Source organism: Mesoplodon bidens, assembly GCF_964165515.1.
Source record: "Mesoplodon bidens genome assembly, chromosome: X".
Taxonomy (NCBI): domain Eukaryota; kingdom Metazoa; phylum Chordata; class Mammalia; order Artiodactyla; family Ziphiidae; genus Mesoplodon; species Mesoplodon bidens.
In genome coordinates, this window is record NC_138163.1 from 66,552,890 (window position 1) to 66,624,978 (window position 72,089).

At 36.4% G+C, this 72,089-nt stretch overlaps 1 pseudogene across 1 annotated transcript; it reads right to left on the reverse strand.

The window, feature by feature from the left end:
• Positions 1 to 7,867: 7,867 nt before the first annotated feature.
• LOC308609349 (protein phosphatase 1G-like) lies at positions 7,868 to 58,420 on the reverse strand (annotated as a pseudogene). The gene is made up of 3 exons: positions 58,311 to 58,420; positions 9,463 to 9,839; positions 7,868 to 9,384 (listed from the first exon to the last, which is right to left on the reverse strand). The product of its transcript is annotated as a protein phosphatase 1G-like (transcript).
• Between the last annotated feature and the right edge of the window lie 13,669 nt (positions 58,421 to 72,089).

The following is a 72,089-nucleotide window of genomic DNA, read 5'->3' on the forward strand; positions in this document are numbered from 1 at the left end:
ACTGTTCCTCCTTTGGCTATATTTTGGAAGAGTTTGAGAAGGATAGGTGGAAGCTCGTCTCTAAATGTTTGATAGAATTCACCTGTGAAGCCATCCAGTCCTGGGGTTTTGTGTGTTGGAGGATTTTTAATCACAGTTTCAATTTCAGTGCTTGTGATTGGTCTGTTCATATTTTCTATTTCTTCCTGGTCCAGTCTTGGAAGATTGTAGTTTTCTAAGAATTCGTCCTTTTCTTCCATTTTGTCCATTTTATTGGCATATAGTTGCTTGTAGTAGTCTCTCATGATCCTTTGTATTTCTTCAGTGTCAGTTGTTACTTCTCCTTTTTATTTTTCTAATTCTGTTGATTTGAGTCTCCTCCCTTTTTTTATTGATGAATCTGGTTAATGGTTTATCAATTGAGTTTATCTTGTCAAAGAACCAGCTTTTAGTTTTATTGATCTTTGCTATTGTTTCCTTCATTTCTTTTTCATTTATTTCGTATCTAATCTTTATGATTTCTTTCCTTCTGCTAACTTTCTTCGTTCTTTTTTCTCTAATTGTTTTAGGTGTAAGTTTAAGTTGTTTATTTGAGATTTTTCTTGTTTCTTGAGGTAGTATTGTATAGCTATAAACTTCCGTCGTATAACTGCTGTTGCTGCATCCCATAGGTTTTGGGTCGTCATGTTTTCGTTGTCATTTGTTTCTAGGTATTTTTTGATTTCCTCTTTGATTTCTTCAGATATCGCTTGGTTATTTAGTGGTGATTGTTTAGACTAAATGTGTTTGTAGTTTTTACAGTTTTTTTCCTGTAATTGATATCAAGTCTCATAGCATTGTGGTCAAAAAAGATATTTGATGGAATTTCAGTTTTCTGCAATTTACCAAGGCTTGATTTGTGACCCAAGGTATGACCTATCCTGGAAAATATTCCATGAGCACTGAGAATAAAGTGTATTATGTTCTTTTTGGATTGAATGCCCTTTAAATAACAATTAACTCTATCTAGTCTAATGTCTTTTAAAGCTTGTGTTTCCTTATTTATTTTCATTATTTTATGATCTGTCCAGTGGTGTAAGTGGAGAGTTAAAGTCCCATACTACTATTGCATTACTGTTGATTTCCCCTTTTATGGCTGTTAGCCTTTGCCTTATGTGTTGAGGTGCTCCTATGTTGGTTGCATAAAGATTTACAATTGTTATATGTTCTTCTTGGATTGATCCATTGATCATTACGTAGTGTTCTTCTTTGCCTCTTGTAATAGTCTTTATTTTAAAGTCTATTTTGTCTGATATGCGTATTGCTACTCCAGCTTTCTTTTGATTTCTATTTGCATGGAATATCTTTTTCTATCCCCTCACTTTCAGTCTGTATGTGTCCCTAGGTCTGAAGTGAGTCTCTTTTAGACAGCATATATACTGTTCGGTTTTTGTATCCATTCAGGCAGTCTGTGTCTCTTGGTTGGAGCATTTAATCCATTTTCATTTAAGGTTATTATTGACATGTATGCTCCTATTACAATTTTCTTAATTGTTTTGTTTTTGTTATTCTTGGTCATTTCCTTCTCTTGTTTTACCTGCCTAGAAAATTTCCTTTAGCATTTGTTGTAAAGCTCATTTGGTGGTGCTTAATTCTCTTAATTTTTGCTTGTCTTTAAAAGTTTTAGGGCTTCCCTCATGGTGCAGTAGTTAAGAATCCACCTGACAATGCAGGGGACACGGGTTTGAGCCCTAGTCCAGGAAGATCCCTCATGTCACCGAGCAACTAAGCTCATGTGCCACAACTACTGAGCTTGTGCTCTAGAGCCTGTGAGCCACAGCTAGTAAAGCCCACGTGCCTACAGCCCATAATCTGCAGCAAGAGAAGCCACCACAAATAGAAGCCCACACAGTGAAATGAAGTGTAGTCCTCGCTCACTGCAACTAATGAAAGCCTGCATGCAACAACAAAGACCCAACACAGCCAAAAATAAATAAATAAACTTATTAAAAAACTAAAATAATGGTTTTAATTTCTCCCTCGAATCTGAATTGAATCCTTTCTGGGAAGAGTAATCTTGCTTGTATTTTTTTCCCTTTCATCATTTTAAATATGTCCTGCCACTCCCTTCTGGCTTGCAGAGTTTCTGCTGAGAAATTAGCTGTTAACTTTATGGGGTTTCCCTTGTATGTTATTTGTTGATTTTCCCTTGCTTCTTTTAATATTTTTCTTTGTATTTAATTTTTGATAGTTTCATTGATACATTTCTTGGTGTGTTTCTCCTTGGATTTATCCTATATTGGACTCTCTGTGCTTCCTGGACATAATTTACAATTTCCTTTCCCATGTTAGGGAAATTTTCAACTATAATCTCTTCAAATATTTTCCCAGATCCTTTCTTGTTCTCTTCTCTTCTGGGACCCCTATATTTTTAATGTTGTTGCATTTAATGTTGTCCCAGAGGTCTCTGAGACTGTCCTCGATTCTTTTCATTACTTTTTCTTTATGCTACACTGTGGTAATTATTTCCATTATTTTATCTTCCAGGTCACTTATCTGTTATTCTTCCATTGATTCCTTGTATAGTATTTTTAATTTCATTTATTGTGTTGTTCATCATTGTTTGTTTGCTCTTTAGTTCTTCTAGGTCCTTGTTAAACGTTTCTTTTATTTTTTCCATTCTATTTCCAAGATTTTAGATTATCTTTACTATCATTAGTCTGAATTCTTTTTCAGGTTGACTGCCTATTTCCTTTTCGTTTGTTTGTTTTTGTGAGTTTTTACCTTGCTCCTTCATCTGCTGTGTGTTTCTGTGTCTTCTCATTTTGTTTAACTTACTGTGTTTGGGGTCTCCTTTTCACTGGCTGCTGGTTCATAGTTCCTGCTATTTTTGGTTTCTGCCCCCAGTAGGTGAGGTTGGTTCAGTGGCTTCTGTAGGCTTCCTGGTGGAGGGGACTGGTACCTGTGTTCTAGTGGGTGGGGCTTTACCTTGTCCTTCTGCTTGGCAAGACCTCATCTGGTGGTTTGTTTTGGAGTGTCTGTGAACTTACTATGACTTTATGCAGCTTCTCTACTAATGGGTTGTGTTGTGTTCCTGTCTTGCTAGTTGTTTGGCTAGGGGATTCCAGCACTGGAGCTTGCTGGCCCTTGGGAGGAGCTGGGTCTTAGTGTTGAGACAAAGATTTCTGTGAGAACTCTTGCTGATTCATATTACTTGGGGCCGATTGATATTACCAGGAGATTTCTGGTGGTCCAATGTCCTGGACTGAGACCCCCCACCTCAGAGGGTCAGGGCTGATACCAGTCCAGAGAACCAAAACCCTGCCAGTTACATTGGTCAGAAGAAAAGGAAGAAATAAGAAAAACAGAGAACTCTAGGACAAATGGTAACAGCAAGCCATATAGTCAAAATCACACAAAGAAGCATACACATACACACTCACAAAAAGAGAAAAAGGAGAAAAAACAAACAAACTATATATATATATATATATATATATATATATATATATATATATATATATATATATATATATATATATATATATATATATATATATATATATATATATATATATATATATATATAAAGGAAGAGAGCAAGCAAACCAATAAACAAATCCATGAATGATAAGAAACTGTAAATACTAAACTAAGATAAGCATAAACCCAGAAATTCATTAGATGCAGAAAGTAAACCCCAAATCTACAGTTGCTCCCAAAGTCCACTGCCTCAATTTTGGGAACATTTTTGTCTATTCAGGTATTCTTCAGATTCAGGTTCATCAAATTGATTTTGGGGATTTAATCTGCTGCTCCTCAGGATGCAAGGAGAAATTTCCCTTTCTCTTCTTTGTTCCCACAGCTCCCAGTTTCAGCTTTGGTTTCGGCCCCACCTCTGTGTGTAGGTCGCCCTCAGGAGTCTCTTATCCGCTCAGACAGGAGGGGGTTAAAGCAGCAGCTGATTAAGGCTCTCTTGCTCACTCAGTCCGGGGGAAGGGAAGGAGTATGGTAGTCAAAATTGGAATGGAGGGTGAGCCAGAGGCAGCAGAGGCTGGCGTGATATTGCAACAGCCTGAAGCATGCCACTTTGCCCTCTGCACCCCTGTTGCTGCATTCTCCTTCATGGCTCTGAAGCTTCCCCACCCACCCACCCCCAATCCCCATCACGGATGGGGCTCCCTAGTGTGTGGAAACTTTTCCTCCTTCACAGCTCCCTCCCAGAGGTGCAGGTCCCATCCTTATTATTTTGTCTCTGTTTTTTCTTTTGCCCTACTCATGTATGTGGGTTTTTCTTGACTTCTGGGAAATCTAAGGTCTTCTGTCAGTGTTCAGTAGGTATTCTGTAGGAGGTGTTCCACATGTAGATATATTTTTTGATGTATTTATGGAGAGGAAGGTGATCTTCACATCTTACTCCTCCACCATCTTGAAGGTCCTCCTGTGTAAATGGTTTGACACAATGCTTGTACACCTCCCCTGAGGTGCTTGTCAGTGTCTTGTGAGAAAACTGTGTCCCTATAATCTGTAATATTTGGTTACTGACTTGTACAGTTGCTGATAATAAAACTTCAGGACTCAAACGTCTCCCTCTGCATTGCCGGACTGTCATTGTCAAGGATGAAGGATAACTGCACAGGATGGCATGTAGATGATGTCTCACTGCCATCTGTATTGGAGTGGGCTGAGAAGAAAGCTTTTCGCCCATTTTTTACAGAATTTAAAATAGGGAGAAAAGCTCTGAGAATTCTCTGGAGAGCTTTTGCCACCTTACAAAGTTGGCATCTTGGTACTTTCTCACAGCTTTAATTTCATTGCTATATCTGTATATACTCTATATGATAGAATCCATTTCTGTCTTTCCCTTTATCTGTGTGTGTGTGTGTGTGTGTGTGTGTGATAGCTTTCTTGGATGCTATGCACACATTCTTTCTTGAGAGCTGGGTTTTTAGTTTTCCAGACAAGAAAAGTGATTACAAAGGCACAATTTTTATAATCCTGAGAAAATATTTCAGAGAAGGTGAAAGGAGAAAGGGAGAAGATTACTGAATAATCAAGAAGAGAGTAATGACAGTCTTCTGCATTTTGGTACCATCCCAGGTTACAGTAGAATTTGTGCAAAGGGAACGGTTGAGTTGGAGAATGTAACCTCACTCCATCATTTGTCAGTGACCTTACTTTTGTCACAAACCCCTAACAGCTCCCTGTCCTTGGTCAGACCTCCTTTCTCTGTCTCTCTGGGAAAAAGTAACATAAGAGAATGAGAGAAGAAATCCATGCATTTTAATATTTGTTGAAGGAATGATTTGGAAACTTTCCCTCTCTTAACTGACTCATTTATTTTTTCGTTTTACCACTCTGGCACTGTCCTTAGTTGATTGTGAGAGGCAATCCCATTGCCTCCTTTTTCCTTAAATATAGATTGAATGATGAGGCTTTAACTCTGTGGGGACCTAAACCTTTATGTTCTCAATGTGAGATGGCACATGAATATTCAGAATTTATAGTACTGACTTTGCAAATCTGTCCAGCTATGTACCCTCTGGGTTTTTAAGTTATTTTATTTTAGTTTTCATTATGATAGGATAATAATGTTTCTTCAGAGTAGGAAGGACATACATAAATTTTCTTTCTGTAAAATTGATGTTCAGGTTTAACAGCTGACTCCTCCCCCAACAAAATAAATAAATCTTAGAATACAGAACTGGTGAATTAAAGTAGCAACCTGATTTCTTTATGAAGAATACATTATCCTTCATTCAAATAGTACTGGCTATTTCTTACCTGTTCCCTCATTTCTGAGATTTTAGTTTACTGCCATGACTATGGTGATGAGAAATGTGATATGAGACTTTTCAAGTGTGGGAGTTTATTTTTGATAGTCATAGATGTAGTAAATACTGCTTGACAATTTTCATGAAAAATCATTGTTTCATTAGGTAAAATGATGAATATCAATTGTTTTAAGTTTTGTGAAAGAATATAGCTGTAAATCAGAATGAATAAGAGGAACATAGCTTACAAAAATATTAACAGGTATGTGAAAAAAATAATATTTCAGTGGCCACAATGAAAACAAAGTTAAATAAGAAATTTATAGTTTCTAACAAAAGACATCTCTTGAATTAACATTTAATTAACATAGAAAGCAGGAAGTTACTTCATTAAAGATATTACAAATTAAAAATTTTTTACTCATACATTCATTATAGACAAATGTTGATGCTGACAGTATATTTCCAGTTTTGCTAAGATAGGCAAACATATAGCAGGTAAATAAATATATTCTTAAAGAGAAAAGTGGCATGCTGTTTACATTGATTCTTTTCCATCATCTTTCTGAGAATTTATTGCACTTAAAATGTTTTATTAAGCCACACTAAATGTTTTTTCCTAAAAATACTTGTTGAAAATTGCTTATTATTTTCATTTAACTGTATTGAAGGAGAAATATAGGTTCATGCTTTTAAAAAAGTATTTTTATGCAGAAAGTGAATAAGAAAGTCTCCTCCACAACTCATTTCTTACCTTTGTTTATAGATCCAAATATATTCTATGCACAAGCAAGTATACCCACAAAAATAAACACATACATATGCACACACTCAAGCACCTTGTATGTATGTTCATTTGTGTGTCTGTGGGTGTGTGCACATCTGTGTGTGTATTTTTGGATATTTTATGTGAGAATATTGTTATAATAAATCACTAATGGAATCGTTAGGGCTATGTGTATGTACACTAGTAATGATCATTGCTATGGCCACCTCCCCAAAAATATATATACTCCCACCAACAGTGTATAAGATTGTGTTTTCACATTTTATCAAAACTGGGCATTTTATTATCAAACACTTGAATATTTGTTAATCTCAGAGATCACCATTATGATTACTACATGACACTATTTCCCTTTATATGAAAAAAAAATTCTATGAGAAAATGTATTACCTGAGCATGTTTTAATTTGAAGCATTTAATTAATTTGATAGACCCCAATAGTAAGTAGCCATTTGTACACAAATAGTTATGATAGATTGATAAGGAGTAGAATCTTATTATTTCTTTTTGTCTATACTTCTTTCGTATCCTGTGTGCAAAACACCAATAATAGTAGTAGTAGAAATTATAATAACACAGTTTATAAAACAAAACTATAATGAAAATTTCAGCATTATTACTCCAGGTGTTTAATATTTATTTCAGATTTGTATCAGTCAGTAGACATGTGTTTCATTTTAATATAATAAAAAGGCTAGTAGAAGTTGTACACCATTGACACAGTTCAGTGAAGTACCAGCTCTTTCATGAAAGAATACGTGTTAAATATTTTAATAACACTGTGTTTTACTTTTAATATCAAAATGCCATTCACATTTTAAGTTTAATTATAGCAAGCTAGCATACACAAAACATGATTCATAACCAGAATTTAAGTAAATTATTAGAAAATTTTCAAAAGATCAGAGTTCCATTTTCTGATGATATCATTTATTTATTTTAGGTTTTGGCCTTTGGTCTGAAAAAGTGTTGATTGAAAGTATATAACAGAGAGTGGGTGCAGGTGGTTGGAAGTGGCTGGGGGCCATGAATCTACCAATAAAAAACAGTGTCCTTAAAGTTCACAGAGTAAAAACCAGAACCAACTGTCCTTCCCTCCAACACAATAGAGCACAGGCACAGAACGAGTGATAAGCCCGAAGGAGCAAGGAGGAGGCTGTGGAGGACAGCAGAGGCAACCAGGCTGCTCTGTGAATGGACAGTCCTCTTTGGAATGGTCTGAGCAAAGCCATCCAGCTCTCACTGCACACCTCATAACCACTGCTAAGGATAAAGGAAAAAGACAAAACTTAGTCTCAGTCTGAAGGGCTCAGAAATCAGTCTAGGTGGGAAGGGGTCTGGATAACTGCTAGTCTTGCTTGGCCTTCTTCTTGTTTTCACTGTTCCCATTTCCTTCAACCTCCTCAGTAGAGAGCTCCTCTTCCAGTTTCTGCTTGCCACTCTCTAGCTGAAGTGCTGCTGTGTTTCAGGGTTTGAAGCAAATGATGATGCAGGTCACGTTGTCACATCCTGTACTGTCCCCAGAAGTGTCTGGTGCCAGGCAATGATCTAGCAGCTCTTCCACGATGGATGACAATAACCGAAGCTCCCCATTTTCATCACACTGGCTGATCTTTGATTGAATAAAGTCTATAACTTGCTGGCTGCTCATCACATTCCAGATGCCATCACAGGCAATGACCACAGATTTGTGATTGTCAATGAGAGTCAGCACCTTGATGTCAGGAAGAGCCGAAATCATCTGTTCCTCAGGTGGCAAGTTCTTGTTTCTCTTGTAGAAGTGGTCTCCAATGGCTCTGGAGAGGTTGAGGCCATCATTGACTAGCCCAACCATGGTGACCTTGCCACCAGCATTCTTGAAGCATGCTAGCTCCACTTCACCCTCTGGTTTGTGGTCATAGGACATGTCTAAAGCTTTGCCAGCCTCAGACACCTCACGGTGGGAGTCTCCTGCATTGGCTACAATCAACTGCTTCCCTCATATCAGAGCCACCACTGCTGTTGTACCACTGTCAGAGACAAGCTCCTCTTTGTCTTCCATCCCAGGCACCATCATCTCCTCTTCTTCTTCCTCATCCTCTTCAGCCTCCTCAGTGTTTTCCTCATCTTCTTCATTCACTGCCTCTTCACTGCTGTAGCCATCTTCTTCCTCACTGCATTCCTCACTGTCTTCCTCTTCCTCCTCCACCTCATCTGACATCCTCACTGTCCTCAAAAACTTGGACTTAGCAACTCGAGGCAGCTTGTTGGAGGCTGAAGTGTAGGAAGGCCCAGTCTCACCAGTGGGAGTGCCAGGCTCCCCACCTTGGCCTGCCCCAGTCCCACATTCCGAGTTGGAGGAAAGGCCCGTGTGAGCCTTGGCTGTGGGGCCATTTTCCTCTGAAGCAGTTTCCTTAGATTGATCCACAGGTTCTGCCTCCCCATTGAGGCCCTGGGACCCTGGTTCCTCTCCTGCCCCAGCTCCAGATTTGCTGTGGGGAGAAACCTTTTGACAGCTCTTCCCATAGCACATCAGCAGCTCTTCAATAGTCACGATAGCCTCTTCATGCAGCAGCGCAGCCTCCTCATTGTCCACACCATCTTCATCAGCTAGTTTTTCTTTTTCATCCTCATCCTCAGTGGGTTGCCCTGCAATCTGTGCCAGCTCCTTAGTGACTTTCTCAGTGGTCAGTTTAGCATCAATAGCCACGAAAGCATCTTCCAAAGCCTTCTATAGCTTGCTTTCTTTGTAGGCCTTCTGATCTTTGATGATATCATGAAGATATTTGGCACAGTACAAGGCAACTTCCTCCCCTCCATGTCCATCCTAGACAGAAAACATAGCTGTCTCACTGTTCAGCTCAGGAATACAGTTGTGAGCATCCTCTGCAGTCTAGCAGCCTTAGCCTAGGAGATCTCAGTACAAATGGCAGAATGTTTGGGTGTTGGAACTCTAGACCTGACCCATTTGGATTTGTGGCAGCTCCATGGAGATGCCCCAGCCTTGCATGGCAGAGAAGCCTTATGGCAGCAGCAGCAGCAGACACAGGGTATCGACCCCGTCCCAGGAGCACTTCACCACGTTGGGCTGGGAGATGTAGGCACCCATGGGGGTGGCTGACCAGCAGCCTCGGGGCAAGCAAATGGAGCGTGACCCATGCCGGTGCCGGAACCAGAGCCCCAGGTGCTCGTGTGGCAGGAGCTGGCCGGGTTGAGCAGCAGACGACGCAAGGTGCAGCTGAAAAGCATGAGGTGGGCCAGGAGGCGGTAATGGGACAGAAGCAGAGAGAGAGTGGAAGGGGAAACGGTACCGTTTCAGACCCTGCCTGGCTGGCGTGGTGCTGATTATGTCATTTTTAAAGTAAATATCTTTCAATAACGTTTAATAAAGCCTAGCTGTCTTCAGAATAATGAAGCTTACTATGTCCTCATGTATGTCTACTGCCAAAATTGGACAAGAAGTTTTAGAAAAAGAAAATTGCAGTTAGAATTTGTTCGAGGAGACAGTTTATGGTGACCAGTTACACTGAATTGGAGAGAATACCTAATTCCTATTCTCTCCTTACTATAAGTTGGAAATGGGGAAAATGTTATAGCAGTTACTTAACAACAATATCTTCAGAAAATTGGATTGTTATTAATCAACCAAGAAATGGACAGAATTCTAATCAGTTTTTACATGATCTCAAAGAATAAAAAGTAATTACCCAAATTTTGATTCAGTATTTGTTCAGCATTTTTTTTTCAGTGTTAAGACACTGCACTAGTTAATGGGGATACCAAAGTGAATATAATAGACATGTCCCTGATTTATAGGGAGATTAAAATTTAATACAGCAAAAGATCAAATTTATGTAATGAAAATCACAAACTGTCCTTTAAATTCGTATTGGATTTTAAGATTTAGAAAAACTAGAAAAGGCAACAGTTTGTACTATCCAACAAGCTAGACCAACCCTATGATTATCAATGTCATTAGTATTGGTATTGGTATAACTATGTTTGGAGGGCATCTTAGACCTGTTCACTAACATTGAAAATATTAGTAACTGCAGGTTAGGCTTTTTATTCCAAAATTTAAAATAAAAATTAGAGTGTAAGAATGATTAGAATAAATGACAGATAGTAGATATTTTCCTGGAAGGAGATTTTGATGTTGTATTCAGAGTAACAGTTCTTACAGGGATTTGGGAAAAATATGCTTTAAGAAGAGATTTGGAAATTTATAGATTAAAAAAAATGTGTCTACTTCACAGCTTTGTCTGAGAGGTAAGCCCTCCCAGAAGGATATCAGGTATTAACTCCACCAGGTATTGTCCTTTTATATCATTCATACCTACAGAGTTTTATTATTTCATATGTTCACCATTTTTCTTGCTTTCCAATTATATTATGAAGTAATCAAATTTCTTATTAAAGTGCACAAGTCATGAAACTTACAAATTTGATATATATTCAGTTTGACTTATTTGTACATAACTTCCATAAAATGCATAATTACCTGTGAGGCATTAAAGACAAAAACAGATGGCAAGAAACTAATATGTTTTTGTATTTAAAATTCTGTGAAGTGATTACAAATAAAACATTTTAAGTTAATAATATTGATAGGCAGGCTAAACTAATATAAATAATTATATGTTATTATCTTTTATATTGAAAATGACTCCTTTGATTCTGGGTATATGGAACTAAAATGAACAATTTGCTCTGGGAACTCCTCCCAATGGGTTATGTGCAAAATGTATGTAGCTTCAGGTTTGTATCAAAGATAGAAACCTACATAAACTTCTATTTTAGTGTTATTTCATTTTTTCCCTTTTGGCTTCACTTGGTGGTGGTTGTGCATACTAATATAGTTTATCCATTTCACAGTAGGAGGCTACAATATCCTTGTGGTTAAGCATTCATAATAATGTATGATTAAACGATGAAAGAAACTGGTCTGATCCTAGGGGAAATTAGTGTATTAATTTCAGGATAATGACACTGTAATTAGAGGTATCAATGTTAAATGGAGAAAGGGTTGGTCATAGATTAAAACTGTTTTAACTTTTACTTCTATCTCTCAAATTTGGATATTTACTAATAATGATTAATTTCAGACAGTATTAAAGAAATATCTTAACAGCCCCAGTGAAAATTACTTTGTTTCCTGTTATATGTTTTCCTAGAATTCAAATTCATAAAATGCTTATACTTATGTCTGGAATCCCAAAAAAATTTAGCTATTTTTGGCCAAAACCTTACTGAAGAAGGTAAAGCAGAATTGAACCCTATGTTAAAGTGAGAATGTTTTTTTTTTTTAAACAAGACTTGAAAATAAAGCAATGTTACAAAGAAGCAGGTTTTTTTTTATTTTGAATGAGAAAATGTTCTTCAGAATATTATTTTTAAATCACGTAGAAAAATATATTTTGCTTTCAATGCAAGCATGAGAAACAAGTTAATAAAGGTGAAAGTATAATTAGAACCATAGGAAACATTTTTTAAATGTCAGTTTTTATATTGAATCTTCACTGTGAATATTTATATTTATCATCTTTATACATATTGTATGTCTTTTCTAACATTAGGTTGTTTCTTTATGTTGAGATAATCATTTTAACATAAGGATACAATATCTAGGAAAGATAAGTGAACACTCTCAAAATGTATTTTTAATTTCCTAGAAGTCAAAATAAAAAAGGAGAGTGTGACATATAATCCTCTCAATCCTTGAATAACATTGAGTTATCAGGTTGGCTTCTCTCATAAAATGGGAGTATGATCCCTAAATAAGCATGCTTTCACATCTCTTCTTTAAAGGAAAACTCCCTTGAGTTTAATTTATTTTTTTTAAATTTTTATTATTGTTACTTTGTGAATGATGAGTTTTTTTAAAGAAAAAAGAAACAAGACAGTAAATCCCCATGTGGAGCTTGAAAAATTGGGTTCATATGCTGCAAACCTCTTGAAAATTCTATAAAACAGAATGAGACATAGTTTTATTCAAATTCTAGCTATTTTTTTCACTTTTTAAAATTTTATTAGTTTCTGCCTTATAACAAGGTGAATCAGTCATACATAAACATCTGTTCCCACATCCCTTCCCTCTTGCGTCTACCTCCATCCCACCCTCCCTATCCCACCACTCCGGGCGGACACAAAGCACCGAGCTGATCTCCCTGTGCTATGTGGCTGCTTCCCACTAGCTATCTACCTTATGTTTGGTTGTGTATATATGTCCATGCCTCCCTTTCATTTTGTCACAGCTTACCCTTCCCCCTCCCCATATACTCAAGTCCATTCTCAAGTAGGTCGGTGTCTTCATTCCTGTTTTACCCCTAGGCTCTTCATGACATGTTTTTTTTCTTAAATTCCATATATATGTGTTAGCATACGGTATTTGTCTTTCTCTTTCTGACTTACTTCACTCTGTATGACAGACTCTAGGTCTATCCACCTCATTACAAATAGCTCAGTTTCGTTTCTTTTTATGGCTGAGTAATATTCCATTGTATATATGTGCCACATATTCTTTATCCATTCATCCGATGATGGACACTTAGGTTGATTCCATCTCCGGGCTATTGTGAATAGAGCTGCAATGAGCATTTTGGTACATGTCTCTTTTTGAATTATAGTTTTCTCAGGGTATATGACTACTAGTGGGATTGCTGGGTCATATGGTAGTTCTATTTGTAGTTTTTTAAGGAACCTCCATACCGTTCTCCATAGTGGCTGTACCAATTCACATTCCCACCAGCAGTGCAAGAGTGTTCCCTTTTCTCCACACCCTCTCCAGCATTTACTGTTTCTAGATTTCTTGATGATGGCCATTCTGACTGGTGTGAGATGATATCTCATTGTAGTTTTGATTTGCATTTATCTAATGATGAATGATGTTGAGCATTCTTTCATGTGTTTGTTGGCAGTCTGTATATCTTCTTTGGAGAAATGCCTATTTAAGGCTTCTGCCCATTTTTGGATAGGGTTGTTTGTTTTTTTGCTATTGAGCTGCATGAGCTGTTTATAAATTTTGGAGATTAATCCTTTGTCAGTTGCTTCATTTGCAAATATTTTCTCCCATTCTGAGGGTTGTCTTTTGGTCTTGTTTATGGTTTCCTTTGCTGTGCAAAAGCTTTTAAGTTTCATTAGGTCCCATTTGTTTATTTTTGTTTTTATTTCCATTTCTCTAGGAGGTGGGTCCAAAAGGATCTTGCTGTGATTTATGTCATAGAGTGTTCTGCATATGTTTTCCTCTAAGAGTTTGATAGTTTCTGGCCTTACATTTAGGTCTTTAATCCATTTTGAGCTTATTTTTGTGTATGGTGTTAGGGAGTGATCTAATCTCATACTTTTACATGTCCCTGTCCAGTTTTCCCAGCACCACTTATTGAAGAGGCTGTCCTTTCTCCACTGTACATTCCTGCCTCCTTTATCAAACATAAGTTGACCATATGTGCGTGGGTTTACCTCTGGGCTTTCTATCCTGTTCCATTGATCTATCTTTCTGTTTTTGTGCCAGTACCACACTGTCTTGATTACTGTAGATTTGTAGTATAGTCTGAAGTCAGGGAGCCTGATTCCTCCAGCTCCGTTTTTCATTCTCAAGATTGCTTTGGCTATTCGGGGTCTTTTGTTTTTCAAACAAATTTTGAAATTTTTTATTCTAGTTCTGTGAAAAAATGCCAGTGGTACTTTGATATGGATTGCATTGAATCTGTAGATTGCTTTGGGTAGTAGAGTCATTTTCACAATATTGATTCTTCCAATCCAGGAGCATGGTATATCTCTCCATCTATTTGTATCATCTTTAATTACTTTCTTCAGTGTCTTTTAATTTTCTGCATACAGCTCTTTTGTCTCCTTAGGTAGGTTTATTCAGAGATATTTTATTCTTTTTGTTGCAATGGTAAATGGGAATGATTTCTTGATTTCACTTTCAGATTTTTCATCATTAGTGTATAGGAATGCCAGAGATTTCTGTGCATTAATTTTGTATCCTGCTACTTTACCAAATTCATTGATTAGCTCTAGTAGTTTTCTGGTAGCATCTTTAGGATTCTCTAGGTATAGTATCATGTCATCTGCAAACAGTAACAGCTTTACTTCTTCTTTTCCAATTTGGATTCCTTTTATTCCCTTTTCTTCTCTGATTGCTGTGGCTAAAACTTCCAAAACTAAGTTGAATAAGAGTTGTGAGAGTGGGCAGCCTTGTCTTGTTCCTGATCTTAGTGGAAATGGTTTCAGTTCCTCACCATTGAGGACAAAGTTGGCTGTGGGTTTGTCATATATGGCCTTTATTATGTTGAGGAAAGTTCCCTCTATGCCTACTTTCTGCAGGGTTTTTATCATAAATGGGTGTTGAATTTTTTTGAAGCTTTCTCTGCATCTATTGAGATGATCATATGGTTTTTCTTTTCAGTTTGTTAATATGATGTATCACATATATTGATTTGTGTATATTGAAGAATCCTTGCATTCCTGGAATAAACCCCACTTGATCATGGTGTATGATCCTTTTAATGTGCTGTTGGATTCTGTTTGCTAGTATTTTGTTGAGGATTTTTGCATCTATGTTCATCAGTGATATTGGCCTGTAGTTTTCTTTCTTTGTGACATCGTTGCCTGGTTTTGGTATCAAGGTGATGGTGGCCTCGTAGAATGAGTTTGGTGGTGCTCCTCCCTCTGCTATATTTTGGAAGATTTTGAGAAGGATAGGTGTTAGCTCTTCTCTAAATGTTTGATAGAATTCGCCTGTGAAGCCATGTGTTCCTGGGCTTTTGTTTGTTGGAAGATTTTTAATCACAGTTTCAATTTCAGTGCTTGTGATTAGTCTATTCATATTTTCTATTTCTTCCTGTTTCAGTCTTGGCAGGTTGTGCATTTCTAAGAATTTGTCCATTTCTTCCAGGTTGTCCTTTTTATTTGCAGAGAGTTGCTTGTAGTAATCTCTCATGATCTTTTGTATTTCTGCAGTGTCAGTTGTTACTGCTCCTTTTTCATTTCTAATTCTATTTATTTGAGTCTTCTCCCTTTTTTTCTTGGTGAGTCTGGCTAATGGTTTGTCAATTTTGTTTATCTTCTCAAAAAACCAGCTTTTAGTTTTGTTGATCTTTGCTATCATTTCCTTCATTTCTTTTTCATTTATTTCTGATCTGATCTTTATGATTTCTTTCCTTCTGCTAACTTTGGTGTTTTTTTGTTCTTCTTTCTCTAATTGCTTTAGGTGCAAGGACAGGTTTTTTACTCGAGCTGTTTGCTATTTCTTAAGGTGGGATTTTATTGCTACAAATGTCCCCCTTAGAACTTCTTTTGCTGCGTCACATAGGTTTTTGGTCATCGTGTCTCCATTGTCATTTGTTTCTAGGTATTTTTTAATTTCCTCTTTGATTTCTTCAGTGATCACTTCGTTATTGAGTAGTGTATTGTATAGCCTCCATATGTTTGTAGTTTTTACAGATCTTTCCTGTAATTGATGTCTAGTCTCTTAGCATTGTGTTTGGAAAAGATACTTGATACGATTTCAATTTTCTTAAATTTACCAAGGCTTGATTTGTGACTCAAGATATGATCTCACCTGGAGAATGTTCCATGAGCACTTGAGAAAAATGTGTATTCTGTTGTTTTTGAATGGAATGTCCTATAAATATCAATTAAGTCCATCTTGTTTAATGTACCATTTAAAGCTTGTGTTTCCTTATTTATTTTCATTTTGGATGATCTGTCCATTGGTGAAAGTGGGGTGTTAACGTCCCCTACTATGAGTGTGTTACTGTCGATTTCCCCTTTTATGGCTGTTAGTATTTGCCTTATATATTGAGGTGCTCCTATGTTGGGTGCATAAACATTTACAGTTGTTATATCTTCTTCTTAGATCGATCCCTTGATCATTATGTAGTGTCCTTCTTTGTCTCTTCTAATAGTCCTTATTTTAAAGTCTATTTTGTCTGATATAAGAATTGCTACTCCAGCTTTCTTTTGATTTCCATTTGCATGGAATATCTTTTTCCATCCCCTTACTTTCAATCTGTATGTGTCTCTAGGTCTGAAGTGGGTCTCTTGTAGACAGCATATATATGGGTCTTGTTTTTGTATCCATTCAGCCAGTCTGCCTCTTTTCATGATGGCATTTAGTCCATTTACATTTAAGGTAATTATTGATATGTATGTTCCTATTCCCATTTCCTTAAATGTTTTGGGTTCGTTATTGTAGGTATTTTCCTTCTGTTGTGTTTCTTGCCTAGAGAAGTTCCTTTAGCATTTATTGTAAAGCTTGTTTGGTGGTACTGAACTCTGTCAGGATTTGCTTGTCTGTAAAGTTTTTAATTTCTTCATCAAATCTGATTGAGATCCATGCTGGGTAGAGTAATATTGGTTATGGTTTTTTCTCCTTCATCACTTTAATTATGTCCTGCCACTCCCTTCTGGCTTGTAGAGTTTCTGCTGAGAGATCAGCTGTTAACCTGATGGGGATTCCCTTGTGTGTTATTTGTTGTTTTTCCCTTGCTGCTTTTAATATGATTTCTTTGTGTTTAATTTTTGACAGTTTGATAAATATGTGTGTTGGCGTATTTCTCCTTGGATTTATTCTGTATGGGACTCTCTGTGCCTCCTGGACTTGATTACCTATTTCCTTTCCCATATTAGGGAAGTTTTCAACTATAATCTCTTCAAATATTTTCTCAGTCCCTTTCTTTTTCTCTTCTTCTTCTGGAACCCCTATAATTCGAATGTTGGTGCATTTAATGTTGTCCCAGAGGTCTCTGAGACTGTCCTCTGTTCTCTTCATTGTTTTTTCTTTATTTTGCTCTGCATCAGTTATTTCCACTATTTTATCTTCCATGTCTCATATCCGATCTTCTGCCTCAGTCATTCTGCTATTGATCCCATCTAGAGTTTTTTTCATTTCATTTATTGTGTTTTTAATCGATGCTTGATTCATCTTCAGTTTTTCTAGGTCCTTGTTAACTGTTTCTTGCATTTTGTCTATTCTATTTCCAAGATCTTGGATCTTGGAAAAAGAATCTTGGATCATCTTTACAATCATTATTCTGAATTCTTTTTCAGGTAGACTGCCTGTTACCTCTTCATTTGTTAGGTCTGGTAGGTTTTTATCTTGCTCGTTCACCTGCTGTGTGTTTTTCTGTCTTCTCATTTTGCTTATCTTACTGTGTTTGGGGGTCTCCTTTTTGCAGGCTGCCGATTTGTAGTTCCCATTGTTTTTGTTGTCTGTCCCGAGTGGCTAAGGTTGTTTCAGTAGGTTGTGTAGGCTCCCTGGTGGGGGGGACTAATGTCTGTGTTTTGTTGGTTGAGCCTCAATCTTGTCTTTCTGGTGGACAGGTCCACGTGTGGCGGTGTGTTTTGTGGTGCCTATTGCCTTATTATATTTTTAGGCAGCCTCTGTGCTAATGGGTGTGGTTGTGTTCCTGTCTTGCTAGTTGTTTGGCATAGGGTGACCAGCACTGTAGCTTGCTGGTCGTTGATGGAAGCTGGGTGCTGGTGCTGAGATGGAGATCTTTGGGAGATTTTCGCCACTTGATATTATGTGGAGCTGGGAGGTCTCTTGTGGACCCGTGTCCTGAAGTTGGGCTCTCCCACTTCAGAGGCCCAGCACTGACTCCTGGCTGCAGCACCAAGAGGCTTTCATCTACCCGGCTCAGAATAACAGGGAGAAAAGGTAGAAAGAAAAGTAGTAGAAGAAAGAAAAAGAGAAAGGAAGAAGGAAAGAAAGGAAGGAAGCAAGAAATAAAGGAGGGAGGGAGTGAGCAAGCAAGGCAGGAAAGAAAGAAAGGAAGAAAGGAGGGATGGAGGGAGGAAGGAAAGAAAGAAAGAAAGAAAGAAAGAAAGAAAGAAAGAAAGAAATACAGGAGGGAGTGAGGAGGGAGGAAGGAAAGAAAGAAAGAAAGAAAGACAGGAGGGAGGGAGGGAGGAAGGAAAGAAAGAGAGAAAGAAAGAAAGGAGGGGCAGAGGGAGGGGGGGTGGAAGGGAAGGTAGGAAAAAAATAAAGAGAGAAGATAGAGTAAAATAGAATAAAGTATAAAATATAGTAGCATTATTAAAACAAAAAGTAATTATTGAAAAAAATACGGACAGATAGAACCCTGGGACATATGGTGGAAGCAAAGCTATACAGAGAAAATCTCACATAGTAGCATACACATACACATTCACAAAAAGAGAACGGGGGGGGAAAATCGAAAATCTTGCTCTCAAAGTCCACCTCCTCAATTTGGGATAATTCGTTGTAAAAAGAGGAAAAGGGGAAAAAGTCTGAAATCTTGCTCTCAAAGTCCACCTCCTTAATTTGGGATAATTCATTGTAAAGAGAGGAAAGGGGGGCGGAAATCTTAAATCTTGTCTTCAAATTCCACCTCCTCAATTTGGGATGATTCCCTGTCCATTCATGCACTCCACAGATGCAGGGCACATCAAGCACACCGTGGAGCTTTAATCCGCTGCCTCTGAGGCTGCACAGAGAGATTTCCCTGTATCTTCTCTGCTCTCACAGCTCCCGGGTCTCAGCCTTGGACCTGGCCCCGCCTCTGCACCTAGGTTGCTGGAGGGTGTCCGTTCTTCACTCAGACAGGATGTGTTTAAAGGAGCCGCTGATTCGGGGGCTCTGGCTCACTCAGGCCAAGGGGAGGGAGGGGCATGCAGTGCGTGGTGAGCCTGCAGCAGCAGAGGCCGCCGTGACGTTGCACCAGACCGAGGCACTCCATGCGCTTTCCCGGGGAAGCCATCCCTGGATCCCGGGACCCCAACAGTGGCGGGCTGCACAGGCTCCCTGGAAGGGGGGGTGGACAGTGATCTGTGCTCGCACACAGTCCTTGTGGTAGTGGCAGCAGCAGCCGCAGCGTCCCACGCCTGTCTCCGGGCTCCACTCCTTTAGCCATGGCTTGCGCCCGTCTCTGGAGCTCCTTTAAGCAGCATTCTTAATGCCCTCTCCTCACGCACCAGGAAACAAAGAGGGAAGAAAAAGTCTCTTGCCTCTTCGGCAGCTCCAGACTTTTTCCCGGATTCCCTCCCGGCCAGCTGTGGTGCACTAACCCCTTCAGGCTCTCTTCCCGCCACCAGCCCCAGTCCTCTCCCTGCGCTCTGAATGAAACCCAATACCCGAGCCTCAGCTCCCAGCCCCGCCCGCCCCAGCGGCCAAGCAGACAAGCTTCTCGTGCTGGTGAGTGCCTGAGGGCACCAATCCTCTGTGCGGGAATCTCTCTGCTTTGCCCTCCGCACCCCTGTTGCTCCGCTCTCCTCCACTACTCTGAAGCTTTCCCCCTCTGCCACCTGCAGTCTCCGCCCACGAAGGGGCTTCTAGTGTGTGGGAACCTTTCCTCCTTCACGGCTCCCTCCCACTGGTGCAGGTCCCATCCCTATCCTTCTGTCTCTGTTTATTCTTTTTTCTTTTGCTCTACCCAGGTATGTGGGGAGTTTCTTGCCTTTTGGGAGGTCTGAGGTCTTCTTTCAGCGTTCAGTAGGTGTTCTGTAGGAGTTGTTCCACGTGTAGATGAATTTCTGATGTATCTGTGGGGAGGAAGGTGATCTCCGTGTCTTACTCTTCCACCATCTTCCTCTCCCCCTCAACTTCTAACTATTGATCCAACAGAATGCTTGTTTGGAGAATGCCTTTGCAGCTTTATTTGAACACAAAAAATACTTTTGTCTTTAGAGAGTGTGTGGGCGGGGGGGATTTTGTTTCCATATGCAACATTCATCTCATGTATACACATTCCTCATGCTGAGGGCACTGAAGACAGTCTGACCTTGAAATATATAGGACATCTCAAATCCCCTGTGTGTATACAAATACATGCATATATAATAAAACATGATGATTAAAGGATGATATGATAAATTTTTTGAGTAAAGAAAAAACATTCAAATAATAGCTAAATTAAATAATTTGAAATGTGATCTCTTTCCTAAGCAGAGTATGTGATTAAATTCTAAATCAGGAGGCCAGATGCCAGGAATAACAAAATTAAAAAAAATATATATGATTGCAAAATTTTCAGTACTGTATAAAAGCCTTTTAGCACCCACTAGGCAAGTCTGTGAATGAAAGGACAATCATCTCAGAAGAGATATGTATCATCTGTTATATTTGTGAAATTAGCTGATTCCATGTAAGTAAAATGAGATGCTATTAGTGAATGGTGCTGGACCAAAAACACAACTTTTAGCACAAAGAAGAAAGACATAAATTTCAAGAAAATATTCTAGATATAAGCCTGCTGAACCATTAGGAGAGAATCTTACTTAAGAATAGTTATCATGGTTAAAACAAATACTTGTGTTTGTCCTTTTCTTCTCTTTCTTTTCTTTTCTCTTTCTTCTTTCCTTTTCTCTTCCTCCCTCTCTCCTTCCATCTTTCTTCTTTTCCTCCTTCCTTCCCTTATTCCTTTTTTTCTTAATTTCTTTCTTTTGAAACAAATATTGAAAACTGCAATAATAGCAACACCTGCAATTACACCATTGCATATGCTTTTAGATGTTTTAACTAACATCATAATGAGTAATTATTAAACTGTTAGGTCTGGCTGTCTTTTCTTTTTTTAATAAATTTATTTATTTGTTTTTATTTTTGACTGTGTTGGGTCATTGTTGCTGTGCACAGGCCTTCTCTAGTTGTGTTGAGTGGGGATTACTCTTCCTTCTGGTGTGCCTGCTTCTCATTGTCATGGCTTCTCTTGTTGCGAAGCACAGACACTAGGCACACAGGCTTCAGTAGTTGTGGCACGTGAGCTCTAGAGTGAAGGCTCAGTAGTTGTGGCACATGGGCCTAGTTGCTTCACGGCATGTGGGATATTCCCAGACAAGGGCTTGAACCCATGTCCCTTGCATTGGCAGACAAATTCTTAACCTCTGTGCCACCAGGGAAGCCCAGGCTGTTTTCTTCTTATTAACAAAAGTTAAAAGTAAATACAATAAAAGTAGACGTGTATAAATATAGGGATAACATTTTGTGAGTTTTATTGCACATTCCTACATGTAATATCTTTGGTGGAAAAACGAAAGTGAAAGTATCCTGGCAACTACACAGTGTTTAAAATTTGTTAAATTTTTGAAAGTAATATTGAAATTATCATGTGCATATCAGCATTCAGTATATTCAGTGATGGTTCAAAACATAGACTTCATACAGATGTGGAAAATTGCTACATTTAGAAATATAAACTTTGTATCTTATTACATTTCCAAATGTATTCAACTTACCCTTAATGTGAATCCTGTTTCTGGAGGTTATAAATCACAAATGGTATTGAAATACTGACTCAGAACTGAGTCAATCATAGGCAAAAGGACCTCTTGAATGATGTGATTAGCCACAGGATCAATGAGTGATACGTAGTTGAAAAAATGGACTGGAGAATTTGAGTTATTTGTCAGAGATTTAGTCATGGTCTAGAGAACTGCATCACACTCAATCATACTTCTTTGATCCTTGACAAAAGTCAGTTATATTAAGAGGTAGAATATAAAAGTCAAAGTCACCAAGCCAAGCTCCTTGCTTTGTATGTTTTCTAAAGGGATGCTTTGCTTTCTCTCTCTCTGTCTGTCTCTCTCTCTTTCTTTCTCTTTCTCAATAGCCTTCCATATATAGCCAGTATTTTCCCAGTTTACAGGAGAGGAAATTGAATCACAATAAAAAATTTAAAATTTGCCTAAGTGGCAGAATTAGGTTTTGAAGTTGAATTTAGTCTGATTCTAGAGAACGATTCCTTAATATCAGGCATTACAGTGTAAAAGTTGAGTGCCAACCCTCAAATCGGATTAACAGGATTTGAATCCTGGGATTCAAACTGTGGGATCTTGGGCTTATTTTATCACCTACAAAATGTGTATAATATCAGTGCCTTATTTATAGCTTTGTGAGCATTAAATAAGTTAATGTATGTAAATCATTTAAAGTGGGCCTGGAACTTAATGAGCCCTATATAAGTGTTGACTCTTGGTATCAACACTTTATCTGCTGTTGCAATTAGATTGTACATTTAGATTTACTTGTGTTAAGGTTTATACACAATAGGTTTGGACACCTGAGTTTTCAGGGTTATTTGATGTGATACGATAATGCATTACACTAAGTTACCAACATGATGAAAATGGAATAATGACTTCGTATTTCATACAGGCTTATAAGATTTTGTAAAGCAATATTGATTCATATTCAGATGGAAGGTCAGTGTAACATGTGAAAAGAGAAGTATGAGGGTATAAAGCATTATGATTATGCTTTAAAATATGGATGAATGGAAAATAACACTTTAACTTCCTTAATCTTCTTGTTGCCATATGATAAAATTTACCTCCTTCTCTTGCCTAAGGAGGGTGACAGAAAAAAGCAGATAAGAAAGCAGAACTAGAAATACAAGTTAATGTATCCAGTAATATACTTATTTTCTTTTCCTTTTTTCCACTTTAAACATGCTTAAATGAAAACTGCTTTGTGGCTCAGGTTCCTGTTTCTATGAGTTTCTGTGTCAAATATAGCAGCTTAACTACATTTGGCGTTACTCTGATCAAAATATTTTAATTTCTGTCCCCAGTAATCATATCCCTGGAGCTACTTCCATTGTCTTTTTCTACCTTGTCTTCTGAGTGAGAAACAGTGAGGCAAATGTCAGTAGATTGGGTCAGAATACAGCTCTGTCACATTTTAGAGAAACTGTTACCTATATTTCATCTTTCTGTCAGGGACATAGAAAAATTCACTGAAATATGACTGAAAGAGCTTTCAGAGGTAAGATCAATAAATTAAAGCTTGCATTTAAATGATAAAAGTAAATCCCCTTCTAACAGAGCTATTTTTAAAGTTTAAACTGATGCTTTCCATGTTTTAAGCTGTATTTAAGTCTAATGAAAATTTGAAATCATTACAATACAATTTTATTGGAAAAAATAACATAGGCATTATTATAACATATGCTTTCTCTATTAAGTATTGTTATGGGCTAAATTATGCCCTTCTGAATTCATATGTTGATTAATAATTCCTAGTACTTCAGGATGTGACTGTATTTGAAGATAGGTCCTTTAAAGTGATAATTAAGTCAAAATTAAGTAATTAGGGTGGGCCCTGATATAATCAGACCGGTGTCCTTATAAGAAGAGGAGATTACAACACATGGAAAGACACTAGGAGTTAATGTGCACAGAAGGATGACCATGTGAATTGGCAGCAAGAGAGATGCTATTTGCGAGCCAAAGACAGACCTCAGAGGAAACCAGTATCAGCCACCCTGATCTTGGACTTCCAGCCTCCAGAACTGTAAAAAAATAAATTTCTATTTTTTAAGCCACCAGGTCTGTGGTATTTTTTAAATGCAGCTTTAACAAATTAACACAGATCTAATGCAAAATTAGTGAGTCAAATAATCAATATATCAATATAAGTTGATAAATTAGTTATAATTTACAACAAAATCTCCTTTATGCCACCTCCCCTTAATCAACTCATCATATAATCAAAACTCTGAATTAACTCTGCAAAATAATCTTTATGGCTCATTTCCCATTGGCTAATTTCTTGTTTGTAAGTATTTTTTACCCTTACAAGTTAGTCTATGCTTATATATGATATTATTTTTATCAAATATAGAGATCCAGTTTTATTTATTATAGCAATTATATAATTATTATGTAAATCTATTAAAAATGAATGCAAAAACAAAGACTGTCTTTCTTTAATGGAGGTTTGCTTCCATTAAAATTAAATATATTTGCTGTGCAAAAGCTTTTAAGTTTAATTAGAGCTCACTTGTTTTGTTTTGTATTATTTTGTTGCTTTTCTAATTTTCATTATCTAGGAAGTGGATCAAAAAATATCTTGCTGTGATTTATGTCAGATAGTGTTCTGCCTATGTTTTCTTCTAAGAATTTTATAGCAGGCAGTCTTACATTTAGGTATTTAGTCCGTTTTGAGTTTATTTTTGTGTATGGTGTTAGAGAATGTTCTAATTTCATTCTTTTACATGTAGCTGTCCAATTTTCCCAGCACCACTTAGTGAAGAGACTGCCTTTTCTCCATTGTGCATTCTTGCCTCTTTTGTCATACATTAGATGACCATAGGTGCATGGGTTTATCTCTGGAATTACTATCCTGATCCACTGACCTATATTTCTGTTTCTCTGCCAGTACTACACTGTCTTGATTACTGTAGCTTTGTAGTATAGGCTGAAGGAAACCATAAACAAAACTAGAACACAATTCACAGAATGGAAGAAAATGTTTGCAAGTGAAGTGGCTGATAAGGGATTCATCTCCCAAATACACAAACAGCACATGCATCTCAATATCAAGAAAACAAAGAACACAATCAAAAAATGGGCAGAAGATCAAAATAGACATTTATCCAAAGAAGACATACAGATGGCCAACAGGCACATGAAAAGATGCTCACCATCACTAATTTTCAGAGAAATGCGAGTCAAGACTACAATGAGGTATCACCTCACACCGGTCAGAATGACCATCATCAAAAAATCTACAAACAATAAATGATAGAGAGGATGTGGAAGAAAGGGAACCTTCCTACACTGTTGGTTGGTATGTAAATTGGTTCAGACACTATGAAGAATAGTGTGGAGGTTCCTTAAAACACTAAAAGTAGAGCTACAATATGATCCTGTAATCCTGGGCATATATCCAGAGAAAAAACATAATTCATAGAGATACATGTGCCCCAATGTTCATTGCAACACTGTTTACAATAACCAAGACAGGAAAGCAACCTAAATGTCCATCGACAGAGGAATGGATAAAGAAGATGTGGTATATGTATACAATGGAGTATTAATCAACCATGAAAGAGAATGAAATAATGCCATTTGCAGCAGCATGGATGGACTTAAAGACTGTCATACTGAGTGAAGTAAATCAGACAGAGAAAGACAAATAACATATGATATTGCTCTGTGGAATCTTAAAAAAATGTTACAAATGAACCTATTTACAAAACAGAAGTAGAGTCACAGATGTAGAAAATACACTTATGGTTACCAAAGATGAAAGGGGGGGAGGAATAAATTGGGAGATTGGCATTGACATATACACACTATTTTATATATATAATAGATAACAAATAAGGACATACTGTGTAGCACAGGGAACTCTACTCAGTACTCTATAATGACCTATGTGGGAATAGAATCTAAAAAAGAGTGTATACATGTATACGTATAATTGATTTACTTTGCTGTACAGCAGAAACTAACACAACTTTGTAAATCAACTCTACTCCAATAAAATTAATTTAAAAAAATAAAAAAAATAATAATTAAATGTATTGCTTTGAGAGGTGTCTGTAGTAGAGAATTGCTTTAAAGATTGCAATCAAATAATGTGTGTATGAGAACTGTAAAATTAGAAAAAATAGGAAAACTTAATTTCAAAAACCTAGAAATATTGCACTCAGATTACCTTGTGAGTTTGTTAACATTGAACCACCAAACAATATCTCTGATATAGATGCTAAAATTCTGAACAAAATACTAGCAAACCAAATTCAACAGTGCTGTAAAAAAATGGCACTGTGATCAATTGGGACTCGTTCCTTGGATACAAGGATAGTTCAACCTACATAAATCAGTTAATGAGATAAATCACATTAATAAATGAAAGATAAAAATCATACTGTACAGCACAGGGAACTCTACCTAATGCACTGTGGTAACCTAAATTGGAGGGGAGTCCAAAAGGGAGGGGATATCTGTATGTGTATGGCTGATTCATTTTGTTGTGCAGTGGAGGCTAACACAACAGTGTAAAGCAAACATACTCCAACAAAATTAATTTTAAAAAAATCATATGGTCATTTTAAAAGCTGCATTAAAAACATTTGATAAAATTTGACATCTTTTCATAACAAAATTCTCAATAAATTGATTCTAGAAAGAACATAGTTCAACAAACTAAAGGTCACGTATAACAAGCCCATAGCCAACATCATACTCAGTGGTGAAAGTTTAAAAGCTTTTCCTCTAAAACCAGGAACAAACATGAGTGTAACCATTCTCATCATTCTTTTTCAACAAAGTACTGGAAGTTCTAGAGAGAGCAATCAGACAAGAAAAAGAAAAAAATATAATAATAATAATAAGGCATGCATGAAAATCAGAAAGAAAGAAGTAAACTTGTCTTTGTATAAGACATGATCTTCTATATGGAAAATCCTAAGGACTTCACCAAAAAACTCTTAGAACTATTCAATAAAGTCAATAAAGGTGCAGGATAAAAAAATCAACATACAAAAGTCTGTTGTGTTTCTACATGCTTACAACAAATTATCTGAAAAAGAATAAGGAAGTTAGTTCCATTCATAATAGCATCAAAAATAGTAAAATACTTGGGAAAATTTTTAACTAAGAAGGTAAATACCTATAAAATGAAAAGTATAAGACATTGATGAAATAAATTGAAAAAGAGAAATAAATGGGAAGATAACTCACAAATATGAATTGTGAGAATCAATATTGTTAAATGTCCAGACTATCCAAAGCTATCTAAAGACACAACAAAATCCCTATGAAAATTACAATGGCATTTTTCACAGAGGTAAAAAAAAAAAAGACTCTAAAATTTGTATGGAACTTCAAAAGACCCTAAATAGCCAAACAATTTTAAAAGAGAGCAAAGCTCTGGAGGAAGCACACTTCCTATTTAAAACTATACTACAAGACTATAATAATCAAAACAGTATGGAACTGTCATAAAAACAGACACATAGTCCAATGGAATAGAATTGAGATAGCCCAGAAATAAACCATAGTATATATTGTCAACTACTATTTGACAAGGGTAGGAAGAATACTCAATGGGGAAGAGACAGTTTCTTCAATGAATGTTGCTGGAAAAATTGGATGTTCACATGCAAAAGAATAAAGACTTCTATCTTACACCACTCAAAAAGTTAACTCAAAATAGATTAATGACTTCAATGTAAGGACTGAAATCATAAAACTCTTACATTAAAACAGAATAAATGCTTCTTGAAATTTAATGTAAGAGTTTTATGATTTGGTAATGATATTTTGGGTACAATACCCAAAGCACAAGCAACAAAAGCAAAAATAAACAAGTGGGGCTACATCAAAATGAAAAGCTTATCCACAAGAAAAGAAACAATAAACAAAATGAAAAGCAACCTACCAAATGGGAAAACTATTTGTAAACCACTTATCTGGTATGGGGTTAATATCCAAAATATATATTTAAAAAGCTCATAAAACTCAGTACAAAAAAATCTAATTAAAAATGGGCAGAGGATCTGAATAGATTTTTCTAAAGAAGACACACAGATGGCCAATAGGTACATAAAGAGGTGCTCAACATCACTAATCATCAGGGAAATGCAAATCAAAACCATCATAAGATGTCACCTCACAACTTTTACAATGGCTATCATCAAAAAGACAAAAGAAAAGTGCTGGTGAGGATGAGGGATAAAGGGAACTTAGGTACACTGTTGGTTGGGGATATACATTGGTATAGCCACTGTGTAAAACAGTATGGAGTTTCCTCGAAAAATTAAAAATAGAACTACCATATGATCCAGGAATTCCACTTCTGGGTATATATCTAAGGGATATGAAATCACTATCTCAAAGAGATATATAAACACCCATGTTCATTGCAGTATTTTTTACAACTGCGAAGACATGGTAGCAACCTTACTGTCAGTGGTTGAATGGATAGATAAAGGTGATGTGTATACATATACAATGTAATAGTGTTTATTCATAAAAAAAGAAGGCAATCCTGTCATTTTTGACAACACTGATGAATTTTGAGATTATTATTCCAAGGAAAATAAGTCAGATAAAGAAAAATAGAAAGGCAAATACTGTATGATGTTATTTAACTTTGAAGGAAAAGAAAAACATGTCCAGCATAAGGGAATATAATCAATAATGTAATATATTTGTATGGTGACATAGGGTAACTAGAATTATTGTGGTGAGTATTTTGTAATGTTTAGAAATATCAAGTCACTATGTTGTGCACCGGGAACTAACATAGTGTTGTAGGTCAATTATACTTCAAAAAACAAACAAACTCATAGAAAAATAGATCATATAATCATATATGTGGTTACCAGAGGAGGGATGGGGGCAGGGGGAATTGAATGAAAGTGGTCAACAGGTACAAACTTCCAGTTATAAGATAAATAAGTACTAGAGATGTAATGCACAACATGGTTAATACAATAAACACTGCTTTATGTTATATATGAAAGTTGAAGAGAATAAAGCCTAAGAGTTCTCATTACATGGAAAAATAATTCTCTTATTTTTTATCTATAAGAGATGATGGAAGTTCACTAAACTTGTGGGGTAAACATTTCATGATGTATGTAAGTCAAATCATTTTGCTGTACACCATAAACATATACAGTGCTATATGTCAATTATCTCTCAATGAAAGTGGAAGAAAAACAGACAAGCTAACTGATAGAACACAGGCATATTGGTGGTTGCCAGGGGTCAGGTAGATGGCAAAAATGGGTGAAGGTGGTCAAAGAATACAAGTTTCTAGTTGTAAGATGAATAAATTCTATGTGTGCAATATACAGCATGATGATTATTGTGAACAATACTGTGTTGTTTTATGAAATGTCCAAAACAGTGAATCTTAAGAATTCTCACCACAGAAATAATTGTAACTATGTGAAGTGATGAATCTGTTAGTTAATCTTATGTGATAATCATTTCAAAATATATACATATATCAAATCATTACTTTGTACAACTTTACAGATTGTTATATGTCAATTATATCTTAATAAAGGTGGGAAAAAAAGAAAACTCTCAAAGGCTGTTTTCGTTCCTAACATGGCATAGCCTACTGTTCTACATTACATTTTTTAAAGTTATGGTGTCTATAATGACCTCAACTTAAAATCCTTGAAAATATAAATGAGATTAGTTTTAGAAGAAAATTGATATACAACTTAAAGCAGACTACTAATCCCACAAGATAAATATATAGTGTTCTAGTGTCACTGTTTATGGTGTGGTTTCATTTTTTTTAATAAAAAACACTTTGGTTTTACACAAATATTTCAGATATTCATTTCTGCCTATAAATACTAATATTTTCACTGAAAATTATTCTGTCCTTATTCATGAACGTTCATGTGATATTAAATGAGTTTGTCCTTTTAAATCATTAATGGGAAAATTTCTAAATCTTCTAATAAATGCCAAAGTCAATTATTATTGTTAACCCACAATCACAGGCCTTAGCAAAAAACATTACTGGGTATTAAACACACTTTGATAAAAAACAAACTAAATTTAAATAATTATGCTTCTTTTTTTCAATTGACTTTATTATGAGTTACTTTTAAATTATGAGAATTACATGACATTTATGCTCAGTGATATGAAAATGAATAACAATATTTTGTCCCTGGGAAGTAAAGTTACTCAGAAAAGTAATGGGAACATCTAAATAAATCTCATTTGGAAGTCTGATTTAAAGAAACATTTGGCCAAACATGTTTCCTGGGCCATATTCAATTTTCAATATAGTTGTTGCAGAATGAAATATTAAATCTACACAAATAATTTATTGCCATTATCATAAAATAGCATTTACACAAATGGGTGATATGTGTTTTTTAAATGCCATGTAAGTGAACTATGAAAAGTATTTGTTCCTCAAAATACACATTCCCAAGATCATCAGTGAATTGTTGTCTGTAGTACGAGTTTGACCAAATATGTTAAGATAAAATAACCAATTAATTAGATATATTTTTGGTAAGGAACTACAGATAAGATTTTGTACTGAGAAGAAAATTAGTTAATGTAGTAATGTATCAATAGTCATTTGACATTTTAGAATTGTAACTCTACAAAATTTACAGTTTTGAGTTTTTAATCCTTTATGATGTGCTCTCAGAATAAAAATAATATATTTTAGAAATGGAGAAGCTGTGTGTTTCATATGCTTGATTTTTTGGTATTAGCTATAATTATTGCTTTTGAAGAAGACTGTAAATAGACTCTAATTAAAGTGATCTCTATCACAATGCTTATACTGTCAATGCACGGTGAGGTTAAAATTTTATTTTGAACAATGGACTGAAATAGCTTCTTGGAGATATTTGCAAATGCTTTACTCTTTTCTGAACGTCTGAACTTTGTATTCAATCCAGAATTGAAATCTATCTCGGCCCCAATACCTAACCTTATTTGGCCCCTTTACACTCTTGGGAATAAATAAGGCAAAATCATTTAGTGAGGAAATAAGAGGGTTATTTTTAACACTTGGGTTCTCAAAATGGATACAGAATGGATATTTTAGGCAACACTTATTCTTTGCATTATTACAAAACACTCTTTCATTTATCCATGCTTATCTGCTCTTTTATTTTCATGAATTTAAGGTACTTGACCAAAATACATTCAAAGTAGAGATCTTTTCTTTTGGTTATTTAATTATCACATATTAATTTCCATGTTCTAACCCTCCAAATATAGAGGTATATGTCTGCACGATTATTTTTTGAACTTGTTGTGTCGTGAAACTTGATTAAAAAAACACATTTGATAAAATTTAAAAAAATGTGGAGGAAAATTTACAAAATTATTTTTGCCACCAAAAGTAAAAATTCAGGGAAATGATTCATAAGTACATTGTCCAAGACTTGTCAAGTCTATTCATTTTGGTGTTCATTCTGTAGAATTATATTAACATGCTCTTATGATTGTGACTTGTTTTTATCCAATTAGAATTCAACATTTCTTAATGCCATTTAAAAATGCACCAGAAATGTCTTTTGTCCTTGGCTCTCCTGACACTGCCAGTAAAAATTCTCCATCCCTGTAGGCATCTCTTATGAGTTTCTCAGATTCAGAATAATTTATAATGAGTAAATTAAACAATTCTCTAACATCTTAATAGCTTTACTCTGCTTCTTATCCTCAAGTTCTAAAGATTTGATTACTGTGTTGAGAACATAAAAATAAATGTTATAAATTGGAAGCTGTCAGAAATGGTCAAATGAAAAAGTGCTGATGCATAAAACAATGAATGGTGAATAAAAATGAATATCTTCTGGATTTGTTAACATTGTGCATAAAGAGTAACTTATTTTATATGTTTATTTTTATTTTTTTATGGATTATAGTAGGAGAAAGTTTCATGACATGAAGTATGATGTACCCCTGAATATAATCGCTAGGATTGTAGTTATGGCTCTGTGTACTCTTTTATATATACCAACTCTCAAAATAAAATACTTATTAAATAATACCCATGGGAAGGGGGATATAATAACAAAAGTAAACTAAAAGTGAGTCACAAACCATTGTAAAATTTTATCATGAGACCAAAATTTTAGCTCGTTATTGTTATTATTATTATTATTATTATTATTATTATTATTATATCATAACAGTTCAGAAAAATGTGGGCTAGAATAATTTTTTGAACAAGCTGTTGCAAAGTTTGGGACATGTTTAGGTTGTTTTTTGTTAGTTAATATGCAGTTATGCTTTGGCTAAGTTTATATTTTAGACAAATTTGGGGGTTGCTTTCCTGGAGGCTTCCTTATTCTGAGTTTTATGTCTTTAAAATTAATATTAACAACAGAACTTTAGCAATCATAGATATGGATGAATTAAGAAATGTAGAATATGAAAACCATGGATGTTTATTTCCTGCAGTCACTGGAACATAATAAAGAAAATATTTTGAAAGTAAATATCAGAATGCATTGCATGCATTCTGAGTAACAAATAGTCCATCATTATCCAGCACCAACTCACACCTCCAACTTTGTTCACCTATCCAATGCCTACTCTGCTACTGAAGCTGTTTTAGGCACTTGTAATGCATTAGTGAACAATCAGATCCATGTTCCTGCCAACACAGGGTTGATTTTCTCATAGGAGAAAAATACTACTTATTCCTTTTCCCTAGAAAACTACTTGCAGTTCCTGGAATATACCATGCTTTTTACACTTCCATACCTTTTCAAATACCATTCTCTCTGTCTCTAATGCATTCCTACACACCATTATCTAAATGGTGAATGTCCGTTATTTATTTTTTCTTTTCCAGCTTTATTGTGTTATAATTGACATATAACATTATGTAAGTTTAAGATGTAAAATGTGTTGATTTGACACATTTATGTGCTGCAATATGATTATCATTGGAGTGTTAGTTAACAAGAGCATCTTGCCAAGTAACTGCAATTTCATTTTTGTAGCGAGAATACTTATGACCTACTCTCTTACAAACTTTCAAGTATATAGTAGGTACATCAATGTTATCTATACTCACAATACTTTGTGTTAGAGCCCCAGAACTTATTCGTCTTATAACTAGAAGTTTGTACTCATTGACCAGCATCTTTCCATTTCTCCCAACCCACAACTCCTAGTAATCACAATTCTAATCTCTGTATCTATGTGTTTGGCTTTTTAAGATCCCAAACGTAAGTAATATTATACAATATTTGTCCTTTCTCTTTCTGACTCATTTCATTTAGCATACTAACCTCAAGGTCTATCTATGGTGTACAAATGACAGTATTTTATTATTTCTCATGGCTGAATAATGTTCTATATTTCTATTTGTATGTGTATATATAGATAAATATATCTAACTATATATGTAACTATATATACACACATATACACACACACACACACACATATCACATCTTCCTTATTCATTGATTATTTGATGGACTTTTATGTTGTTTTCATATCTAGCTATTTTAAATAATGCTGCAAAAAAAATTGGATTGCAGATAGCTCTTCTATATCCTGTTTTTATATCATTTGGATATATACCCAGAAATGGAATTTTAGTATCATACAGTAATTATACTTTTAATATTTTGAGGAACCTCTATACTTTTTCCTACAGTGCCTATACCAGTTTACTTTCCCACCAACAGTGCACAAGTGTTCCTTTTTCTCCACGTCCTTGCCAAACACTTTTTATCTCTTGTGTTTTTGATGATAGACATTTTAATGGGTCTGAAGTGATATCTCATGGTTGTGATTGGCATTGCCCTGATGATTAGTGATATCAACCAAATTTTCATGCTTAAGAACATATTTCTGACTTCTTTGGAAAAAACTGTCTATTTTCTCTACCCTTTTTTAATTGGATTGTTTGGGTTTTTTGTTATTGACTTATATGAGCTCTTTTAAACTTTTGAATATTAACCTCTTATCAGAAATATGGTTTGCAAATATTTTTCTCCCATTCAATAAGTTTCCTTTTCATTTTATTGTTTGTTTTGTTGTTGTTGTGCAGATGCTTTTATTTTGATGACGTTTCACTTACTTTTGCCTTTGTTGCTTGTACTTCTGGTGTCATATCCAAAATTTTATTGCCACGATCAATGACAGGAAATTTCCCAAGTTTCCTCCAGGAGTTTTACAGTTTCAGGTCCTACATTTGTTCGGTTTTTGTGTGTTCATTTATTTTAAAGTACAATACAGGGGTTCAATTTTATTTTTCTGCATGTGATTATCCACTTTTCCAAGCACCATTTATTGGAGAGACTATCCTTTTCTCCATTGAGTATTTTTGGTGCCCTTGTCAAGTATTAGTTGAAAGTATATACTAGAGTTTATTTCTGATCTCTTGGTTTTGTTTAGGGAGTCAACTGCAGAATGGAGGATGTGGGTTGGGCACATGGTACACTGTGGGTGCCTCTTCACCAGTTAGGGGAATCTGTGGGTGAGGTGTTTCCCACAGATCATAGGCAGCCTTCTTGGTGGAGTCCAGAATGTACTCAGCAGTAACCTTGTCTCTTTACTCTCCTCCAGGAGCCTTACATACTGCTTTCTCAATCTGCTACATCTCCCCAGTCATGGAGTTCCTAATTTAATACTCTGGATGCTGAAAGAGAGAAATGAGTCTCTTTGGTAGTGTTCCACATATCTGGGGAAACCACAACTCACTCATTGGCTCCCCGTTTTCCCTGTAGGACAAGTTAAAGATCTGGTTTGGCCTATGCTGTGCCACCTTTGAGGAGTGGTGTTGCTGGTAAAGTCAAGCTATTACTCTTACTTACTCTCTTGCATCCAGACTAGTATTTATTTTGCTCCAAAAGGGGTAACTTCTCCTGCTGAAATGTGCACTTGCACAAAGGCTTTCTTGTCCATAGTTTACCACCTAAGTCAGGATTCTTCAAGTGGTCCTGGACCATGGCCAACAGGGGCTGAAAACACTTCACAGTCTCTTGTAGGTTTCACAGCTGGCACACATGTCTGTCTGTCTATTACTCAATGCACAGGTGAGTGAGACTCTGCATAGGTCCATTGGCGTATGGTGCTGCGTCACACAACTCCTATAAAGTCATTTCTGTTTGTGAATGGAGGCCAAATTTTTGTTGTTGAAAGAGAGTGGTTCTGAATTAAACTTAGGTTTGCTTGCCCACACACAGTAAAGGCAATCTACTGCCCCTAGATTGTGGTGATAGAAAGTGCAGCATTTACTGCAGAGCACCAAACAGGGAGAATGGACAGCTCATGCTTAAAAGACCCAAAGCCCCCAATGGCATTTAGGGAAGGTTTTTAAAGACAGTGTGAGAGAGAGGGTCACAAAGTGCATAATCAACTTGTGCACAGTTCTTTGATTGGTTTATGGTGAGGTAATAGGGTGATGTTTTGATAATCTCATTAATCCACCTTCTGGTTCCAATAGCTCTGGGGTCTATATGCTGGTGGTCAACATGCAGTGAATTTTTTTCCATTTGGCTGGGGTTTTAGTATCTGAAAAACAACTCAAGGATATGGTTCAAGATGTTATCTATAGCCCTTGAGGAGGAACTATATGTCCTTGACTATGTTTTATGGCTAAACTACTATTATTTTGTCTTGCTTGACTGCTTTCCTTTGTTTCTCTATTTTCTCACTTCTCTAATTAAATTTGCTCTTTGGAACTCGGGGAAGGTCTAGGGGGCTAAAGTTCTTTTACAAACAAGAGGTTGAAGACAAGGGGGAAGTGGTCTGTCGCTGGGAAGGCAGCAGGGTCCTGCTCAGTTCCATGTGAACAAAAATAAGAGGTATCTATGTCACCATGATGCTGACAGAACTCTTTCCATTTATGTCTTGCAAGCTAACTCAACATCAACTTTATATTGTTCTTCCTGATGCTGCTACTTGAGCAGAGTTGATCACTAGCTCCTATGAAACTTCTATAAGATCACCTTTTAGATTTTATTATACTTATTTGTGTAAAGATCTATTTCACTTGATAGAGTGAGAAGTCTTAGAGTATAAGCTTTTTATCTTAGTTATCTCTGAATATCACTACCTAATACAATACCTAATATATAGAAAAAGAAAATAAATTTTGAATAAAAAATGACAATAATACACAATAGATAATGAACATTAGTTGAAAATAGTTTGATCCCCATCATTTTAATGGGAAAATTACCTGTTATGTAAACATGAAAAATAAAATAAAACTCCCTTTTCATGATTAGCCAAAGGAAAGTTTGTAATCTGGAGTACAACTGCAAGATATCAGACATTCCAAGGGCTTGTGAGACTAGAAATCAACTACAAGAAAAAAAAAAGGTAAAAACCACAAACACATGGAAGCTAAACAATATGCTACTAAACAGCCAAAGGATCACTGAAGAAATCGAAGCAGAAATCCAAAAAAAAAAAAAAAAAAAAACCTAGAGACAAAAGAAAATGAAAGCATGACAATCCAAAACCTATGGGACACAGCAAAAGCAGTTCTAAGAGGGAAGTTTACAGCAATATAGTCTTACCTCATAAAACAAGAAAATTTCCAAATAAACAACCTAACCTTACACTTAAAGCAACTAGAGAAAGAAGAACAAACAAAACCCAAAGTTAGCAAAAGGAAAGAAATCTTAAAGATCTGTGCAGAAATAAATGAAATAGAGACGAAGAAAACAATAGAAAAGATCAATGAAACTAAAAGCTGGTTCCTTAAAAAGATAAAATTGATAAACCTTTAGCCAGACTCATCAAGAAAAAATAAAGGAGAGAACCCAAATCAATAAAGTTAGAAATGGGCTTGTGCCTTTGGTTTTGGACTCTCCATCACTGGACGCCTCAAAGATGACATTGGAATAATCTTCAGTGGCCAACTTTGCTTTGATTCTGGTTGACATAGTAATATGGGTCCTGAGGTAGCCCCATCTTGGGTGGTGGTAGTGGGGTCTGTGTCACCCCTGTGTCTCAAGAATGTGTCCCTTAGTCTCTGGAAATATTTTAAAATATTATGCATTATGGGGTTTTTGTTAATACTGCCTGGATACTTCATTTTTTTGGCTGTGAGTAGTAGCTCAGAGCCAGTATTTAACACTACCATCAGCCAGTCAGCTCCTGTTTCTCCATCCTGTCATACAAAGTCTTTTAAAATATTAAGAATCTTGAGACATGTAAAGTTTCAAATTTCAGTTTCTAATTTTTTTTTTATTTTCCTCCACTGATTTGACCTTATGAGATGTTACCAGAAAGATCTCCTGTGTATGTGCCCAGCTGCTGGACTTCTAGGCAGCCACTTCTTTCTTCAGGGTGTCGAAATTAACCTCACTAGGATTGGGATTGGCTTCCATTAGCAAAATGGTGACAGGATCATTGAAGCTGACCCCTAGAACTATCATTATGGCATACAGATATGCCATGGCACTAGGCAGCACCCAGGATATTTCTCTTAGCATTTTAGATTTAGTGAGGACCTTATTAACCTCTTGTTTTAGGTGGTGTCGGCACTTCCTGAGTGAGGGTGTACCCATCATACTGGTTAGGACTTGGAGTCCTGGGGCTGTCTGAAAAACACAGTCATCAAGGAAGAGATGTCTCCCTCCTCTCCTCCTAAGGGCACTGCCCAGCATCTGTATCTGGTAACCTGCACTTGGGCAGGAGTTGCCCCTGGCATGTCCCAGCCATTAACTAACACAATGGGACCTTACCAAAATCTTGGCCAATTTTCCTAACAGTCAGTAGTTGGGTCTGTACTGAGAGTTGGGAAATAAACTTGAAGTCTAAAACCTGCTAAGGGAATTTACCCCCCACCCCATAGGGCATTAACAGGTGGAGAACACATCCATGACACATCAAACCAGCTCTGCTATGCTCCAAGGTTTCAGGATTACTCTGGTTGTTTCTTTCAGAGCTTGCACTTTGAGATGAGAAGCTATGGCAGCACTCAGCATAAGCAGTATGCTCTAGTGCAAAGTAACGCAAAATAACACCCACTAGCAGTGGTCCTATCCCAGATAGAATTACTCACCTGGGAGAACCAGTCAGTAATTTGCAGCTAAAATGTATTTCCCCCTGTCAATTGCAAGTGTGACTCTACCATCCTGTTCCTGATGCCAACTGTTCTGATTTTGTTAAATCAACCTTTATTAAGAAGAGGTCCAGGGTACCAGAAGATGAGCTTCAATTTAGGGAAACAAAAACAAAAACAAAAACAACAGAAATTGAGATAGATAAGTTTATTACTCACAGGCCCTAGAGGAAGGATACAGCAGGTTTCAAGGAGCCACAGGCAGAGAGCACAATAGGATCTGAGTCACGTGACTATTAGGTTTCAATGGTGGAGTGCTTTGGGGTTCCCATGTTAATGCCAAAATGGTCTACTCAAACTAAACAGACAGGGGTGTTGATAAATTCCACAGGAGTCTTATCTAAAGAGCACACAAGAGGAAGACCCTGGGAGGTGGAGGAGACTGCTTATCCAAAGGGCCTTTGGGAAAGTCATATCAGAAACTTACCTGTACTCATGACTTTGTGGGTTGTTATCTAATGCATACACTTGTATGAGGGGCTAATATCAGTTTAAGTCCCCAACAGGCTTCTTAGTCGAACAAAATGGGTGCTGAGACAGCAATACCATGGTGTAACTTAGCTAAACTCCTGACAATGGATTAGATGACTAAGTAATTTGATTACTGGTACTATTTTTAAATATTAAAATACAATAAAATAATTATAAAATTTAGAATTATATATAATAAAGGCAATAGTAAATTGAATTATTTAGATGTATTGTTAATACTAAGAAAAGTAAACAGTGATCACTATGAGAAACATGAGTTCAGAAACAAAAACAATAATATGCAACAAACTGCATGTATTTGCTTTCTTAATCAACTATGATCTCATTAATTATGGAAATGACATAGATATATGTAGTGATCAGAAAAAAAGATATTGCAAAGGTACATAATATTCTTCTGTGCAATCCGGGAAAATGAGGACTGAATAATATAACCAATATACGAATTCATAAAAGATTGAGCACATCATCCAAAGGATATTAATTAAAGGATGAATAGGACTGAGGTTTCCTTAGAGTCCCAGGTCTTTATCTCCTTTTTATGTTCTCGTCTAATATTTTATCAATGACTTTGATGATGTCACTGAAGCCATGACAAAGAGAATGGACAATATGCTGGATGACAGGATCAGAATCCAAATATATCATTTGAGCCATAACAATATGACATATAAAAAATAATTTTCCAAAGGAAAAGTATAAAATTATCCAACTGGGTGGGATAAAAACTGGCATGCATTGCATATGAAATATGGGTCACCACAGCAGAGTATTGAAAAAAAAATAACCTAAATGTCTTAATTAACTGGAATTGTCATTTCTGTAATTGATTGCCAAAACAAAGGTAGCTTGATCTCAGCCTGAATTAGCGGGTATATAAAGTCTTTAGAAGAACAGATAATTCTACTTTACACACATATAGTAGGGCATGTATTTCTAAATATTATAGTTTTAAATACAGCCTATCCTGTGATAGAAATTTTTAATTCATCAGAATTCCTCCCCAGAAGAATAGTGTCTGTATTTGAATATAACAGTTACCAGGACCTACTTACCTTAGACAGTTTAGCAGCTCTTTTTTTATATCTGAGTATAGAATTTGGAGATCCCAGAACTACTCCAAGTTTATCCAAGTTTTTTTTTTCTTCTAAACAGATATAGAGTAAGCAAACAATTGTTCTTTATGCCATCTGTCTGATCTAAGGTGTTGAAATGAATGTCAAAATACACTTTTAATAGCTAAAATTAGTTTTCCTCTTTTTAACATCTGTAGCTTATAATATGACATGTACTTGTTTTGGAAATTTTAGATAATAAAGACAAGCAAAGATAAAAATTAAAACCACTTCAATGCCACTAATTCAGATAGCCTTCAACATAAATTTTTCAACGAGTGTTTTTTTTTTTAAAGTCATAAGATGGTATCATATTTACCTTTGGAAGAAACTGTTAGCTGCTTATCTGATATTTATTATTCTCTTCTTTCTATCAAATAGGCCACTGATTTTATTGAGGTGTCAGAGTATATACCCAAATAGGTTATCACCCATGCTTCTTTGAAATGAGGAGCGTCCTTCTGATGCATTTGTGACCAATTATATATAAACAGATGTTCCTGAAGAGTTACTTGTATTAACAAAAGAAATGACATTTGCTTTAAAGTTAAAGGTTTTGACCATTATTATTTTCCACTTTGCCCTTCTCCCTGCCTGGCACACAGCCAAATTCTAATCAATGGGAAGAAAGCCACATGATAAATATAGTGGAAAAGAATATAGAAGAAACCTGGGGCTATACATTGTCTTTGAGCAGTCATGTGCTGTGAGCTATGAACTGCCTACATGAGAACCTCTTGATATCCAAGAAAAATAAAGCTCTTACTTCTGTATGTCATGTAATAAGATTTTCTTTCATTTATAGTGAAAAAAATTCTAACTGGCAAATTTTCTTTCTTCAAAAACGGTTCCTCAACACTGTTTTGCTACCCTAAATCTGCCCTCCTAATTTTTAGAAACTTAACTTACTGACTTAGAAACTTAAATATTAAAGGAGATATATTCAACTTCCTAGAGTTGTCTGTCTTTAATGAGATAACTGAAGGAAGACAGGCCAGAATAGTATCATTAAATTTCAATTATTTAGAGGAAAAAATATACTGTTTTCTTGCTAACCACAAAGTCATCCCCCATCAGGTGTAAAAGATGGAGCAGAGTCTCTTGCAATTTCAGTTTCTTCTTTAACAAGAAATATACTATTTCTGACAACTCTCCATGTGGAAATTTCATCTTGTGGCATTACTTTCATGTGTTTACGTAGTATCTGTGTTAAGATGCTGAATACAATCTGTAACAACAAGAAAAATAAACCCCCCATAAACCACTTTTAGAAATGTTAAACAAAAACTATAAAAAAGAAAAAAAAAACTTTAAGTGTAAATAGGTAGCTTGAAATTTTCAGAACGTTTAAAAATAAGAACATAATTATGCAAAACTTACTTTAACTACTTATTTGAAAGTTTTAATTTAATAAAAATAGTTATGTTTTTCACTGTAATTTACAATTCATTGCGATTGAATGACAAAGATATTTTTATTACATCGAGAAAATTTGTAGCAGAAAGGTGGGTGAAATTGAAATAAAGGCTTAGAAGTGTGGTTTCTTTTGTCTTTATATATATCCCCCTTCCCTCCACACAATCAGAAATTGTAAGATGAATAATATAATATACATATCATAATATATGTATATTATATTTATTAATTTATTATGAAGGATATAACTCAGGATCAGCCAAGTGAAAGAGATGCATGAGGCAAGGTATGGAAAGGTATTGGCACAGAGCTTTCATGCTCTTTCCAGGCACAGCACCTTTCCAACACATCAATGTCCTCACCAACACAGAAACTCATTTTGTGAGTTTTTATAGTGTAGTCTCCAGCCCCACTCCCTTCCTTGAAGATTGGGGCTGGGGCTGTAAATTCTCACCCTCAAATTATATGTTTTTTAAACTTTATTGAGGAGTAATTGACACATATAATTGCAGATATTTAAAGTGTACAGTGTTATGGATTGATATACATTGTAAAATTATTACTAAGACCAAAATAATTAACACATCTATCATCTTATATAGTTAACTGTTTTTTGTGTGAGTAGTGAGAATGATTAAGATTTACTCACAGAAACTTTCAAGTATACCTTACCATATTACTAACTATAGTCACCATGCTGTATATTAGATCTTCAGAACTTCTTCTTCTTATAACTGTAAATTTGTACCCTTTGACCTAAACCACCCGATTTCTCTCTCCCTGCCATCCCAGCCCCTGGAAACCACCATTCTCTTCTCTGTTTCTGTGATATCTTTTTTTAAACATTCTACATATAAGTGATATCATACAGTACATATCTTTCTCTGTTTGGTTTATTTCACTTAGCATAATGCCTTCAAGATTCATCCATGTTGTCACAAATAGCAGGATATTCTTCTATTATTTTGTGTGTGTGTGACATAACATATGATCTATCCTGAAGAACGCTCTGTGTGTACTTTAGAAGAATGAGTATTCTGCTGCTGCTGGACAGAATATTCTGTATATGTCTGTTAGGTCTATTTGTGTATTTCAAGTCTGTTATTTCCTTATCGATTTTCTGGTTGATGATCTATCCATTGTTGAAAGTCAGATGTTGAAGTTCCTTATTATTATTGAATTACAATTTTTGCTTTCAGATATGTTAATAATTATCTAATATATTTAGGTGCTCCAATGTCAGGAGATTATATATTTACAATTGTTATATCCACTTGATGATTTGACACATTTATCATTATAGAACAACCTTTTTTATCTCTTTTTACAGCTTTTGACTTAAAGTTTATTTTGCCTGATACAACTATAGCAAGCTCTGCTTACTTTTGTCTTCCATTTGCATAAAATATCTCTGGTCTTTGACCAAGGATCCCTTATAGCAAAAGGATCCTAAAAGTTGAAAGATACTGACACATTATTAGAGTCCCATCCAGTAATTAATAATTAATTCAGTTAATTATTCTATCATATGTAAATGTTTTCTAAGATTAGGACACCCAGGTTTGCAGGCTTTCATTTGATCTTGTCAGGTTCCAAAATCAGGTCTGGTCTCAGCAATATAAGCTTCACACTTTCAGGCATCTGGTATAATCAAGCTGAAATAATATCACCCCTTGCTCTGAGCCTCTTTCAAGGTGTTATTGTAATACTGTATTTCCATCATTACATAACCCATTTATCCATTCCTTTACTCTCAGTTACTATTTCACCATCTATCTACTTATACCCAAACTTTTCCACCTTTAGAAGAACATTATGCTTGACCACAGTGCTGCTCCAGATTTCAGTCAGCAATATTAGTATAGCAAGTGCCTCCCCCTCAGTCTACTCCCATTCAAATAGGGTAGGATTACATGAGTACAGAACTAGTGGGCTATCTGGACCACTAGGCAACAGAGCAGCATTTTCTTTCAAACACAATTTTGTCAGATGGGATGAAGGCACGTTCCACTCTAATGGGAGTTCTGACATAAAGGTTTAAAATATAGTTATCAGTTTTTTGCTTAGGAATCATCCTTATTTCCAGCATCTGTGGATGTAGTCCTGTTCTTGCAGCTACTATATTAGGTAAGAAAAAGAAAGTTGATGTGATTAAGAAAGAAAGAAAGAAAGTATACTTGTCATAACAGTGTCCTTCCACTGTTATAAGAATTATATAGTCATATCAGCATCCTCCACTGCCTCTTCTTCCCTGGATCCACCAGAAAAACAAAGAAATCTATCTAGTGGGGACACTCCCTTACCACCATCACCCTCCATGCTGAGTGTGAGCACACACTTATAAAGTTGTGTAATTCGCCCTTAATACTTATATCTCCCCCCATTTTAGATGACCAATGTTTAGTTGACTATCTCAATTGTCTATCAAAGTATTACTCTGAGGAGTAGATATCTCTGACTATTGTTGGACTTTTTGAACCATAAATTATGTTTCTTGGTCTGAACAAATGTGATCCAGCAGTATAAATTGTTGCAATATAGTTATTCCAATTCTTTTTTCGTATTCTGAGTATTTGCATCTACCACTAGTTAAGGACATCTCAGTCCAGGGTCAGTGTCTATTTCTATCAGGACACATTTGTAGCCCCCCAGAGCTACAGGTGCCTCTGACTTGCCACTTATATTTAGGGGCTTCTCTCCAGAGAATCTGAAACATATCCACATGCAGTCTCTGTCTCTTTTGTTGGCAGACAGAACAGTTGCTATTGGCATTTTGTAACTCAAAGGGGGTAAAAGGAGTATGTCAAGATTCAGCCCATCTCTGTCTGTATTGCTATAGTGCCCCTAATGTTCACTCAAGTGATGGACTAAGGTGACCATCAAGGACAGGAAATGTTGCCTGCCTCTGTGGTAAAAAAAAAAAAAGAAAGAAAAAGAAAGAAAGAAAGAATAATTGCTGTCCCTTATGTCATTCCAGTTCTACAGGGATCAAGCCATTAGCCACTACAGCTGCCTACCAATGGTGTGCTCTGAGGGAAATTCAGAGTAGCAAAAAACAGGAAGCATTTTGTGCCTTGGATACTGGCCCTAGATAGGTAAGATACATATCTAAGAAATAATTTCAGTGAATCCAGATTCTACTCATACATAGAACATCACTAAAATCATTAACTTGAGATATCTGTTCTTTTGATTAGCAGCAATCTTTTGACATTCAAATACATTATTTTCAGCAAAATATCCTATATATCCCAGCTTTTCTCTTACCTCTTAGGAGTAGTTCCTCAGAGCTGAGAGGCTGTCTCCTGGGCTATAGTTCTCAGTAAGACCCTGAATAAAACTTAACATGCAACTTTTTAGGTAGTGCATTTTTTTTTTGTCCACAGTTTTGGCAACCATGAAGGGACCCAGAACAGATTTCTCTCCTCATCTGATTCTACAAAGATCCAGAGACTTGTTACCAGCAGAGGCCCCTTGTACCAATCCACATGCTCCATGAGTCCAGACAAATTTGCATGAGTCTCTCCTGAGTCTTGAATCTCCTGTTATTGGCTGATGATCCTGTTTTATTTGGTGGTGGATAAACTCTGCTGGAGAAGTAGGTTTTCCTTGTACTTAGTTTCAAAAAGTGGTACCTGGGTTATCACATTTGAAAGACACTGGGAAGATTTTACTCAGTTGAAGTACACTAAGTAGGTTTGGACTGGGCTAATAGGTAGGAGACTAGCCTGTTGTTTTTCCTTGAATGGGCTACTTTAATAGATTTTGTTAGAATAGAAGTGGAAATATCACATGAGAACTTTCAGCTCCAAAGAAGAAAAGGAACACATTTCCTTGCATCTGGGGCAATGGTTTCTTAAGCAACTGAGGGATTTTTGGGAGTAGTGGAGGCCAGTTCTCATACTGTGTAGCTGTCCCTTAGGGAAATCCACTAATTTTAATTTAAAAACAAACAAACAAACAAACAAACAAAACTTGCTCACCCAAGGACCAAAATAAGAGCTGAACACTCAGTGATCGAAGTACCCATAGTAATTTTAGATTGCCAGAGGGAGAAACTGAGACTGGTAAAAGAGCAGAAACAACTCCGGGGTGACACCTAACATAGTTAAGCTCATAAACAGCACATTGGCCCACCACACAATCATTACGATTGGTTTTATGTTGACAAATGGACTACAGAATGGGAAACAAATCTTTCAAAACAAAAGAAAAAGGAACAACAGATTACCAACGTCAAACCAACCACCCCCCCCAGCAGGTTTAGGTACAATACATATGGAATTTATACTTGCAAATAATTAATTGGTGAAACCATATTAAAGGACCTAAAAATGGTCAAACTGGGGTTCTTTTGACATAATTTTTTCTTGCATGTGCGGCTGGAGAAATCTGTCAATAAGATCAAACAAACTGGATAGAATCTTTATGTTTATTTCAGTTGGTATTTAGAAAATTCTAAAAGAGAAAATAATAAAGTAGCTTCTTTTCAGGAAATGAACAAAAAATTGCTTGAAATGATATCAGAATTTTTACTAAAACGCTGCTAACAGTAAACCTGCCTCTCCCTCTGCTCCTCCCTCCTATCCTCTTTTATCTGAATTGCCTGACCCAGGTACTATCACTTTCTTTCTTCTATCTCCTCTGCATCCTGATGCTTCCCCTCCCCCAGTAAAGGAGAAATTTGTATTTCTCTACTTGGGACATTAAAACATAAATGTTCTACCTGATCTCCTTAGGCTTTTAGTTCTGTGTTTTGAGAGCATGTTCCCTGCCACTCAAAAAGTACAGTACTCAAAAGGTACAGATACAGTATACATTTGGCAGCCAGTTGAATGGATTGGGATTCTAAAAAGTCTTTTTGTCTGGCTGTGCCAACTCTCAAGGAAATTTGTCATAAGGGGTCCCAGCCCAAAAGGGCCTTTGTCATCTCAACCATCATACTGCCACCTCTACAATGAAGTACTTTACTTCTTAGACAATTTTTGAGAGTAAACTTTTTAGATCTTGTGAAGATTGCATCCTTTGCACTCTTGTGGGGATGCCTCTTGAATCTTTTTGGTTTGAAAAGCTATTAAGATACTACTCATTGGGGATTCCCTGGCAGTCCAGTGGTTAGGACTCTCTCCTTCAACTGCAGGGGGCACAGATTCAATCTCTGGTTGGGGAACTAACATATCACAAGCTGTTCAGTGCGGCCAAAAAGAAAAAGAAAAAAGGTACTATTCATCAATGGTCAGATGATGGGTCCTTTAAATTGGAGAAACATTTAAATTGGTAAAATTTGACAGAGCTCTCATTATAAACATATGTTTCATTGGTACCTAAGAAAATACCAAATTAGAAGTGAGATACAAGAAGTATAATGGTTAATCTTAAGAACTCCCTATTTTAAAACAAACAGGCAAAAACAATTTGGGAAGACTTATTTGCGGTCTTGGACTCCCCTCAGTGGGTCTTACAGATGCTAAAAAAATAACCATTAGATTAGTTACTGTGGATTAGGTTGATTAACAGGGAAATAAAAAGAAGTGGAGGGGAAAGTCAAGTGACTTCTTCCCAACAAGGTTGAAATTTTAAGGGACTCATCCCAAAAGAATGAAAATCTTTAGATGGTTATTAAGAAATGTAATAAATAAAATAAACATTAATGTGATTAAAATAAAGGTTTGACTACAACACTACTTAACATTGGCTGGTCCAAAGGGACCCTCTATTGGTGCCCCCTACATTATAGGGCCCCAAAGAAGTTTTCTCTATTTACCCGAGTTTAAAAAAAAATGTTTAAAAGGCTGGAAGAAAATTACATTGAGATATCTGACCAGCAATGCCTGGGGCAAGAGTTAGATCAATTAATCAAGTTAAAGATTGACAGAAGGGCCTGAGTCAATTACCCCCACCCCTCACTGTATCCATACAAAAATGGATCAAATGGCTAGGGGATAAAAAGGAAAGTTTGCAAGACTCCTTGTAAGACCAAGACTTGTTGATGGGGTCCTAATGGAAGTTAAAATTAAAGGTATAAGAGTTGATAGAATTGAGACAAAAGTTTATAAAAATTGGTGTGTTTGAAAGGTCTTTATATAAGGTGGTTATATCTCTTTTGCCCAATTGTATTGTGGAATAGACATTATGTCTTAATGGGGAATGCTTCCCCTGCCTGGTATGATAAGACAGTGTATATAAATCTGCCCCTCAAACAATATTAACTAAACATACTGAAGGAAACTAAGAGGGCTATCTGAGCCCACACAGTATGAAACAAAAATTGTTGGCTAATATTCAGAGGCTAACAGAAGCAAAATAAAGAAAATGTAGTTGGGCAAATCAACATTTTGATATAATTTAGGAAGCAAACCAATTATCAGGTAACTAAAAACAACTGTCTTTGTCTTGCATCTCTCTCTCTCTCTTTCTCTCTCCAAATCAGAAATATAAATATAGCCAGCAATAATCAGAGAGTGAGCGTAATTAGTGCAATGAAGTAGAACCTGAAAAGGAAAAAAAGAGACATTTTTAAACTCAAGCTGCTTGATGTGCTCTCTCATCCAAAATCTAATTCACAACCTCCATATGGATTTATAAAGGAAAACTGCAAATCTTTAAATTCTTTTACAAAAACAGTTAAAAACCTGAGTCACTTGAGCATATAAATTTAAATTATCCCAACTCTTATTTATAAACTAGTAAGTTTATATTGTAATACCCGATTCATGGCTAAGTTTTAAAATGTATGAAAAACAAACAACCCAATCCAAAAATGGGCAGAAGACCAAAATAGACATTTCTCCTAAGAAGATATACAGATTGCCATAAAACAAATGAAAGAATGCTCAGCATCATTAATCATTAGAGAAATGCAAATCAAAACTACAAAGAGATACCATCTCACACCGGTCAAAATGGACATCATCAAAAAATCTAGAAGCAATAAATGTTAGAGAGGGTGTGGAGAAAAGGGAACACTCTTGCACTGTTGGTTGGAATGTAAATTGATAGAGCCACTGTGGAGAACAGTATGGAGGTTCCTTAAAAAACTAAAACTAGAACTACCATATGACCCAGCAATCCCACTACTGTGCATATACCCTGAGAAAACCATAATTCAAAAAGAGTCATGTACCAAAATGTTCATTGCAGTTCTATTTACAATACCCCAGAGATGGGAACAACCTAAGTGTCCATCATCGGAAGAATGGATAAAGAAGATGTGGCACATATATACAATGGAATATTACTCACCCTTAAAAAAGAAACAAAATTGAGCTATTTGTAAAGATGTGGATAGATCTACAGTCTGTCATACAGAGTGAAGTAAGTCAGAAAGAGAAAGACAAATACCGTATGCTAACACATATATATGGAATTCAAGAAAAAAAAATGTCATGAAGAACCTAGGTGTAAAACAGGAATAAAGACACAGACCTATTTGAGAATGGACTTGAGGATATGGGGAGGGGGAATGGTAAGCTGTGACAAAGCGAGAGAGAGGCATGGACATATATGCACTACCAAATGTAAGGTAGATAGCTAGTGGGAAGCAGCTGCATAGCACAGGGAGATCAGATCGGTGCTTTGTGACTGCCTGGAGGGGGGGGAGGGAGGGAGACTCAAGAAGGAAGGGATATGGGAACAGATGTATATGTATGACGGATTCACTTTGTTATAAAGCAGAAACTAATAAAAAAAAAGCTCAAAAAAAAGTTCCACCCAAGCCAAAAAAAAAAAAAGGGCTAAATAAATAAATACTATTAGCTATTTTTACATTGGTATTGAGATCTCTGGGAGAGCTTTCACTGTTTGATATTACGTGGATCTGGGAGGTCTGTGGTGGACCAATGTCTTGAACTTGGCTCTCCCACCTCAGAGGCACAGGACTGACACCCGGCCAGAGCACCAAGACCCTGTCAGCCATTCACTCAGAAGAAAAGGGAGAAAACAAATGAAAAATAAAAATAAATAAATAAATAAATGAAATGAAATTACTAAAATAAAAAATATTGAAATTTTTTAAAAAATTAAAAAGTAATTAAGAAAAGAGGAAAAAAAAGAAAAGAAAGGAAGAAGAGAGCAGCCAAACCAAAAAACAAACCCACAAATTATAACAAGCATCAAAAACTACACACACAAGAAAAGGACAGACAGAAACCTAAGACAAATTGTAAAAGCAAAGTTATACATACAAAATCACGCAAAGAAGCTTACACATACACACTCACAAAAGGAGAGAAGGGGGGGAAAATATATATATATATATATATATATATATATATATGTATATATATATATATGTATATATATATATATATATACATATATATATATATATATATATATATATATATATATATACATATATATATATATATATCATTGCTCCAAAAGTCCACTGCCTCAGTTTTGGGATGATTCATTGTCTATTCAGGTATTCCACAGATGCAGGGTACATCATGTTGATTGTGGAGATTTCATCTGCTGCTCTTGATGTTGTTGGGAGAGATTTCTCTTTCTCTGCTTTGTTTGCACAGCTCCCTGGGTTCAGATTTGGCTTTGGCCCCACCTCTGCATGTAGGTTGCCTGAGGGCATCTGTTCTTCACTCAGGCAGGAAAGGGTTAAAGGAGCAGCTGATTAGGGGGCTCTGGCTCACTCGGGCCGAGGGTTGTGTGGGGTGTGGAATGCAGGGCGAACTTGTGGCTGCAGAGGTCAGCATGATATTGCAGCAGCCTGTTGAGCACTGTGTGTTCTCCTGGGAAAGTTTTCTCTGGATCACGGGTCCTCGACATTGGTGGGCTGCACAGGCTCCCAGGACGGGAGGTGTGGATAGTGACCTGTGCTTACACAGGCTTCCTGGTGGCTGCAGCAGCAGCCTTAGCATTTCATGCCTGTCTCTGTGACCCACACTGATAGCTACTGCTCACGCCTGTCTCTGGAGCTCGTTTAGGAGGTGCTATGAATCCCCTCTCCTCATGCACCCTGAAACAATGGTCTCTTACCTCTTAGGCAGTTCCAGAATTTTTCCCGGACCTCCTCCCAGCTAGCTGTGGTGCACTAGACCCCTTCAGGCTGTGTTCATGCAGCCAACTCCAGTCCTCTCCCTGGGGTCTGACCTCCAAAGCCAGAGCCTCAGCTCCCAGTCCCCACCAGTCCTGGCAGGTGAGCAGACAAACCTCTCAGGCTGGTGAGTGTTGGTTAGCACCCATCTCTGTGTGGGAATCTCTCTGCTTTGCCCTCAGCACCCCTGTTGCTGCACTCTCCTCCGTGGCTCTGAAGTATCCCCCCCTCCACCCACTGTCTCTGCCAGTGAAGGGGATTTCTAGTGTGTGAGAACATTTCCTCCTTCACAGCCTCCTCCCACAGGTGCACATCCCATCCCTATTCTTTTGTCTCTGTTTTTCCTTTTGCCCTACCCATGTATGTGGGGAGTTTCTTGACTTTTGGGGAGTCTGAGGTCTTCTGCCAGCATTCAGTAGGTGTTCTGTAGGAGTTGTTCCACATGTAGATATATTTCTGATGTATTTGTGGGGAGGATGGTGATCTCCACCTCTTACTCTTCTGCTGTCTTGAAGGTCGCACCATATTGTTTTGATGACTGTAGCTCTGTAGTATAGTCTGAAATCAGAGAATTGGATACTTCAAGCTCTGTTCTTTCTCAAGATTGTCTTGGCTATTTGGGGTCTTTTTTCTTTGCTTTCAAATTTGGCATTATTTGTTCTAGTTATGTGAAAAATGGCATTGACAGCTTGATAGGGATTACATTGAATCTGTAGAATGCCTTGAGTAATATTGTCATTTTAACAGTATTAACTCTTCCAATCCATGAACACTATATATTTCCATCTGTTTCTGTCTCCTTCAAATTTTCTCATCCATGTCTTGTAGTTTGCTGATTACAGGTATTTCATCTCCTTAGATTTATTCCTCAGTATTTTATTCCATTTGATAGTAGTAAGTGGGTTTATTTTCTTAATTTCTCTTTCTGAGAGTTTGTTGTTAGTGTGTAGAAATGCAACCAATTTCTCAATATTGATTTTGTATCCTGCAACTTTACTGAATTCATTTATTAGCTCTAGTGTTTTCTTGGTTGTGTCTTTAGAATTTTCTATGTGTAGTATTATTTCATTTGAAAAGAGTGACAGTTTTATTTCTTCCTTTCCAATTTGGAGTCCTTTTATTTCTTTCTCTACTCTAATTGCCATGGCTAGGACTTCCAATATTGTATTGAATAAAAGTGATGAATGAGGGCATTCCTGTCTTGTTCCTGATCTTAGAGGAAATGTTGTCAGCATTTCAACACTGAGTTTGATGTTAGCTATTGGTTTGTTTTATATATCCTTTATTATGTTGAGTTATACTTCCTCTATACCCACTTTCTGGTGAGTTTCTATCATAAATGGATGTTGAATTTTGTCAAAAGTTTTTTGCATCTATATAGATTATCACATGATTTCTATTCTTCAGTTTGTTAATGTGATGTATCACCGTGATTGATTTGTGGATATTGAACCATGCTTGCATCACTGGGATATATCAAACTTGATCATGGTTTATTATCCTTTTAATTTATTGCTGGATTCTGTTTGCTAATATTTTGTTGAGGATTTTTGCATCTATGTTCATCAGTGATTTTGGCCTGTGATTTTTTATTTTTTTTATTTTAATAGATTCTTTTTGTGTGTGTGGTACACAGGGCCTCTCACTATTGTGGCCTCTCCTGTTGCAGAGCACATGCTCTGGATGCGCAGGTTCAGCAGCCATGGCTCATGGGTCCAGCCACTCCATGGCATGTGGGATCTTCCTGGACCAGGGCACGAGCCCATGTCCCCTGCTTCAGCAGGCAGACTCTCAACAACTGTGCCACCAGGGAAGCCCAATAGATGTTTTTTGGAGTATAATTGATTCACAATACTGTCTTAGTTTCTGTTGTACACCAAAATGAAACAGTCATATGCATACATATGCCCCATATCCCCTCCCCCTTATGCCACCCTCCCATCCTCCCTTTCCAGCCCTCTAGGTCATCCCAAGCACTGAGCTGATCTTCCTGTGCTATGCTGCTGCTTTCTACTAGCTAATGGTCAGTGGTTTTATTTTTGTGATATCTTAGTCTGATTTTGTTATCAGGGTGACATGGGCCTCATAGAAAAGTTCAGAAGCATTCCTTTGTCTTCACTTTTTAAAAATAGCTTGAGAAGGATAGGTATTAACTCTTCTGTAAATATTTTGCAGGATTCACCTGTGAAGCCATCTCATCCTAAACTTTTGTTTGTTTGGAGTATTTTTTTTATTACTGATTCAATTTCATTACTGGTAATTGTTATGTTCATGCTATCTATTTTCTCCTTGCTCAGTCTTGGGACTTTGTACATTTCTAGGAATTTTTTTTTTCATTTCTTCTAGGTTGTCCATTTAGTTGGCACATACTTGTTCATAGCAATCTCTTATAATCTTTTGTATTTATGTGGGGTTGGTTGTAATTCTTTTTTTATCATTTCTGATTCCATTGATTTGGGTCCTCTCTCTTTTTTTCTTGATGAGTCTGGCTAAAGGTTTATCAATTTTGTTTATCATTTCAAAGAAAAATCTTTTAGTTTCATTGATCTTTTCTATTACTTTCTTAGTCTCTATTTTATTTATTTCTGCTCTCATGATTATGATTTCTTTCCTTCTACTAACTTTCGGTTTTGTTTGTTCTTCTTTTTCTATTTCTTTTAGGTGTATGTTTAGGTTGTTTATTTGAGATTTCCTGTTTCCATAGGTAGGATTGTATTGCTATAAATATGCCTTTTAGAAATGCTTTATCTGCATTCCATAGATTACAAATTTTTGTGTTTTCATTTCCATTTGCAATGGTTGTTTAGTAGCATATTGTTTAGCCTCCATGTGTTTGTGTTTTTTTGCAGTTTTTCACTTCTAGTTGGTTCCTGGTCCTATAACTCTGTGGTCTGAAAAGAGGTTTGACATGATTTCAATTTACTTAAATTTACTGACTTGTTTTGTGTCCCACCATGCGATTTTTCCTGGAGAATGTTTTCTGTTCTTTTGAAAACAATGTGTATTCTTCTCCTTTTGGATAGAATGTTGTATGTATATCTACTGAGTTCATTTGCTATAATGTATAGTTCAAGGTCAGTGTTTCCTTGTTGATTTCCTGTCTGGATGTTCCTTTTATTGATGTAAGTGGGGTGTTAAATTCCCCTACTAATGGAGCTGGATGAATCAGGCTCCCTGACTTCAGACTATACTACAAAGGTACAGTCGTCAAGACAGTATGGTACTAGCACAAAAACAGAAATATAGATCAGTGGAACAGGATAGAAAGTACAGAGATAAACCCACACACATATGGTCAACTTATCTTTGATAAAGGAAGCAAGAATATACAGTGGAGAAAAGAGAGCCTCTTCAATAAGTGGTGCTGGGAAAACTGGACAGCTACATGGAAAACAATGAAATTAAAACACTCACTAAAACCATACACAAAAATAAACTCAAAATGGAATAAAGACCTAAATGTAAGGCCAGACACTATTAAACTCTTAGAGGAAAACATAGGCAGAACACTCTATGACATAAATCACAGCAGGATCCTTTCTAACCCACCTCCTAGAGAAATGGAAATAAAAACAAAAATAAACAAATGGGACCTAATGAAACTTAAAAGCTTTTACACAGCAAAGGAAACCATAAACAAGATGAAAGTACAACCCTCAGAATGGGAGAAAATATTTGCAAATGAAGCAACTGACCAAGGATTCACCTCCAAAATTTACAAGCAGCTCATGCAGCTCAGTAGCAAAAAAACAAACAACCCAATCCAAAAATGGGCAGAAGACCTAAATAGACAGTTCTCCAAAGAAGATAAACAAATTGCCAACAAACACATGAAATAATGCTCAACATCATTAATCATTAGAGAAATGCAAATCAAAAGTACAATACGATATCATCTCACACCGGTCAGAATGGCCATCACCAAACTACAAACAATAAATGCTGGAGACGGTGTGGAGAAAAGGGAACCCTCTTTCACTGTTGCTGGGAATGTAAATTGATACAGCCACTATGGAGAACAGTACAGAGGTTCCTCCAAAAACTACAAATAGAACTACCATACGACCCAGCAATCCCACTACTGGATATATACCCTGAGAAAACTATAATTCAAAAAGAGTCATGTACCAAAATGTTCATTGCAGCTCTATTTACAATAGCCAGGACATGGAAACCACCTAAATGTCCATCAACAGAGGAATGGATAAAGAAGATGTGGCACATATATACAGTGGTATATTACTCAGCCATAAAAAGAAACAAAATTGAGTTATTTGTAGTGAGGTGGATGGACTTAGAGTCTGTCATACAGACTGAAGTAAGTCAGAAAGAGAAAAACAAATACCACATGCTAAGAAATATATATGGAATCTAAAAAAAAAAGTCATGAAGAATCTAGGGGCAAGACAGAAATAAAGACAGAGACCTACTAGAGAATGGACTTGAGGGTATGGGGAGAGTGAAGGGTAAGCTGTGACAAAGTTAGAGAGTGGCATGGACATATATTCACTGCCAAAGTTAAAATAGATAGCTAGTGGGAAGCAGCCGCATAGCACAGGGAGATCAGCTCAGTTCTTTGTGACCACTTAGAGGGTTGGGATAGGGAGGGTGGGAGGGAGGGAGATGCAAGAAGGAAGAGATATGTTAACATATGTATATGTATAACTGATTCACTTTGTTATAAAGAAGAAACTAACACACCATTGTAAAGCAATTATACTCCAATAATGATGTCAAAAAAAAGAAGTTCCACCCCACCAAAAAGAAAAAAAAAACAGGGCTAAATAAATAAATATTATTAGCTATTATTAAACATTCCTGGTACAACACAGTATTTTAGCAATATGCAATCCTTAATCTCAACTCTGATTCCCAGGGAAGCAATTTACTTTATATATCTGGAAAATTAAAGCTTTTATGTTGTAACTAAAAAAAAACAAAAAAACAAAAAACAAAAAACATAAGACTCTTTGTAACTGTGACTTGGGACTCTTAACATGTACCGCTGGTAATTCTAATATCTTATAACATTTGAAAGATGCTCCTGAAACCTTTACACTATGTGTTTTGAGTACAATTACCTAATTATGTTGAATTTGCAAAGCATGCTTCTAAAAGTTACTTCTGCAAATAGCAAGTGTTGGCAAGGATGTGGAGAAAAAGGAACCCTCGTGAATATTGGTAGGAATGTAAATTGATGCAACCACTATGGAAAACAGTATGGAGCTTCCTCAAAATAAATAAATAAATAAAAATAGAACTATCATACAATCCAGAAAAAAACAAAATTTCCCTACTAATATTGTTACTCTCAACTTCTCCCTTCATGTCTGTTAATATCTGATTTATGTATTTAAGTGCTCCTATGTTGAGTACATGTTTATTTACAATCATTATATCTTCTTATTGGATTGATAACTTGTTTATTATGTAATGCCTTTCTTTGTCTCTTGTTGCAGTCTTTGCCTCAACGTCTATTTTGTCTGATATTATTATTGTCACCCTGGGTTTCTTTTGATTTCTATGTACATGGAATATCATTTCCAGCCCCCTCACTTTCAGTCTGTGTGTGTATTTAGATTTGAAGTCAGTCTCCTGTAGGGAGCATATATACAGGTCTGGTTTTGGCCATTCTAGGTCTTTTAATTTGAGCATTTAGTCTATACACTTTTAAAGTCACCATCAATAGATATATACTTATTTCCATTCTGTTAATCATTTTGTGGGTGTTTTATCTCATTTGTGGGCAGAGACAGGCTTTGGAGCCTGTGTTTATAGGGCCAGTGGTCCCAGACCTAGTGTTAGCCTGCTGGTGGGTGGAGCTGGTTCCTAACGTGGCTCGGCTATGGACTTTGTGGTGTCCCAAAATTGGCACTGGCCTGCTTTGGAGTGGTGCTGTATCCCAGGGTGGCAAGCTGGAGCATCAAAGTTATCTTGGAGCTGGTGTTGGCTGGCTGGTGGGTGGGGCCAGGGCTCTGAGGGGCCCAGGGCAGGTGCTGGCCTGCTTGTGTCTTGCCTGTTTCCTGACAATACAGGCTGTGGGCCTGTGGTGGTCCTGGGGCTGGGATCCATCTGTTGGTGGGTGGGGTCATGGCCCAAGGGACCCCAGGGCTGGTGCCCACCCTCTTGTAGGTAAATCCATGTTCGGTGGCTACAGCTGGATCACTGGTGGGCAATGCCTTGTACTAGCATCTCTGGTTTCATGTCTCTGGTGGTCCTGAAACTTATGTCAGCCCACTGGTGTATGGATCCAAGGTCCATGGTGTCCACAGGGGGTTAATGCTGGCTCAGTGGTGGTTGGAGCTTGGTCTCAGTGTCTCTGGCTACATGGTCCGGGAGGTTCTGGGGTTAGTGCCTGTGCACTGATGTGATGATCTGGGTCTTGGGCCCTTTTGTGGACAGGACCATGTCCTGAGGAGACTATGGTCTCATGAAGAATTAAGGTAGCCTGCGTGCTGGTGGATGGGGCTGTGTCCTGACCTAGCAAGTTGCTTGACTTGAAACATCCCAGTACTGGTACCTACAGGCTGGTGGGAAGGGCTGGGTCCCCGTGCTAATAAGCAAGAGGGAGAATTCCAAAATGGCTGCTTTCCAGCATGAGTGTCCATGCGGTAGAACAAGTTCCCCAAACTGGCTCATACTAGTGTCTATGTCCCCAGGTTGAGGTCTCATTGCCTCCTGCCTCTCTGGGAAACTCTTCTAGATCAGCATGTGGGTCTGATCCAGGATCTGTTCAAATCACTGCTTCTGCCCTGGGTCCCAGAACATGTGAGATTTTGTATGTGTCCTTTAAAAGTGTAGTCTCTATTTCCCACAGCCCTCTGGCTCTCCCAAAATAAGCCCTGCTGTTCTTCAAAGCCAAGTGTTCTGGGGATTTGTCTTCCCAGTGCAGCACCCCAGGCTGGGGCACTCAATGTGGAGCTCAGACCCATTGCTCCTTGAGGAGAACCTATGAAATTGTAATTATCCTCTATTTTGTGGGTCACCCACCCAGGCATATGGGTCTTGACTATACCATGACTTCACCTCTCCTACTCTTCTTGTTGTGTTTCCTTCTTTATATCTTTTGTTGTAGAAGATCCTTATGCTAGATTTCAGTCTTTCTCATCAATAGTTGCCATGTAAATATTGATAGTTGTCTGACAGTTGTCTTCCTGTGAGAGGCTGTAAGCTCAGGGTCCTCTTACTCCACCATCTTAACCAAGTGCTCACCATTAGTTATTTACATAAGCTTTCTATTCCTTTCTCCCTCTCTTCTTCTGTGACTCCAGTAATGCATACATTATTTCTTTTGATGGTGTCCTATTATTCCCATAGGTTCTCCTCATTCCATTTTATTCATTTTTCCTTTTGATCTTCTAATTGTATAATTTCAATTGATCTGTCTTCTAGATCAATGGTTTTCTCTTCTTCATGTTCTAGTCTGTTGTTGAATCTCTCTTTTAAATTCTTCAGTTCAGTCATTGTAATTTTCAGCTCCTGAAGATATGGTTGGCTCTTTTTTGTTTTCTATCCCTTGTGGAGCTTCTCATTTTCTTGCTGTATTATTTTCTTGATATCATTAGATTGTTTACCTGTTTTCTTTTGTAGCTCTCTCAGCACCTCAGAACAATCGCATTGGATTTTTGTTGGGTGATTCCTGGAATCCCATTTCTTTGGCTACAATTTCTGGAATGTTACTGTGTTTATTTGATAGAGATATGTTTCTTTGATTTTTCATCATTCCTATAGTCTTGCATAGGTGTCTACACATTTGAAGAAGTAGTCAACTTTTCCAAACTTTATGGACTGATTTTGGTGAGGGGGGCTTTCATTTGAATATGGGAGATACTGGATCATACTGTGACCCTAGGTTAATTGGTTCAGAGTGCCAATTACAGTGGCATGTGTCAGCAATATGTCTGACAGGCGTGTGATATCTCTTCAGCTCAGGTCACTTGGGTCTACAGTATCAACAACTGTCTGATCCTTGGTGAACACTGTAGGGTGTTCATAGTGGCTGCAAGGACTGTGGAGCTCCTAAGCATCATCTCCAGGACCAGTAACTAGGGAGCAGCACATGCAGTGGTGGTGGCTAGAGCCAGTAGTGTGTACACGTTGGGTTCTGTGGCCAGCTGCAGGTGCTTATGTAGTGACTGAAGTCACTTACAGACATACTTGTAGTGAGGGTGATCAGTGTGAATAGCAAGGGTCAGGACCAACCATGGGCTCATAGGTTCTGTGGAAGATCTGGATATCAGTGCACTCTCTTACACCTTCACCCTAGGTATGCATACTGCAGTGGAGGCCAGTGACAGCAGTAGGGCTGGAGTTGTGCATGTCCACAGCTGGAAAGATTAGCTAGCTATATGTTGACAAGGTGGTCCTAGCCAGTGACAGAGGCAGGGCCTGATCTGGAGCCACAAGCAACTGTGGGGCCATGGATGTGGTATACTCTCCTCTGGCTTCACTTTCTACACCTGGGTGTGCCTGGGTGTGCACACTGGTCTGGAGGCCAATGATGGGAGTTGGTGTGGGAGCTTGCAGGTGCACAGCCTGAGCCATTTACACGTGGATGCTGAGGTGCCGGCCAGTGGCAAAAGGCAGGGTCTGATCTGGACCTGCAAGCATCTGTGAGTGCCCTGGATGTTGGTGTGCTCTCATGTGGCTACACACTCTTCCCCTTTGGTGTGCATACTAAAGTGAGGGCTGGTGATTGATAGGGTTTGGGCTGGAGGCATTCAGGAACAAAAGTGGAGGGGCTATCTATATGTGATCATAGTGTTGCTGGCCAGTGACAGAAGGGAAGACGTCATCCAGGCCCATAAGTAGCTGCAGGAAGCCATGAGTGTCAGTGTATTTATCCAAGGCTGCACACTCTCCTCTCTATGTGAGCATGTTGCAGTGGAGGCTAGTGACTGGTATTAGGCCAGTGGCATGTAGGTGCACACCTGGAGGGGCATACCTGCACATACACAGTGGTGGGAATCAGCCAAAGTCGTCTAAGCTGATGTTTTGTACTCACATAGTTGCAGAATTCTGGGCTGACTGCTATTGTAACTCCTAGGCTGTGGTGGGGACAGGGAAGGACTCAGTCATCTTGGCTGAACAGCCGCAGGGGCCTTGGATTGTACTAGTATGGATCCTGGCTCCAGTGGGTTGGGGTTGTTGGCCAGGATGCAGAGGGAGTAGGGAGGGGCTGAAGCATCTGGTGTTAGTGAACGTAAATACCTGGTCGAATGGTTGGCAAGATCTTCACAGTCAGCTGGTGACTCTATCAGTTGCAGAAGCTGCTGAGTTTGTCTAGAGGGCAGGTCTCTGTGAATCACAATCATTCCCACTGTGTGTTTGTTAATAATAGTCTCTGCTTTTTTCTTGTTCCATTCTAGCTCCTTTGCTGATCTGGGTTGGTTAAAACTGAAGCAGGAACTTCACGCTGTGACAGAATAAGCTAGGGAAACTTGTTGCTCATCCCTCTCTTCCCTTCCTGGCAAGAAGGACTCTTACTAGGTGGAATGTTTCTTCTTGGTACTGAACAATGTCAACTTGAGAGATGGAATCATGAAAGCAAAATAAAGCTGTCTTCCTTTTCTTCTTATATGGTTATTCTGTTTTGTTGTTGTTTGTTGGGCTTTTTTGTTGTTGTTGTTTTTCACAATGCTGCTAAAATTTTGTAAGTGGATTCTACAGGTCTCTGGTAATATATTTCTCGTGAATAGCTGTCTAAATATTGATCTTTGTGGAAGGACAGGGAATCTTCTATGGTGCCATTTTTTCTCACAATCCAGATACTATTTCTTTACAGAGCATCAAAAAAGAGATGGTGAAATAAAAGACATTATTACTTAAGTAAATCTACTTCATTATAAATTGGGAAATAAAGAAATGTCTTGGGATTATTAACTAAATATTTAGGAAGAGAAATTTGATCCAACATGATTTTTTTGTGTGTGTTAAGCTACTCAACAACAGTAATGTGTTCACTTACATAAGAAAGGCATTAGAAATATATTTTCCCAAAACTTATGGCTATTATGTAGGGTACCATGATTTGGTTTCATATTTTTCTTTTAGGATATATTCTCATATATCTTTATATTTATTATTTCATTTATTCAACAGTATAGAACTTCTATTGTTAGGCGCACTGAAAGTGCCAATGACAAAAAATATTCTCCTTACCTTGAATGGCATTATTTTCTGGAAAGGGAGGAGTGACCTATAATTATTGAAGACAACAAATGTTATTAAAATACCTGCTAAAAGGAAAAATAAAAGAGGAGAAGATAGGAAAAGAGAATGGAGAATAAAGGAAGTAAAAGAATGAGGAATAGAGGGAGGAAGGGAAGGAGGGAGAGAGGGAGGGAAGAAGGAAGGTGGAAAGAAAGGAAGGAAGGAAGGAAGGAAGTTCTATGGAAATTCAAAATTTACTGTTGACTGGAAATAGAAATGGTTCCATCAAAGAGTTAATATTTGCCCTGGACATGGAAATACTTTTAGAATGTTTAGAGTAAATATGTGGTTTCCCAGTTTTCTCATGTTGAGGAAACAACATGCGAAATTTTCTTGATTTGAGAAAAACAGGAAATGTTTGTAGATCAATGATCAGGACTGTATACCCGGAACATGAGAATTATGAATAATAAAATGAGTCAGAGAGAAGTCTGTAAAGGTAGGAAAGTTCAGTTTATGCTGTTTCATTAGGAAAGTTCAGTTTATGCTGTTTCATTAGGAAAATATTTTGGAAGGGATAAAATGTATAGACAGAGTTGTGCAACTCAAAGTTCAGTAAATGATTGTTTCCACATGGAGTACTCTATAGACTCTTAGGTCTCCTTCATTTATAATGTTATTCAAGGTTTTTATTTTCTGCCTAGTTGTTCTATCCATTATTAAAAGTGAAGCATTGAAGTTTCCAATATAATTGTTGAATTGTCTATTTCTCCTTTCAAATCCATCAGGTTTTCTTTTATATATATTTGGAACTCTGTATTTAGGACAGAGATTTCCTTAAACCTGGAACAAATGTTTCCCAGTATTTGCCAAAGGGCTCTGTGTATATGGTGGGCATGCCTTCAACACTCAGCCACGAAGCTGCGAATTTAGCCTTTATTTTCTGCTTGTCCTGAACCTCAAAGTCCACCAAAGATGACAGCTTAGGGCCTGCTTAACTATTACCTGAGTACACACATAGCCCTGGGAATGCTTACAGACTTACACATATGCATGACCTTATAGATTTCCAGGAATATATCAGAGCTTTTCATAAACGTATGGAATTTTATTCCCTAACTTTTCCTTTTGATCTTTTTGATTATTTTTATTTTTTTTTTTGCCCCAAACAGTACCTACTTCTTCATGCAACTACAATTACTTCTTAATTTTTAAAAGAATAACATTCCTGAGAAAGTCTTTTTACATTATATAAGCTAAGTATCAGGTCAAAGAATGTTCTGGAATTCTCTGGGAATAAGGCTTAGAAGGAGTTCCAACCTCATCTGGGCTCTTCCAGTGGCTGGTAAACTGCTGGTTTCCAACTGGTTCTGGGTTGTTGGTTTTAAAGGGTATCACAGAGCTGGAGGGAGAGGGATATGAATAGGGCAAGTTAAAACAGCACAAAGCTCACTGTTTTTGTTTGTATTCTGCTGTTTTTCTTGAATAAATGGTCACTAAGTTGCTGCAATCCTTTGATTCATTCCTGAAAAAGGTTGATTCTATTTTTGCTTTTTTTAATTTATATTTTGAAGGAGATGAATTTAGAAATTCTTACTCAACCATTTTTGCTGACATCCTTGTCCAAGATCTTGTTTCCTCAAATCCTGTATGACTTGATAACAATAAACATACTACCCACGAGGCTCCAGAGGGTTCTGAGACCCCATAGTTTTCTTATTATCTCAAACCCTTACAGCCTATTTCACACTCAACAGAGGTGGAGAGATATAAGGTATACCTCATTGAATTTCTTATCTCTTCCTGACCCTGGACCCTCAAATCTTGGTTTCCTTGGATGTCCTCCAATGCATTCAGAAAGCTGTTTGTATTTTTACATTTGATCCAGTTTATATAGTTGTTCTCAACTAGAGGGGTTGTTATGATGTAAGCTACTCCATCAAAACTAGAGGCAGAATTCCCTCAATAATAAAAGTCTCTGAATTATTAAGATTCGTTCTAATTTGAGATCATAGTTTAGTTTGTAGCTCTGACCTGACACCACTGTGACAGCATAAAATATGCTTTAACTTTAAATGAAGGAATGAGTTTTGAATCTGAATATTTATTCTTTACATTAATAGTTAAGTAATTACTTGGGTAATTACTTTTTATTGTTCACTCCTTTAATAGATGGAAGGCTCCACAATGACATAGAGTATGTTGTGTTAGTTTCCTCTATGGCATCCCAAGAACTTGGCACAGCTGGTGCATAGTAGATACTTGATAAACATAAACAAAGAATATTTTAAAAGATTTAGTTCTTAAATTGAAATATAAATACATATGATCACAAAGATCACTTGAATTCCTAGCATATATTTAGTGACTATAAATATAGTTGTAGTTTTATTAATACTAGTTGAAACATCCATTTAAAAATTATGCTTTCCCAATCTTTAAAATGCATTACACAAAATAACTCAAGGGATTAAAGGACTATGGACACATTGCTAGAACTGCCCTTCCCACTCTTTACCATACAAAAAATAAAAGCTACAATTTTGTTTTATCCAATTAATATGAAATCTTTTTCGTTTCTTATGTTCTTGCATCTTGTAAGCTAACTACATTTTATTCTTTTTACCTATTTACTTTAAGATTTACAAAGTGCAGCACAATCACATTGCCCCACTGCATTTTTAAGGCAGTTGATAAAAACTACACTGTATATCATTTATACTATCTAGCAATAATAAATAATCACTAGACTATTTGCTTAGATAGCATTCAGAATGTAAATATTTCCCCATAAGTTATCTTATTCAGAATAGAACAGCTACTTTGTATTTTACCCTTGACTGACTTTAAAACTGGGTCATTGAAGTAAGCACCATGAATCACCTACCACTATCGAAATTTTTCTCCACTCATCTGTTATTTATGCTATGCCCTTCTTTTTCTTTGATTTTCTTTTTGGTTATGCAAAAAATAAACTATTTACTAAATTCCTTTTTTAGAATTGATAAAATAAATGACTCATGTGGAGTTTACTATTTTATCTTTTTGTTTTGTCTATTTATAATCACATTACAACACATTTAAACAATTCTATCTAATTTGACTTCATGCCAACATCCCTCGCAGGCAGGTAAAAAGTAACCGAAGTCCTGACAACACGTTATACATTAGAGAGAATTACAAAAAATCTAAAAATCTGGACTAGCTCAAATTGTGTGAAGGTCCAGTCAGCAGGAGTAGAGAAAAGAGAATTTGATCAAATAACAACCTTCAAACGTATAATAAAAGTTGGGACACAGTGAGAGACTGGCATGGACTTATATACACTATCAAATGTAAAATAGATAGCTAGTGGGAAGCAGCTGCATAGCACAGGGAGATCAGTTCAGTTCTTTGTGACCACTTAGAGGGGTGGGATAGGGAGGGTGGGAGGGAGGGAGATGCAAGAGGGAAGAGATATGGGGATATATGTATAAGTATAGCTGATTCACTTTGTTATAAAGCAGAAACTAACACACCACTGTAAAACAATTATACTCCAATAAAGATGTTAAAAAAAATCAACTCACACACACAAAAGTTTCTAATGAGCAAGACCTTGAACAACAAAGAAAAATAACAAGTAAAAAAAAAATAGAGAGGATAGCCACACTACACCCTGTAGGGACACATGAAGACTAACAAAACTGTATCTAGGAGGAGCTCATACAAATTACTTTAAAGAGAAGTGATATCTACAAAAAAGGGTAACATTGTTTAGTGCTTCTAGTTTAGATAAAAACATTGATAATTAAAAGAAATAAGATACAATGTTTAGCCTATCATATTGGCAACAACAACTATTACATACTTAGATACAGACACACATAGATACATGCACAGAAAATCAGAGGCTGAAATGAAAAGGGCACTGGATGGGACTACAAATTGGTAAGATATTTCTGAAAAGTAATCTGGCAATACCAAGACTTTTCTAACCAGTTGATCTCTATACTTTTTATTTCCAATCCTAGAAATCCATCTTAGGGAAATTTTCAGAAATGACAAAGATTTGTGGACATAGAAAGATACTATAGTCACATTTTTCACAAAAACAAAACATTAGAAATAAACTAAACTTCAAATAGTAAATATATAAAATGATATCCAATGTTAGTTATTAGGGAAAGATGAAATAAAAGTAAAAGTGATACCACTATACTTTATTAAAATGGAAAAGCAAACAAATAAAACAAACAAAAAACCTCATACCAAAAACAGCAAACAAAAACTAAACACTGATAACAGCAAATGCTGGTGTGATGCAGAGCAGCTGGAACTCTCATACACTGCTGGTGAGAATGCAAAATGGTACAGCCACCTAGGAAACAATTTGACAAGTTCTTAAAAAGTTAAACATAAGCTCACCATACAGCCTAGCCATCCACTGAAAAAGTATTAACCAAAATGAAATTACAGTTTATGCTCACACAAAAATCCACATGCAAATGTTTATAGGGGCTATATTTGAAACTTCCAAAAACTAGATACAACCCCAAAGTACCTCAACTGTTAAGTGAATAAACAAACTGGGTACAATGGAATACTACTTAGGAATAAAAAATAACAAGTACTGCTGGATGCAACAACATGGATGAATCTCAAATGCACTATGCTAAGTGAAAGAGCCAGACACAAAAAGGTATCTACTGTATGATTCTATTCATAAGACATTCTTACAAAGGCAAAACTATAGGGTCAGAAAACAGATCAATGGCTGCTAGGGGCTTGGGATGGGAGAGAAATGACTACAAAAACACGAGGGGTTTGAGGGGTAATGGAACACATTGTGATACCTAAATTGTGGTGGTGGTTACACACACATTTGTCAAAACTTGTGGAACTATACATTAAAATGGTAGATTTTTCCATAGGTCAATTATATATTAGTTTAAAAAAATGTTGAGAAAAATCAATGAGCAGCAAAAGGATTGGGATATTCTTCTGTCAAATAAAAAAATGATACCTAGAGACAGAAAAAAAAACGTATAATAAAGAGTCTAGTTTGGATAAAATAAATAGCATTATAAACATTTTCTCAAGCAATAGGAAGACATTTAATCACCGTAGAACAATTTTTAAATTTTTACAGGATAAGAAGTAGGACAAAGGGCAAATGGACTAAAACAGTTAATGTAAACCTTAGATTGAAATAGTTTGTATCAATGTTCACCAAATAAATAGGTTTCTGAACTTTATTCATGATAAATTTTCCACTTTAACTTTTTATCATCTCAAGCAATGTATACAGTATGTCCTTATTCTGGCAATGGATGACTAAAGTTAGTGGAAACTTTGGGGATCAACACTGAAAGCATTTTGAATAATGAGATGAATACTTGGAAATATGGAACAATTGAATGTCAAACTATTCTTGATGTTAAACCTAAGAAATGGTAGAGTATTGTAAGCAATGAAGACCTCTCTAGCATTCCAATCATTTTCTCAGGAAGGAATTGGAGTCCTATTTTTTTTTTTTTTTTTTACTTTGGGCTCTGACCACTTCTGCTAACCATAAATCCTTTATAAAATATAGATCCAGTTAAATGACTTAGAGCTGTAAATAGTAATCACAAAAACCCATCTAATCAGGAGAATTTCAAGATAGTTTTACAGTTATTTTTGTGTCCCAAAGATAAATTTCCCCAATAAATATGTATTATCATGCAATATGTGTAATACATGTACTATATACAATACCAAGGATAAAAGGATGCAGTATTGGCCACAATTTCTGTGAAAGTAGTCCAGTCCTAATTAATACTGTTCAGATATTTAAATTTGTCTCTGATATTAGAGCTCCACTTGCTCCTGGTGGGACTTTAACTCAATAATTACACTGCCCTCTATAGGAGTAAAGGAAAGCCAAGATCTCCCACCCTTCCCTTCTCAGAACAATCATTGTCTTACCAGCACAGTGTTCTCATGAGACCCTCAGGACTAGTGGTGTCATACTCTATATCTTAATGTATACAAGTATATATTAATGTATATACTTAATGTATACTTCCACAAGAAGTAGAAGTCTCCCAAAATATCCCTCAAATCTCAGACCTTCATCACTATAAATTACTTCATTTGACTTTAACTTTCAACCCTCCCCAATACCCACAAATTTTGATAAAAGCCCTTGAATAGTTTTCTACTTTATTCAAAGTATTGAATAATAAAATAAAAGCCAAAATCTTTACAATTGCTTATAGGACCTGGTCTAATCTACCTTGCACCACATCTCTCTAACTTCATTTACTACTTGCTCTCCAGCTCAAGTAATCCAGCCATATTGGTTTTCTTGTTGTTCCTCGTATGCTGCTGACATATTTTCTCCTCAGAGTGATTCTATTTGTTGTTCTACCTCTCTGGAATACTCTTCCCCAAATTAACTACATGGTTTGTTCTCTCACTTCCTTCTGATCTCTAATGTCAACTTATTATGGAGGTCACCATCCTGTATATGAAATAACAACCCTTCCCCAACACATCAGTGCCTATCTTATCCTTCATTTTTCTTGATACCATTTACTGCCACCTGGCATTTTATATAATTATCACGTTATTTATTTATAGTCCATCTCTTTCACTGGAATGTATTCTCCTGAACAGAAAGGAATTTAGGTTGTTCTGCTTGCTTCTATATCCTCAGAGCCCTTAACAATGCCTGTAACATAGAAAGTAACTAATATATATTTGTTGGAAAATATGAGTTAATTTCACCACTCAGGACCATGCCCCATCCAGAGTGCTTGTGTCATAAAATTGGTTCCTTGCTTTCCAAAGCCTGTCACTGTTTTACCATTTTACCTTTCTCACATTCAATAAGGCTTCTGTATTCTGGATTTTAACTTCACTCATCCTTTACTCTCCCCAATCAACATTTACTCATACTAATTCTGAGTCTCTTGGGGTATATATCTCAGTGACTTTATGGCAGAATTTTCCAACTTTTATATTGAAATGCCATTAATGGCAGAAGAGAACAAGTTTCTATCCCTAGAGTACTTAAAAAAATACAAATCATTAACTGTGAATTGAAGGTTTTATTCTTAAAAGCTCCAGCTTAATTTTACATTCTATGCCATAGTATATCTATGATTTGTATGAAAATTATGTTTTAAATATTTCAACAGTGAAGATTCTTAACTTTACTTCTGAAACAATTCTCAAGTTAACTTATGTTTCCATGAGTTATAATAATATTAGTAATATTTATTATCAAAGTACCAGGTCCTATGCTGATTGCTTGGCAAATACTACCTTTTTAATTCTTAACAATTCATTTTGAAGGAAGTAGGCTGAAAACTGTAAAGTGATATGCCCAAGATAAAACTCTAGACTCTAGATTAGAATTCAAGTCTTTCTCTCACTTGGAAACCCATGCTCCTAACCCCATATATTCTGTGTTCTGTTTATTTTGCAGTTTTAGTTATTCCTTGCTCACCTCCGTACTTGAAGTAGCAATACTCCAGTTTGAAGAGCAATATTTATATTTTAATGAGATCCTTCTAGAGACCTGTTGCATTAGCTCAAAAGAGAAATTCTAATGGTAGGAATTTCAGAAGCCATTGATGACAGATGATAGAAACAAGGAGATATTCCTTAAATCACACCATAGGAGAGGCTGGCCACTCTGCTTCTAATCTGAGTTATCTTCTTACTGATAAACCACCTAAGGAGCTTTGTAGAGAAAACAACCACTACATGTCTTTAAACAAAATTTTGGAAATATCTCTGCATATAGTTTTCCAATCTGTGGAATTGTCATTTTAGGTGGATAGTATAAAGTGGGGTTGTTAATTTATATAGTAAATAGAGTTTGCATATTGGTGTATATGGTCAAACTGCTTTTCATAGAAGCTGTGCTAGTTTATACTCTCACCAATTAGTTAACATTAGTAGTAGCCTCCCACATGAGGGTATTTTATACATTGTTGTCTTGTTTTGTTTCTTTGTGAAACTGCACTGAGTTCATGAAGTAATATACTTCCAAAGTTAGTATTCAACATCTTACAGAAATGACAAAGATGACGTTTGAAAGAAATTTAACCAAAGATAAAAATTTATAAAATTTCAACAGGTGGTACCATATTACAAGTGCATAAAATTTTTTCTCAAGTTCATAACATCCTTAAATAAGAAATGAGTTAGTATTTCACTTTGCCCATCAAGTTTATTCTGTGTATTACTGCCAGTAATTCATCTCCAAATATTTTTAGAGCTCTTTATTGCCTGTAGGATAAAGAAAAAAAACATTTCAGCATGGAGTCTGAGACTTTACATTCTAACTTTCCATTTTCTCCCATTAGTACTCAACAACAATCCTTCAATCTTCACTTTAAAACAGGAGTCTCAAAATCAAATTCCTACAGGGACAACAAAGAATGTAAATAAGCAAAATAAGACAGTCATTTTTCTAAACTGCAAAATGACAATTATAGGCTAAAGGTAGTCTTAATTATTATTATTTTTATATTTACTGATATTAGCAGTAAAATATGCTTTTATTTCAATCTACATTTTACTTGCATTTTTAACACCTTCAGGTGTTTATTTATAATTTATTTTAAGAATTTATTTGTTGTATCTGTTGTCCATGTTTCTATTGGTGTATTTGCCTTTTGCTCATTGTTTCCTGACTCCTTTATCTTGAATGTTTTATTTGCTGCCATATGCTTTGCTATTATTTGTCCAAGTCTTATATAAGCCACACAACTCGGGCTAGCTTCTATTTTATTTTTCTACATAAATAGATTAAATTATGTGTAGTCAAATTCAATTATTTTTAATATGTGTCACACGTACAAAAAGATTTGTCATTACCAATATTATATACATGTGTATATACGTTATTACAACATTCTTTATCATTTCCTTTTATAACTAAACATTTATATTCCATAGAAATTACTGTATGTGTGGTATTTGGCATATGAAAAATTTTGTAGAAAATAATTTTTCTTTTTTTGAATTAATTTTTGTTGGAGTATAGTTGTTTTACAGTGTTGTTTTAGTTTCTGCTGTAGAGCACAGTGAATCAGCCATAAGTATACATATATCCCCTCTTTTTGGATTTCCTTACCATTTAGGTCACCACAGAGAACTGAGTAGGGCTCCCTGTGCTATACAGTAGGTTCTCATTTGTTATCTATTTTATACATAGCAGTATATATATATATGTCAATCCCAATTTCCCACTTCATCCCACCCACCCCCCTTTGCACCTTGGTATCCATATGTTTGTTCTCTATGTCTGTATCTCTATTTCTGCTTTGTAAATAAGTTCATCTGTATTATTTTTCTAGATTCCACATATAAGTGATATTATACAATATTTGTTTTTTCTCTTTCTGACTTTACTCTGTATGACAGTCTCAAGGTCTACCCATGTCTCTGCAAATGGCACAATTTCATTCCTTTTTATGGCCGAGTAATATTCCATTGTATATATGTACCATTGATGGAAATTTAGGTTGTGTCCAAGTCCTGACTGTTGTAACTAGTGCTGCAAAGAACATTGGGGTGCACATATCCTTTTGAATTGTGGTTTTCTCTGGGTATACGTGCAGTAGTGGTATTGCTGGGTCATATGGCAGTTCTATTTTTAGTTTTTATTAAGGAACCTCCATAATGTTCTCCATAGTGGCTGTATCAATTTACATTCCCACCAACAGTGCAAGAGGGTTCCCTTTTCTCCACACCCTCTCCAGCATTTATTATTTGTAGATTTTTTTTTTTTTTTTTGCAGTATGCAGGCCTCTCACTGCTGTGACTTCTCCCACCATGGAACAGAGGCTCCGGACACGCAGGCCCAGGGGCCATGGCTCACGGGCCCAGCCACTCCACAGCACGTGGGATCCTCCCAGACCAGGGCATGAACCCACGCCCCCTGCATTGGCGGGCGGACCCGCAACCACTGCACCACCAGGGAAGCCCTATTTGTAGATTTTTTGATGGTGGCCATTCTGACTGGTGTAAGGTGATAGATCATTGCATTTTTGATTTGCATTTCTCTAATTATTAGTGAAGTTGAGCATCTTTTCATGTGTTTGTTGGCCATCTGTATGTTTTCTTTGGAGAAATGTCTATTTAGGTCACCTGGCCATTTTTTGATTGGGTTGTTTGGATATTTTTTGAAATTGAGCTTCATGAGCTGTTTGTATATTTTGGAAATTAATCTCTTGACAGTTGCTTCATTTGCAAATATTTTATCCCATTCTAAGTGCTGCCTTTTCATCTTGTTTATGGTTTCCTTTGCTGTGCAAAAGCTTTTAAGTTAATTATGTTCCATTTGCTTATTTTTGTTTTTATTTTTATTACTCTATGACATGGGTCAAAAAAATCTCACTGATATATGTCAAATAGTATTCTGCCTCTGTTTTCCCCTAAGAATTTTATAGTGTCCAGCCTAACATTTAGGTCTTTAATGCATTTTGAGTTAATTCTTGTGTGTGGTGTTAGTGTGTGTTCTAATTTCATTCTTTTACATGTAGCTGTCCAGTTTGCCCAGCACTATTTTATGAAGAGACTGTCTTTTCTCCATTGTATATTCTTTCCTCCCTTGTCATAAATTAGTTGACCATAGGTGTGTGGGTTTCTCTCTGGCCTTTCTATCCTTTTCCATTGACCTATATTTCTGTTTTGGTGCCAGTACCATACTCTGTTGATTCCTGTAGCTTTGTAGTATAGTCAAAAATCAGGGAACCAGATTCCTCCAGCTTTGTTTTTCTTTCTCAAGATTGCTTTGGCTATTCGGGGTCTTTTGTGTTTCCACACAAATTGTAAAATTTTTGTTCTAATTCTGTGAAAAATGCCATTAGTAGCTTGATAGGGATTGCACTGAATCTGTAGATTGCTTTGAGTAGTGTAGTCTTTTTCACATTATTGATTCTTCCAATTCAAGAACAAGGTATATCTCTATCTGTTTGTATTTTCTTTGATTTCTTTCATCAGTATCTTACAGTTTTCTGAGTACAGGTATTTTGCCTCCTTAGATAAGTTTATTCCTAGGTATTTTATTCATTTTGTTGCAATGGTAAATGAGATTGTTTCCTTAATTTATTTTTTCTGATTTTGCATTGTTAAGGTATAGGAATGCAAGAGATTTCTGTGCATTAATTTTGCATCCTGTAAGTTTACCAAATTTATTGATGAATTCTAGTAGTTTTCTGGTGGCATCTTTAGGATCTTCTATGTATAGTATCATGTCACCTGCAAAGAGTTACAGTTTTTCTTCTTCTCCAATTGGGATTCATTTTATTTATTTTTCTTCTCTGATTATCATGGCTAAGACTTCCAGAGTTATGTTGAATAAGAGTGGTGGAGTGGACATCCTTGTCTTGTTCCTGATCTTAAATTAAATGCTTTCAACTTTTCACCATTGAGAATGATGTTTGCTGTGGATTTGCTGTATATGGCCTTTAATATGGTGAGGTAAGTTCCCTCTATGCCCACTTTCTGGAGAGTTTTTATCAAAAATGCATGTTGAATTTTGTCAGAAGCTTTTTCTGCCTCTGTTGAGATCATCATATGGTTTTTACTATTCAATGTGTGTATATGGTGTATCACATTGATTGGTTTGCATATGTTGAAAACTCCTTGCATCCCTGGGATAAATAGCACTTGATCATGGTGTATGATCCTTTTAATGTCTTGCTGGATTCCGTTTGCTAGTATTCTGTTGAGGATTTTTGCATCTATGTTCATCAGTGACACTGGCATGTATTTGTGTGTGTGTGTGTGTGCACTATCTTTATCTGGTTTTGGTATCAGGGAGATTGTGGCCTCAGAGAAAGAGCTTGGTAATGTTCTTCCCTCTACAATTTTTGGAAGAGTTTGAGAAGGATAGGTGTTAGCTGTTCTCTAATGTTTGATAGAATTCACCTGTGAAGCCATCTGTTCCTGGACTTTTTTGGAAGATTTTTAATCACTACTTCAATTTCATTACTTGTGATCAGTCTGTTAATATTTGCTAATTTTTCCTGGTTCAGTCTTGGAAGGTTGTATCTTTCTAAGAGTTTGTCCATAT